Source organism: Phocoena sinus, chromosome 9, assembly GCF_008692025.1.
Source record: "Phocoena sinus isolate mPhoSin1 chromosome 9, mPhoSin1.pri, whole genome shotgun sequence".
Classification (NCBI taxonomy): domain Eukaryota; kingdom Metazoa; phylum Chordata; class Mammalia; order Artiodactyla; family Phocoenidae; genus Phocoena; species Phocoena sinus.
The window spans coordinates 11,114,733-11,186,821 of record NC_045771.1 but is presented as its reverse complement, the minus strand read 5'-3'; the positions used below and the strand labels follow the sequence as shown (position 1 = coordinate 11,186,821).

Genomic DNA, 72,089 nt, shown 5'->3' with positions numbered 1-72,089 from the left:
ATGTCATATAGTTAGAATTATAAAGTGTGTAGCTTTTTTGCACATTGACTCCCTTCATTCAGTCGTATGGATTTAAGTTTCTTCTACTGTCTTTTTTTATACGCTTGATTAGTCACTTTTTTTTTAGTGCAAAATAAGATTCTGTCGTTCTTGATGCACCACAGTTTATCCATTTACCAACTGACGGACCACTTGAGTGCTTTTCAAATTAGGCAATTATGAATTTAAACTGCTTTAAACATCTCTGTACAGGTTTTTATGTAAACTTACGTTTTCAGATCCTTTGGATAAATACCTAGTAGTGCAATGGTATATCATAGATTAGAGTATGTTTATTTTTTTAAGAAGTTGTTCAAACTGCCTTTCAAGGTGGCTGTACCATTTTGCAATGAATGAAACTGAATTCCCCCCAGCATATATATGAAAGTTCCTGTTGATCACATCCAGATCAGTGTGTGGTGGTGTAAATATTCTGAATTTAGCCATTCTACTAGGCATGTAGTGATATTTCATTGTTGTTTTTAATTTGCATTTCCCTGATGACAAAGATATGTGGCATCTTTCATATGCTTATTTTGCCATCTGTCTATCTTCTTTGAATAGATGTCTGTTAGGGTTTTGGCTTTAAGTGTTCTTTGTATATTTTGGAATCAAGTCATTTTCCTGTATGAGGATAAGATTGTCTCCAGTATGTGTATTGACTTCTTATATTTCTTAGCAGTGCCTTTCACAGACAACAGTTTTTAAATTCAATTAAATACAATTTATCAACTTTCATTTTTAGAGTTGTTGATTTTCAGTTCAGGGTTGTCATTTTGTATTTTGGAGGGAGGAAGAGTGGATACTTGTTCTAAATCTCTTATGTTTCACCCTGAGGCAAGACTTAACAGTGAATATTGAAAGCAGTAATCATATGAGTAAGGCTTTACAAATAACTCTCCTACTCTAAGCACAGGAGCTCAGTAGACTGAATGATGCTTTTACATTACCTCATTAACTTACACGAAATTAGTAGTTGAATCTACAGCTGGGAACAGAGAAAGGGTGAATAAATGGCCAATTCAAGGAAATTTCTGAGGGCCTGAATTTGCCTATATTTACTGGGAAATAAGTCCAAATGAGAAATAACAGATAAGGACTATATCCCAATTATCCGTAGGAGGAAAAAAAGAACCAAACAAAATTAAGTGTTATTGCCAGTAGGTGCACTGCAAGAAACACTAAACAAAATATTTTTCCCACCGAAAGAAACGCTCCCTGATGGTAATGGCATAATTATTTTCTCTGAGATTTGAGAATACCTTCTCTTTGGTTTTCAGAAGTGTGACTATAATATCCCCAAGCGATGTTTTGGTTACACTTACCTGCCTCTGATTTGCTGAGTGTCTGCATTATGGGATCATAACTTTTATCATGCTGGGAAATACTCCAAAATAATTCCCTCAAAATTTGCATTTGTGCCATTATAGTATTTTTAATTTTAATTTTATTGAGATATAATTGACATACAGCTCTGTGATAAGAGCATAATGATTTGACTTACATACAAAGTGAATTTTTTTTATCACAATTAAGTTTGGTAAACATCCATCATCTCATAGAGATAAAAATCGAAAGAAACAGAAAAAAAATTTTTCCTTGTGATGGGAAACTCTTAGAATTACTCTCTAAACAACTTTCCATATAGAATATAGAGCAGTGTTAATATATTTATTATATTGTACATACATCCTTAGTACTTATTTATCCTAGAACCGGGAGTTTGTAACTTCTGACTGCCTTCACCCAGTTCCCCAGTCCCCACCAGCCCATATACCGTAACGACAAACCTGATCTCTTTCTATGAGTTTGGTTGGTTGGTTGTTTTTGAAGTATAATTGACCTATGACACTATGTTAGTTCCTGCTACACAACATAGAGACTTGATATTTCTATACATTTCAAAATGTTCACCAGCCTAAGTCTAGTTATAATTTATCACTATACAAATATATTGACTATATTCCCCACGCTGTACATTTCATATCATGACCATTTATTTTGCAACTGGAAGTTTGTACCTCTTAATCCCCCTCCATCACTATTTCTTTCCTCTTCCTCCTCCTTCCCCTCTCTGGCAACCACCTGTTTTTTCTCTGTATTCTATATCTCTGTTTCTGTTTATGTTTATTCATTTGTTTGTTTTTAAAATTCCACATATAAATGAGAACATGCAATATTTGTCCTTCTCTCTCTGACTTATTTCACTTAGCATAATAGCTCTAGTTCCATCCATGTGTCAAAAATGGCAAGGTTTCATTCTTTCTTATGGCTGAGTAATATCCATTGTGTATATATACTATATCGTCTCTATCCATTCATCTATTGATAAGGCACTCAGGTTTCTTCCATATCTTGGCTATTTTAAATAATGATTCTATGAACGTTGGTGTGCATGTGTCTTTTCAAATCAGTGTTTTTGTTTTCTTTGGATAAACAATCCAGAGGTGGAATTGCTGGATCATTTGGTAGTTCTATTTTTTTTTTTTAACATCTTTATTGGAGTATAATGCTTTACAATGGTGTGTTAGTTTCTGCTTTATAACAAAGTGAGTCAGCTATACATATACATATATCCCCATATTCCTCCCTCTTGCGTCTCCCTCCCACCCTCCCTATCCCACCCCTCTAGGTGGTCACAAAGCACTGAGCTGATCTCCCTGTGCAATGTGGCTGCTTCCCACTAGTTATCTATTTTACATTTAGTAGTATATATAAGTCCATGCCACTCTCTCACTTCATCCCAGCTTACCCTCCCCCCTACCCATGTCCTCAAGTCCATTCTCTATGTCTGCGTCTTTATTCCTGCCCCTAGGTTCTTCAGAACTTTTTTTTTTTTTAGATTCCATATATATATGTTAGCATACGGTATTATTTTTCTCTGACTTCACTCTGTATGACAGTCTCTAGGTCTATCCACCTCACTACGAATAACTCAATTTCATTTCTTTTTATGGCTGAGTAATATTCCATTGTATATATGTGCCACATCTTCTTTATCCATTCATCTGTCGATGGACACTTAGGTTGCTTCCGTGTCCTGGCTATTGTAGAAAGAGCTGCAATGAACATTGTGGTACATGATTCTTTTTGAATTATGGGTTTCCCAGTAGTGGGATTGCTGGGTCGTATGGTAGTTCTATTTTTAGTTTTTTAAGGAACTCCATACTGTTCTCCATAGTGGCTGTATCAATCTACAAGTGTGTTCCTTTTCTCCACACCCTCTCCAGCATTTATTATTTGTAGAGTTTTGATGATGGCATTCTGACTGCTGTGAGGTGATACCTCATTGTAGTTTTGATTTGCATTTCTCTAATGATTAGTGATGTTGAGCATCCTTTCATGGGTTTGTTGGCAATCTGTATATCTTCTTTGGAGAAATGTCTATTTAGATCTTCTGCCCATTTTTGGATTGGGTTGTTTGTTTTTTGGGTATTGAGCTGCATGAGCCACTTATAAATTTTGGAGATTAATCCTTTGTCAGCTGCTTCATTTGCAAATACTTTCTCCCATTCTGAGAGTTGTCTTTTTGTCCTTGTTTATGGTTGGTAGTTCTATTTTCAATTTTGTGAGAAGTCTTCCCCACTGTTTTCCAGAGTGGATATACAGATTTACATTCCCACCAGCAGTGCACAAGGGGTACCTTTTTCTCCACATCCTCACCAACACTTGTTATTTCTTGTCATTTTGATAATAGCCGTGCTAACAGATTTGAGATGATCACTCATTGTGGTTTTGATTTGCATTTCTCTGATGGTTAGTGATGTTGACCACCTTTTCATGTGCCTGTTAGCCATCTGTATGTCTTCTTTGAAAAAAATGTCTATTCAAGCCTTCTCCCCATTTCTTGATTGGGTTTCTTTTTGTTTGTTTTTTTTGCGGTACGCGGGCCTCTCACTGTTGTGGCCTCTCCCATTGTGGAGCACAGGCTCTGGACGCGCAGGCTCAGCAGCCATGGCTCACGGGCCCAGCCGCTCTGTGGCATGTGGAATCTTCCTGGACCGGGGCACGAACCCATGTACCCTGCATGGGCAGGCGGACTCTCAACCACTGCACCACCAGGGAAGCCCGGGGTTGTTTTATTCATATTGACTTGTATGAATTGTTTATATATTTTGGATATTAAACCCATATCAGTCATGACATATGCAAATATTTTCTCCCATTCTGTAGGTGTTTTTTCATTTTGTCCATGGTTTCCTTTGTTGTGCAAAAGCTTTTAAGTTTAATTAGGTCTATTTGTTTAATTTTGCTTTTATTTCCTTTGTATTAGGAGACAGATCCAAAAAATTATTGCTGTGATTTATGCCAGAGTGTATTCTGCCCATGTTCTCTTCTAGGAGTTTTATGTTTTCAGGTCTTGCATTTAATTATGTAAGCCATTTTAAATGATTATTTTTCTACATGATGTGAGAGAGTAGTCCAGTTTGATTCTTTTGCATGTAGCTGTTCAGTTTTCCCAACACCGTTTACTGAAAAAATGGTCTTTTTCCCAATGTATATTCTTGCTTCCTCTGTTGTAGATTAATTTCCCATAAAGTGTGAGTTTATTTCTGGGGTCTCTATTCTGTTCCATTGATGTATGTGTCTCTTTCTATGCCAGTACTATGCTCTTTTGTTTATTGTAGCTTTGTAGTATAGTTTGAAGTCAGGGAGTGTGATAGCTCCAGCTTTGTTGTTCTTTCTTAAGATTGTTTCATTTATTTGGGGTGTTTTGTATTCCCATACAAATTTTAGGAATATTTTTCCTAGTCTGTGAAAACTTCCATTGATATTTTGATAGGGATTGCATTAAATCTGTAGGTTGTCTTGTCTAGTGTGGACATTTTATTAATATTCTTCCAATTCATAAAAATGGTATATCTTTCCCTCTGTTTGTGTCATCTTCACTTTCTTTCATCAGTGTCTTACATTTTTCAAGGTTTGATGTGGTCCTCTTTGGGTTGATCCTGTGTGGTACCCTCTGTGCTTCCTGGATCTGAATGTCTATTTCCTTTCCCAGGTTAGGGATGTTTTTCAGCTGTTACATCTTCAAATATGTTCTCTGCCCTTTCTCCCTTCTCCTTCTGGGAACTCTATAAGGTAAATGTTAGTACACTTGGTGTTGTCCCAGAGGTCTCTTAATCTGTCCCCATTTCTATTTATTCTTTTTCTTTTTTCTGTTCAGCTTTAGTAATTTCCACTGCTCTATCTTCCAGCTTGCTGATCCATTCCTCTGTGTCATCTACTCTACTATTGTTTCCTTCTAGTATATTTTTATTTAGGTATTGTTTCTTCATCTCTCTGTTTTTTCTTTATATATTTAACTTTTTGTTGAGAACTTTTAACTTCTAACTCTGTTCATCTAATCTTTTATCAAGTTCTTTGAATATCTTCATGATCATCACCTTAAACTTTTTATTGAGTAGATTGCTTACCTCCACTTCACTTAGTTCTTCTGGCATTTTATCCTGTACCTTTGTTTGGGATATATTTCTCTGTCACCTCATTTTGCCTAATTTGCTGTTTTTATTTCTGTGTATTTGGTAGATGGTTATGTTTCCAACATTGGAGATGTGGCTTTTCTAGAAGATGTCCTATATGTCCCAGCAGCCCACTCCCCTCTGATCATCAGAGCTATGTGCTCTAGGTATGCCCCCTATGTAGGTTGCATGGGTCCTTCTGTTGTGGCCGGCTGACTACTGTAAGTCATTTGGTAGGCATGGCTCACCCCCAGTAGGTTGGGTGCTAGACCCTGCTTTGTGCAGAGGCTACCAACTGCTGATGGGCAGGACCTGGTTAGGAGGTGGCTAGCTGCCAAGCACCAAGGGATCCTTAAGCTAGTGCTGGCCCACTGATGGGTAGTAACAGGTTCCAGTGTGGGTGGTTGTGGAGCCACAGTCCTGTATATAGTGTCAGCATACTTATCAGTAGGGCCAGCTCCAGCATGATTGGCTGTGGGGTTAAACGTGTCTCAGAGCTGTCATTGGTCTGGTGGATGGGGCTGGGGTCCTGGGGTTGATGCCTGCACACTGGTGGGTGGGGCTGTTTCTAGGGCTAATGCCAGGTTATTGGTGTGTGGGACCAGGTACTGGGCCCTCTGGTGGACAGGGCTGAGTCCCAGGGTGGCAGTGGGCTCAGAGAGTCATAAGGCAGTCAGCCTGCTCATGAGTGGCCCAGTGTCCCTGCCTGGCCTGCTGCTTGGCCCTGAGGCATCTAAGGATGGTGGGTACAGGCAGGTAGGCAGGGCCAGTGCCAAAACTAATAAGCTAGAGAGAGGATTCCAACATGGTGCTCGCCAGCACCAGTGTCCTCATGAAAGAATAAGCTCCCCCAAATGGCTGCTGCTAGTGTCTGTGCCCCCAGGGTCAGCTCCATTTGCCTCCTGCCTTTCCAGGAATTGCTCCAAGATTAGCAGGTGAGTCTGACCCAGGATCCTTTCAAATTACTGCTTTTGCCCCGAGTCACAGAGCTTGTGAGGTTTTGCATGTTCCCATTAAGAGTTAAGTCTCTATTTCCTACAAACCTCCGGCTCTCCCAAAATTTAGCCCTGCTGGCTTTCAAAGCCAAATATTCCAGGGCTTGTCTTCCTGGTACAGGAACCCAGGCTGGAGAGCAGCTTGATGTAGGGCTCAGACCCCTTGTTTCTTAGGCAGAAATTCTGCAATTGTAATTATCCTCCCACTTGTGGGTCACCCACCCAGTGGTATAAATCTTGACTCTACCTTGTCCCAGCCCCTCCTACTCATCTCATTGTGGTTCTTTCTTTATAGTTTTTGTTGTAGAAGATCTTTGCTGCTAGTCTTCTGATCTTTCTCATCAACAGTTGCTCTGTAAATACTTACAACTTTGGTGTGGCATGGGAGGCGGTGAGCTCTGGGTCTTCCTCCACCATCTTGACCACTCCTTTCCCATTTTATTTGGCTTTTCTCTTGAGTATGGTTAGCTTTTTTTACCCACATCCCCATATATTTTTCAGACTCTGCTCCATTTTTTCATTACTTTTCTTTTAATGCTTTGATTTGAATGTTTTTTGTTATCTCCATTTGAATTCATTGATCCTGCTCATGACTGTGTCTAGTCTGTTATTAAATCCACCCATTGTTTTCTTAATTTCACATATTATTATTTGCTCCTTAAGAATGAATATCTGATTATTTCTGTAGATTCTAATTCTTCACTGAAATATTATTTTTTAGATGTTGTGTATCTTTGTTCCCATTTTCTCTGATGTAAATGACAGTTATTTTGAAGTCTTATAGCTTCAATGTCTGGTATATCTGAGACCTCTTTTGTTGGCTCTTTTATCTCTTGGTAATTGATAAATTTTTCCTGCTTTTTTATATTTGGAATGGTAAATTACAAAGGCTAGAGACTATGTTATCATCATATAAGGATTAATGAGACTTTGTTTTTTATCCCTATTTGTTGAAGATTACCTTACTCCTTTTAGGGCTTGGTTTTAGATTTGTTAAGACAGATGTATTTCAGTTACATTTTTGCAAGTTAGGACTTGAGAAATGCCTAAGAAAATGTCGGGCACATACTTTGGGGAATCCTTTTCTACATAATCTTCTCTCTATAATTTCATCCCCTAAAATCCCAGCTTTCTTATTAACCCATAACTCCAATCTCTGTTGGAGATTTCAGCTCCCTGCTTGGCATCCATTTTCTTGAGCACTGTTTGAAAAATACCTCCTGAAAGAAAGTCTATGCGAATGTGAGGCTTATTTGTACTTCCTTTTAAACAAGTATTGCAGCCTTGTCCTGCCCATCTACTTGTAAAACACACTCATTCAAAGCCTAAACTCACTTCTGATTGCATTAACAACTTGAGCTTTCTCAACAAATCATTAGGTGTTGTGGGAAAATTCTGTCCCCTGAAAATGTGAATGTTGAAGTTCCAACCATCAGTACCTCACAATGTGACTGTACTTAAGATTGCATATTTAAAAGGTCATTAAGTTAAAATGAGGTCTTTAGGAGGGGCATCAATGTGATATGACTGGTATCCTTTTAGAAGAGGTGATTAGGATGCAGACATACACAGAAGGAAAACCATGTAAAGTCACAGTGAAAAGATTACCATCTGCAAGCCAAAGGGAGGCTTCAGAAGAAACCAACCCCACTGAATCCTTGATCTTGGACATCTAGCCACTAGGACAATAAAAAAATATATTTCTCTTATTGAAAGCATGGAGTCTGAGGTATTTTGATATGGATCCCCAAGAAAATTAACACTTTAGTTCAGAGTTATGAGAAATAATCAATAAATGTCAGTTAAAAGGGTGCCAAGTAATGCCATATGGATATCAGTTATCAAATATTATTTAAAAAGCTATTAGAAAAGTCTCCACCATGAAAATTCTTTTCAAGTTTGGGAACAAATTTCTTTTTCTTAATTGTAAGTCTTAATAATGAGATCTTCTAAAAAATAAGGTCATCCTTTGAATAAAAACGCAAAATTATTTAGTTTAACTCTCATTTTAAGAAGTCACAATTAGTCACATCAGAATTCCTTATTAAGTTTCCCAAGCCTACAGTTCTTTGAGATCCATTAGAAGGAGCACATAATCAAATTTTACCTTAAAAATTAATTAAAACCATGGGGAAATAAATACCATTTTGTGGACAAAGAGTGTGTGTGTGTGTGTGTGTGTGTGTGTGTGTGTGTGTGTGTGTGTGTATTCTTCAAACCACAAACCAAGCTAATGATGAGATTGATTTAAAAGAGCAAAAGACATCTGTATGCTAAATCTTTCCCAAATTTGTGTCATAAACATTGACAATGGAACAGTGCAATACATTTTGGCCTGAAATAGAAGTCATTAGGACCACAGAACCTAGCTCTCAGGCAGGAGTATGTAATGTGAAAGTCTAGAAAAGGTTCTTCAAATTAATCTAAGTTTATATAGTGTAAAAAATAGTTTATGTTATCACTGCATAGACAGAAAATATACGTTTCCTTCAAAAAAAAGCACTGGCCAGTGGGAATAAATGAGTAAAGCCCTCCAAAATTCTCTGTAAAAGCAAAAGCACATTGACAAAAATTGTCAAAATCATCTTTTTCAAAACCCAGGAAATGAAAGGCTTGCAAAAATCTGATGAGTGTTCATCCAAGAAGAACTGCTGACCTAGTTAAGAACAGTGAGATCTGCAGGGTTTTAACTTTCTCTGTTCTCATCATCCACAGTCCAGCTCTGTGGTTCCCTAGAAAACAAACAGCCCTGCAATCACAGTGAAAACCAACATCCTTACAGCCTCTGGAAGCTGTAGCCAGGGTTGGAGGACCAAATAAACCTATGACATGTCGAAAGGAAATGGCAGTTGCAGTATAAATTTTGATGTTAAGATTAGAACCTAGACCATAGATCCTACACTCTTAAACTCTAACACAAATTGTGGAATCATGACTAAATTTTGTAATCAACATCTGAGAATGCAACTAATATTTTTAGGTGTAATTAACAGTATAAAAATATATGTAAACAGACAAAAATCACCAAAAACAGCTAGGATAAGAAAAAAATAAAGAGAAGTTTAAGTATATAAAAGTGCATTTAAAAGAATATATATATACTTTCTAATCATATCTATTATAAACCAGGCAGTCTCTTAACAATAAGAAAGAGTAATGCACGAGAGAAAAACTTGTAGTTGGCTCCTTGTAGGTGGCTTTAGGGCATTGGAATTACTCTAGGAGATAGGAAGTCAAAGGACCTGCTGATTCTCTCTGATGTGCAGTAGATAAACATTTATTCTGGACCACTGCATTTTGGGAAGACGCCTGGCTTGCAATATTAATTTTTGTGTTATCGACATATGAAATATGTTGAAATCCCTGGGATTCATGAGGTCCTGTAGAAAGTGAACAGAAACAAAGAATAAACCCTGACCAATACCAGTGTTTCTAGATCCGAAAAGGGACATGAAGATCCAGCAATGGAGTCTGAGAAGGACCGACCATAAAGGTAGAAAGACCACTGGCGGGGGGGGCACAGTATCATGACAGTGAAGTGAAGAAATGTTGCAAAGAGAGAGAGCAATTGTGTCAAATGCCGCCGGCAGGTCAAGTCAGATGACAACAGACCTGACCATTGGATCTAGCAAATAGATGATTGGTGTCTTTAAAATAAAGAGTTTCGGATTCTGACTGAATGTGTTCAAGTCAAAATAGGAGCAGAAACTCTAGAGACAGAAACTGCTGGAGAGAAACCCTTGAGTAGGCAAGAAGGGTGGGATTCATAGCATGAGTTGTAGGTTGGCATTGGCTGGGGGAAAAACCTCATAACTCAATAGTAAGAGCAGAGAAGTTGAGATAAATGCACAAATTCAGTAACTCATTCAATGTGTTAATTAGGATTGTACAAATTGTCATCTGATTGCTTCCATGTTCTCAGTTACTCTCACTCACTAGCTGAGACAGTGGGTGGAAGGAGTTATGGGAGGTTTAAAGAAAGAGAAAATAAGAAAAAAATCACTTGGGAGAAGACTAGGGAAATATAGTATGATTTCTGGGAGCATCAAGGCCTAAAGTGACATGTAAACTCATGAATGTGAGTTATCTGAATCGTCACGTCTGTGTGTTGTCCTGTGGATCTCTGTATGCAGGCAAAGCCATCCACCGACTAATTTCAATGCTTACAATACTATGCTTACAACACAGAGATCACAGTGGCCTCTCTAAATATGGGATATATATTTAGGGAAAATATATTTTTGAAATGGACAAATACTGAAGGAGCAGCTTAAAGCAGGAAAGCATTTAGGCAATAGGATTCAGTCTACATGAGTTTCCAAGTGATGATTAATATTTGCAATGGAAAATTTGGATAATTATTGCACTTTTCAACAGACAGATTGTTCGCTCCCTGAAAAAGATACAGTCCTTTGAGGGGCTGTCTTAATTAGCTCCATGGGCATTGTACTTATTACATCATGAAGCTTTTCAAAAGTAGGATATAGATACAGGAACAATTTCAAGATCAAGGACATAGTACTTTCATATCCTTGGGAATTGTACTATGGGACAAAATAAAGAATGACTTATGTCTAAAGTTTTTATACTAGGATCCTCTTGAATACAGACATCTTTGCCATTCTTCCTGTGTTCTTCCTTCTGTCCATAAGTAGGTGCGTATGTGTGTGCATGCACACACACACACACACAAATACACACACACTCAGGGATAACATAGCTGGAGATCCAAGAGGGGAGGGGAAGGTTTTGCGGTTTTGCACTACTTTGTAGGAAAGATGGAGAATGATGAGAAGACACTTAGTAATTTATTCCCTGGTCTCCACAGGTATGTCTCTGGGGAATGGGTTGGTTTTAGGTGATAAGACTATAAAGCCCTCACATCTACAACCTCCTGAGCACCCCCTGAGTCCTGTCCTCCCCGTCAGGCAGAAAAGGTATCTGGGATTCATAATCCACTGTGCTAGCTTCAGGAAGCAGGTGACTCAGCTCCAACCATTCCCCATCTCTCTGAGTTTTCCTGTACATTCAAGCCCAATTTGAGAAAAATACCAGAAATAGTACAACACCTTTGTACAAATTATTATTATTTTTTACAATGGTTAATGATTTACAGAAATGCAGGACAGAAGGATGGCAGAAGTCATCAGGTTTAGGAAGAAGAAAAAGGCACCTTTGTGAGACCCCTTTCTTGCACTGTGCCTGGGGTCTCAGAGTAACATCTGATACCCATGCTATCTAAACATAGGTTTCTTATTCCTCTTTGTCAGGGCCCCTCCCCAGTCACACTTACAGGAAGGGGCTGGTTAAACTCAGTGTCCCTGAGTCGTGGTATCAATCTAAAAGGGGTATAAAAGCCATCTAAAGCTGTTGCCTCTCCTTACAAATGATGAAGCTGGAAATGTGTGATTTGTCCTTCACTACCTTTCATTTCTTCCTCTGCTGAGGCCACCTGTTCCTACTACATCCTGGAAATGTCCTCCTGCCAGGGAAGTGAGCACACTGGAGCTCCTTTCTTTGCTGCCCAGTGGGGAGGTGTTAGTATGTGGCAGGGAGAAATCCTATAGCTATTTGATAAAGATCCATTATTACTTCTTCTTATAGCAGGGAAGCAGGTACGTGTACCAATTTACTTACCCTGATTTGCTGTCCAGGGTTACTCTCCAGGGATGGTTTCCTCATCTGAGGATAACACTTTGTCATCTCCTGGAATGAGATAACATGACCACCACTGTCACTTATCAAATTTTGGGGAAAGTTTCTAGCTGGTAAAAATATGGTAAAATGTACCTATTATCAATACAAGAGCAATTTCTCTATTTGACATGTGTTTGTACCTGGCAAATTTTCAGTGAATACTTTTATTCTCTTCACATTTATTTAAGTCAATTTCTTAAAATAATGGAATAAATGAAAATATATCATTCTTAAATTTTACCAAATGCAAAAATAAAATCAAGAGAACCCTGTCAGTGTTTGTAATGTCACAGTGAGACATAGGATTTCTAGTACCTTCCTCTAAACTGCAATAATTGACTTACTTTCATCCATATTTCTGCATTATAATACTTAAGATTCAAGTTACTATTTATGAAGCTAACAGAGTTTTCATATTCATAGTAATCTGACTTCTGCTGTATAAAATTGATGGTTTGCTAATAGCAAATTACTGGAAAGGCATTCTGGGTAGCCCTGGCCTGAGCTTGTAAGCTGTCAGAGTCCACTGAGCTAGTATGAGGTGTTGGACCAAAGGGTTTCACTTCTGCAGCAAGTCAGGGAAAGCAGTGATTAGTCTCTGTAGGCACCAGGTAAAATGGGAAAAGTTCTAAGACATAATGATTATCATACAGCCCTATGATAATCGTCATGTAATGTTTATTAATGCTGCTTATCCTTTTCTTACTAAATAAACATTTCTAAGTATATATTAAAATTAAGTAGAAATTTAAATATATTAATTGAATCTCCTGTAAGGTATATTCTTATATAATCTACAATGTGATGAATGAACTCTTTTAACATATAGTATTAACATGCTTGAATTATAGAATAAAGGTTAGAAAGATAGGATCTTTTGAGAGCTAGAATAGATGCTAATATCAGATAACTGGGGGCTCTGTGGAGACACAATGAAGAAAGATAGGCATTTGAGAGCACAAGTCTGGAAGCCAAAGAATTGGGTAATGTCTGGGTACTATTGGTGAAAGGGAAAAAGCTACAGGAGACTTGATTTAACCGTCAACTTTTGAATTGTATAGAAGGCCAATTCTACATTAAACTTAGTTGCTAAGTCCCTAAGCATACAACTCAGGACAGGAGGGCAGACCAAAACTGGCAATTAAACCAGCAGCCACCACGGAGACTTCTAATGCTTGTGTTGACTCTAATAACATTTGATGTTTATGCTAACATTAACTGTAACATTAATATCTAAAACTAGTATGTTAGAGACATGCACCGAGATAGGATGAGGGCCTTACAATCATTTTACTAAGCTGGCTGACTTAATCTGCTTGAGAGCCTCAGAAACCATCATTAAATAGTAAAACCTCTGGTCTATTCTCCTTGGCACACAGCACGGAGATATGTCACTCTAAGAAGTTAGTAAATCAGTATCTGCAATATGCTGTATTTGCTCATTTGTTTTTTGAAAGTTAGAGCTCATATTTGAAATCAGTATCTGATTATCTGTTGTTCTACCCCAATGGCAATGATTAAAAATTAGACTTTTCTGCAGTTTTCAGGCTTTGAACGGTGATTGTTTTCCTTGGTGAGTGCCCCTGAAAGTGGACTTTCTACACAATATATAATCTATGTTCCTTCCATCCTAAATGTGCCTTTTGATTGTTGAAAATCTGCTAAACACGTTTCATGTGATAAACACACCAGAAACTTTAATTCATTTAGGTAAATTTGCCACAGCATAGCATTCTCAACATATACTGGTGCACTTAAATGTATTTGTGGTGAGTAACAGTTAATATTAGTTAGTTTCCCTTAGATTGTATTGTATCGAAATAGAGAAGTTTTATAAAATTCCTTCAGGTACGAGATAGATAATATGAAGGAGGTCTGCACGTTGAGTATGAGTGAAGCCAACTTTTGAAATTTAAAAATTAAACTTTCTGGGGCTTCCCTGGTGGCGCAGTGGTTGAGAGTCCGCCTGCCGATGCAGGGGACACGGGTTCGTGCCCCGGTCCGGGAAGATCCCACGTGCCGCGGAGCGGCTGGGAGCCTGTGCTCCGCAACGCAAGAGGCCACGGCAGTGAGAGGCCCGCGTATGGCAAAAAAAAAAATAAAATTAAACTTTCTTTTTACTTAACTGTGGATAAATATGTATGCTACTGTACTTTTAAAAATCATTAGAAAATATTTATTAAAATTTTTGGCAATTATCCTCTTCAATTTAGAACCAGAAAACCACACCTATTCCTCTGCCTGATTATGTCCAATCAGATTTTGGATTTCAGAGGTGATGTGCAGACAGGCATTCTGTAGCTGATGCTGTGAGTGTTCCATCCTAACACCTTGCCTTCCCACTTCAGTGCACACTGGCCTGACTTCCATATGTCACCACCTGCATTTCTTTGTCTGGGCAGGTTCCCTGGCCACAAGAGACACTTTAGGAGCCCATCACACAGGGAAAAAGAGCCCTAATACTTGGTTCACCCACCTCATGGCCGTCACCCAATAATGGATACTAGTTGGTATATAGACACTCCAGGTCCCTTCGATTCCAGGTGGGTTAACACTGAGGTACATATTCTACACTGGCTCCAAGATTTTTCCATTAGGATCTAACTTCAGTTACTACAGTTTTGTACTACTTGATCATCCAGACTTCAGTGGCTGTCTTTTCTTGGTTGTCCCCCTTTTCCACTCCTCTACTTGTATCTCCAGTGATTACTTCCTAAAAACTGCTTGTAGTTGAATAATTGTCCCAGGGTTGGCTTTTGGAGGAACCCTAATCAAGATATACCTTAAACTTGAACCAATATTTATATTTATTTAATTCATGATGGGAAAAGGTATTCAGAAACATAGGCAATTTATGCATGGGCAGAATCTTGACATGATAATTTGTACATTTAAAAATATTAAAGATATTTGTAGAAGGCTGGTTATTCTACCACCAAAAATACTTTGTTGTAAATTTTCAAATTTCTCATTTATACCATTTCATTCAAATTACAAGCACAAACTAAACAGTTAATATATATTCATAGATTTTGAAATCAGATAACTTTTTATGGATTTCAGTGTTGATCACATCGTTTTGGGAATGTGCCTATGACTCTCATTTTTTAATTTCTAGAGAAAATTTTTATATAGAGAAATAGACCAGATTATTCTTGTCAAGTAGTTTTCCAAAGCCATTAATTTTTCTAGGAATAAATCAATTAAATCAGGCACTTCTAAAACTAATTATAGGAGCCCCTGCAATAAATATTTGTGTGGTCATATGGACTGTAAGGTCGAGCAAAGAGATCAGTCCTTGTTTCAATCTTCTTTAATAAGCTATGATAGGATTTTCCCTTGGAAGTTAGAAAAAAGGTTACAATTATCTTATGAATATTCACATACAAACTATATATACACACACATACAATCTTCATATAAATTTATATATGTGTGTAACATATATATATAGGCACTTATTTGGGGCATATCTGAAAGTAGAATCCATGAGTCATTGTTATGCCTATGTTAAAAATAGTCAGTTTTTCCAGAGTTTCCCAAATGGGTACACTAAATTACATTGTCAACAGTGATGTATCTCTGCTCCATAGCCTTGCCAAGTCCTTGTAGTTTCAAACGTTTGAATTTTTACTATCATTGTTTTGTATTTTAATCTCCATCTCTTTGGTGACCTAGAGAGTTTAGTACCTCTCAAACTTTTAGTGTGCTCACGGGTCATTTGGATGACCTTTCACATGAAATGTTTGTTCAAGTATTTTTCCCACTTTAATTTGAATTATCTCTCTTTTCATTAACAATTTGCAGGAATTCTTTAAATATTCTGAATATGAGTGCTGTATTGGTTATATGTGTTTTAAATATTTCCTTCCATTCTGTGGATTACATTCTTACTCAGTGATGCTTCTAGATAAACAGGAGTTTGATTCTTAATTTTATGAATCTTTTCTTTAATACTGTTTTAATTCTGTTCAAAAATTTTTGCTCCCTCTGAGGTTTTCATTATTAGCCATTAATTAATGTTCTACAAAACTTGTTTTTATCTTTTATAAATAGGTCTAAAACTTACCTGTTTTTTGTGGTATGCTGGCAGAAGTCATGTTTTAGTTTTTATCCACACAGATAGCCAGTTGATCTAGCATTATTCATAGAAACACCAGTGCCTTTGTCTTGGTTCAAGTATGTGTGTGTGTGTGTGTGTGTGTGTGTGTGTGCGTGCGCATGTTAATGTGTACACATTTCTGAATTTCTGAGTTAACCGTGCTATTTCATGGGTCTGTTTATTTATCCTTGTCCCAATACAACATTGACTGTATAAAGGCACTGTAACCTTGTAGGTCTCAATATGCCATAGAGTAAGTCCTTTTACTTCATTCTTCAAAATTGCCTTCACTCTTCTTGATCTTTTGTAATTTCACATGAAATTTGTAATAAGATTCTCAATTTCTACACATGAAAAAACCTTGGATTCTGATTTTGATTTTATTGAACCAATAGAACAATTTGGAGAGATTTGCCATCTTTACAAGATGCTCATTCCATAAACAAGTTAAGTAAGTCCCCCCATTTTGTACATCATCCTTGAACCCTGATTTTTGCATATTTGCTTATTTGTAATAATAGGTCATCTATAAAGATTTTATTTTCCACATACACATGTGTGTTGTCAATAATTCTATTTTATTTTCTGTTTTAAATTTTAGCACTTCTATTTCTTCTTTTTGTCTTATTGCCAGCTAGTTCTTGAGTCAACATTAAGGGAAGTGCTTTTAATGGAGCATGTTGAAATCATTTCGTAACTCAAAGGGAAAGCTTTGTATATTTCACTATTAATAATAATGTTTTTGATTGTTTAGATTTTAATAAAAGTTTCTTTCTATATAAAATTTGCTAAATTGTTTTGTAGGGAACAGACAGTGAATTTTCATCTTTCAGCAGGTTGTTCATTTTATTATGACTTTGTGGTATCTTATATATGTCCACCTGTGCTTCAGTCTGATATCAATATTGCTACTACCAATCACTGTGGACATGAAACTTGCTTTTTCATTATTTTATCGTCAATCTTTCTGGTTTTGGGTGTGTATGTGTATGTGTGCGTGCATTTATGTTTAGGTGTGACTGTTGCAAAGTGTTCATAAATGGATTTTCTGTTTTTAATATGATCCTCTATCTTTTGATAAATATTCATTTACATTTAATACAGTAATGGATATAAATAGACATTTTGTGTTTTCTGAATATCAGTCCATTTTTTTGCTCCCTTTTTTCTGTTTTTTGCCATCTACCTTCTTTTTTTTGATTGATAATGCTTTAATGTTTCATTTGCACTGTAATTTTGGAAACCATAGATTCTATGTCATTTTTTGATTGATGCTATTCTTCAAATGCTAATATCAAAATGAATAATATATTGTAATAAATTTGAAATCATTTGGTATTTAAGCCTCTTCAAGAATTTTGCACTCTTCCAAATACCTCTTGCTTCATTTATTTTTATCAAAATTTGCTTTTATCCTTTTTAAATGTCATAATGATTATTTTATAGCCCTTAGGTTATTAAATATAAGATATTTTATTACATTGTTCAATAGTTTTTTGTTTGTTTGTTTTTTGTGGTATGCGGGCCTCTCACTGTTGTGACCTCTCCCTCTGCGGAGCACAGGCTCCGGACGTGCAGGCTCAGCAGCCATGGCTCACCGGCCCAGCCACTCCGCGGCATGTGGGATCTTCCCGGACCGGGGCACGAACCTGCGTCCCCTGCATCGGCAGGCGGACTCTCAATCATTGCGCCACCAGGGAAGCCCTGTTCAATAGTTTTTGTAGGTATTTGATTAATTCTGAATTCACTTCTGTCCTTATTGGGGAATAATCTTTATTAGTATGCTAAAGAGCCATAGGCTCTAAACTTTTATAATTTACATATGAAAATCTCTTACTTTGTTCTAATTTATTCAAGAGAAATCTTACAATTATAAAATCCTTGACTGAGGGCTTCTCTGCCTCTTGTTACATTAAAGATAATACCTCATTGTCTTCAGAGCTTGTGCTGCTGATCAGAAGTCTGTCAGTGAAATGGTTGTTCCTATATAGATACTTTTCTTTTACCTTTGGTGACTTTTTAAATTTATTTTTGATCTTGAAAAATTAATATAAAATAATGCAACAAAACATTTAAAGGGGCAAATGAAATTATAGCTTTTATTAAATATTACAAAATTTATGAAACAAAAATTAAGAGTAATTTGTTATGGCAGCCCTAGGAAACTGTTTTTTGTAAAGAGGAAAACAACAGCCAAACATTTAATTGTTAATTTATATTTATTGAGAATTTATTTTTTATCATAATCTCAAATTTTTTTTTTTTTTTTTCATAATCTCAAATTTTTGATCTAAAGATTCATTTTATCTTCAGTTATCAGAAGTTCTTATGGATGCATTTTTTTTTTTTCTTTCTTGACTGTGTCAGGTCTTAGTTGCGACAGGTGGGATGTTTGTTGCAGTGAGCAGGCTCTTCATTGCAGTGCACAGGCTTCTCTCTAGTTGTGGTGCGCAGGCTCCAAAGCTCACGGACTCAGTAGTTGTGGCATGCAGGCTTAGTTGCCCCGTGGCCTGTGGGATCTTAGTTCCCTGACCAGGGATTGAACCCTTGTCTCCTGTATTGGAAAGCAGATTCTTAACCACTCGACCACCAGGGAAGTCACATGGATGCATTATCTTTATTGTACTCTTGCATAATACATTTTATCAGTTGGAGACTAAGTTCAGTCTTTCTTCATTTCTGGAACATTTCTGGTGAAACCTTTTCTAATACTAACTCTATAGTATCCTTGATTATCTTTCTATGGAAATTTTATCATGTTTATATTTAACATCTCAATCTATCATTCTTGCTTGTAAACGAAAATTTTAAGAATTTCTCCCTCTATTGAGCACCTAGAACTAACATAGTGTTGCAAGTCAATTATACTTCAATTAAAAAACAAACAAAATACCAAAGACATAGAAAAAGAGATCCGATTTGTAGGACTAGAGGCAGAGGCGAGGGAGGAGGAATTGGATGAAGCTAGTCCAAAGGTATAAACTTTCAGTTATAAGATAAATAAATCTAAGGATGTAATGTACAACATGATGAATATAATTTACACTGCTGTATGTTATATCTGAAAGTTAAGAGAGAAATCCCAAGGTTCTCACAAGGAAAAATAATTTTTTTCTTTTACTCTGTATCTATATGAAATTATGGATGCTCAGTAAACTTACTATAGTAATCATTTCACGATGTATGCAAGTCAAATTATTATGCTGTATACCTTAAACATATAAAATGTTATATGCCAATTATAACTCAGTACAACTGGATAAAAAATGGATAGAATAAATTATAACAAAACATCTAAAAAAAGAATTTATCCCTTGTCTATATATCTTGAGATCTAGGTATATTCTTAAATATAATCTTTCACTGCATCATCTCCTTTTTTTTAACATCTTTATTGGAGTATAATTGCTTTACAATGGTGTGTTAGTTTGTGCTTCATAACAAACTGAATAAGTTATACATATACATATATCCCCATATCTCTTCCCGCTTGAGTCTCCCTCCCTCCCACCCTCCCTATCCCACCCCTCTAGGTGGTCAGAAAGCACCAAGTTGATCTCCCTGTGCTATGTGGCTGCTTCCCACTAGCTAGCTATTTTACATTTGGTAGTGTATATAAGTCCATGCCACTCTCTCACTTTGTGCCAGCTTACCCTTCCCCCTCCCCATATCCTTAAGTCCATTCTCTACTAGGTCTTCATCTTTATTCCCGTCTTGCCCCTAGGTTCTTCATGACCATTTTTTTTTGTTTGTTTTTTAGGTCCCATATATATGTGTTAGCATACGGTATTTGTTTTTCTCTTTCTAACTTACTTCACTCTGTATGACAGACTCTAGGTCCATCCACCTCACTACAAATAACTCAATTTCGTTTCTTTTTATGACTGAGGAATACTGCATTGTATATATGTGCCACATCTTCTTTATGCCTTCATCTGTTGATGGACACTTAGGTTAATTCCATGTCCTGGCTATTGTAAATAGAGCTGCAATGAACATTGTGGTACATGACTCTTTTTGAATTATGGTTTTCTCAGGACATATGCCCAGTAGTGGTATTGCTGGGTCATATGGTAGTTCTATTTTTAGTTTTTTGAGGAACCTCCATACTGTTCCCCATAGTGACTGTATCAATTTACATTCCCACCAACAGTGCAAGAGGGTTCCCTTTTCTTCACACCCTCTCCAGCACTTATTGTTTGTAGACTTTTTTGATGATGGCCATTCTGACCAGTGTGAGATGATATCTCATTGTACTTTTAATTTGCATTTCTCTAATGATTAATGATGTTGAGCATCCTTTCACGTGTTTGTTGGCAATCAGTATATCTTTTTTGGAGAAATGTCTATTTAGGTCTTCTGCCCATTTTTGGATTTAGTTGTTTGTTTTTTTTGATATTGAGCTGTATGAGTTGCTTGTATGTTCTGGAGATTTATCCTGTGTCAGTTGCTTCATTTGCAAATACTTTGTCCCATTCTGAGGGTTGTCTTTTCGTCTTGTTTATATTTTCCTTTGCTGTGCAAAAGGTTTTAAGTTTCATTAGGTCCCATTTTAAAAATTTTTGTTTTTATTTCCATTTTTCTAGGAGGTGGGTCAAAAAGGATCTTGCTGTGATTTATGTCATAGAGTGTTCTGCCTACGTTTTCCTCTAAGAGTTTGATAGTTTCTGGCCTTACATTTAGGTCTTTAATCCACTTTGAACTTTTTTTTGTGTATGGTGTTAGGGAGTGTTCTAATCTCATACTTTTACATGTACCTGTCCAGTTTTCCCAGCATCACTTATTGAAGAGGCTGTCCTTTCTCCACTGTACATTCCTGCCTCCTTTATCAAAGATACGGTGACCATATGTGCATGGGTTTATCTCTGGGTTTTCTATCCTGTTCCATTGATCTATCTTTCTCTTTTTGTGCCAGTACCATACTGTCTTGATTACTGTAGCTTTGTAGTATAGTCTGAAGTCAGGGAGCCTGATTCCTCCAACTCCGTTTTTCTTTCTCAAGATTGCTTTGGCTAGTCAGGGTCTTTTGTGTTTCCATACAAATTGTGAAATTTTTTGTTCCAGTTCTGTGAAAAGTGCCATTGGCAGTTTTATAGGGGTTGCATTGAATCTGTAGATTGCTTTGGGTAGTATAGTCATTTTCACAGTGTTGATTTTTCCAATCTAAGAACATGGTATCTTTAATTTCTTTCATCAGTGTTATACAATTTTCTGCATTCAGGTCTCTTCTCTCCCTCGCTAGGTTTATTCCAAGATGTTTTATTCTTCTTGTTGCAATGGTAAATGGGAGTGTTTTCCTAATTTCACTTTCAGATTTTTCATCATTACTGTATAGGAACGCAAGAGATTTCTGTGCATTAATTTTGTATCCTGCTACTTTACCAAATTCATTGATTAGCTCAACTAGTTTTCTGGTAGCATCTTTAGGACTCTCTATGTATAGTATCATGTCATCTGCAAACAGTGACAGCTTTACTTCTTTTCCAATTTGGATTCCTTTTATTTCTTTTTCTTCTCTGATTGTTGTGGCTAAAACTTCCAAAACTATGTAGAATAATAGTGGTGAGAGTGGACTACCTTGTCTTCTTCCTGATCTTAGTGGAAATGGTTTCAGTTTTTCACCGTTGAGGATGATGTTGGCTGTGGGTTTTTCATATATGGCCTTTATAATGCTGAGGAAAGTTCCCTCTATGCCTACTTTCTGCAGGGTTTTTATCATAAATGGGTGTTAAATGATGTACATATCTGTAATTTACAATTGACTGAGAAATATTTTTTCAGAATATCTAATAGGGCATATTTTATTAGTTCTTGTGTGTATAAAAATTGCATACATTATATATGTGTATATATGTATTTAATAACTGTATATTATTGTAATTATATTACTAAATGTATTACAGTAATGACTACCCCCACCCCAGCTCCTGGAGCTTCTGCCTGCTGAGATGTGACAGGGGTATCCTATTCCTCAGCAGCTTTTTCGACATCACTTCCCCAGTGGGGTTGAGTGATGGTCATTCATATTAGCCCAACTCTATTGTTTGAGAATAATTTGGCTGGAGTCTTAATATGCAGACATTTCTTCTGGATAAAGCTCTGACATGGCCAAAAGAACAAAACAACCGTATATTACCTAATAGATAAATATATTGATAGAGTAACCTCTTATGTTGGAAAACAGAATTCTGGTAACAGTTATAGTAAACTCTTTGCTGAAACAGTGTAAGAGTTTTGCAATATAGTTATATCTTACTGAGACTTTCCTAGGCTACCATCTAATATGGATAATTATTAGGCTTAGGATTTCTGTTTTGATAGAAATATTTGTCCTACCACAAACTAGGATAAAATGAGTGTCAATTCCACTGACTAGAGTTGGAGGAATAGCTTAAAGTTCCCAAGCTCAGTTGCCGGACTACCCCAGTGGAGAATAGCGTGTACTGATCATTCACACCTTTGTTTCCTGAGCTGCTATTATTTTAATGTAAAGAAGAAATTTTCTATTGGAAATGAGAAATTTTACTTAGGCTGTTTTAAAATAGAGGGGTAGACAGAAAGATAGGTAGGTGAGTAGAAAGGAGGAATGAAAGGAAACATGGAAGGGAGCATGGAAAGAAAAAAGGGAGGGAGGGAGGTAGGAAGGGAAGAAAGGAAGGAAGGAATGGGAAGGAAGAAGGAAGGAAGGAAGGAATAGATTTGACCTAGAACTTCCATGTCCTGGAATTTAGTATAAAAAACACTAAAATATACCCAAAAATGTATGAAATTTAGGAACTGTAGCATTATATTGCACACAACAAGGTAACACATTAAATAAAATGTTCATGTGACAAAATAGTGTGTGAATGCTTAGACTATGTTGCAGAGAAATATTTAACATGGAAAATATATATGATGTTCTAAATGAAAAATAGATAATACTGTTCATATAATTTTAATTATGAAAAATGTACAGTGAATAATGGAAAGTGGTATATATAAATTATTAACAATGATAACCTTTAGCTATCTGTTTCATATATGTATTATTTCTTTAGCATTTTATCAAATTTCATGTTTTTCTAAGAGATTTAGAAAACTTGATGTCAAAATCTCATGTCACATAGGTAGATATGAGTTTATTCACACAGTGAACCAGATTATTGAAACTTTAAGCTCTAAGTATAAAATGTCCAAGAGTCTGTAATTTTCTGAATACAAAGAAAAACAAAAAAGGTAAAGATAAATGTATAGACTTTTGCTTCTATAAAGTTCCTGACTTTGGTGGTGATGTCCTATGACAGGTATGTGGCAATCTGCCATCGCCTCCAGTACAATGTCATCATCTTGTTAATAATAATGTTGATAATATTGAGATCATTTTAACAGTCTTGTAAATTTAGTGAAATATATTTGCTTCTCCAAAAGAAGTCAGTAAAGATGTATCAGGATTAAACAAATAAAATTAAGAATACATTATCCCCTTAACAATTTATATACTGTCCCAAATTATATATTTCCCTATTAAATGAGGATATCAAATTTTGGCAACAATCGTGATAAAAATTAATTATTTAACATCCAATAAAAGCAGATATTGCTTTGAAAATATGATTCTTTTAAAAAAAGACAATTTTTAATGAAATAACTGATTCCAATCTGAAGTAGGAAATCATGAGTAGAGGATAGTTTGTTAAGCCAGAAGGAAGAAAGTACTTAAAAATTATGGATTAATAACTTTATAATGGAAATAACTTGGAGACACCACCTTAACCAAGTAATCCACATGAACATCACCAATACTGGGCCAAATTAACATTATCTGTGTATTAACTGAAGGCATTAAGAAGGATACTTTTATTTTTCTGCCAAAAGTTTTTAATCTGGACTAAAACACGGACAATCAATGGAAAACTGCAATTGAGAGATATTATACAAAACGAGAAGAGCTCAGGGGCTTCTCTGGTGGCGCAGTGATTGAGAGTCCGCCTGTCGATGCTAGGGGATGTGGGTTCGTGCCCCGGTCTGGGAGGATCCCACGTGCCGCGGAGCAACTGGGCCCGTGAGCCATGGCCGCTGAGCCTGCGCGTCCGGAGCCTGTGCTCCGCAGAGGGAGACGCCACAGCAGTGAGAGGCCTGTGTACCGCAAAAACAACACAAGCGCTCATACTCTTCACAAGTATCAGAGTCAAGGCAAGAAAAGCTAACTATTTAAGATTAGAGAGTACGATAAGTGATGCTGGATTTGAACTTTAGACTACATGGGCAGAAAATGGTGTATTTAGAATAGTGAATTATGTTAATGTTATGTCTCCAGATTCTGGTAATTATACTGAGAACAGATCAGTGAATTTACTTGTTATTGAGAAATAAGAGTTTAGGAATAAATTGTCAGTATGTGAATATGGTTTCAATATAATCTTATGTGGTCTATAGAAAATTGATACTATGTGCATACAGAGAAGATAAATGATAAGGCAAACATGAAAAAAACAATTTGGTAAACTATATACTAGTATTATTTATAATTCCTGATACTTATATGAAAACTTGAATTACTTCACAATAACAAGTAAGAAAACAAAAGGTAAAGAAACTTTGGAGAAAAAAACTAAGTGAAGTAGGGACAAGTACACAAGCTTCCTCTGAATTCACTTCAGGTAGGTAACTCTGGTTTTCATTGCTATCCAGCTCTGACCTTTCCATCACACTTCAGTCCTGTCATTAGGAATGGAGGGCAACAAATACAGAATTCATGCTGGTAGGATTCCAGCTCAGTGAAGAGATGGAATTGCTCCTCTTTGGTATCTTCTCCCTGTTACATGCCTTCAACCTGCTGGCAAATGGCATGATCTTGGGACTCATTTCCCTAGACCCCAGACTGCACTCCCCCATGTACTACTTCCTTTCTCATCTGGCCATCATTGACATATCCTATGCTTCCAGCAATTTGCCCAGTTTGCTGGAAAACCTACTGAAACACAAAAATACTGTCTCCTGTTTCTCATGCACTATGCAGACGCTTCTCATTTTGGGTTTGGTTCTATAGAGTGCCTGATTTTGGTGGTGATGTCCTATGACAAGTCCGTGGCAGTCTGCCACCCCCTCCAGTACACTGTCATCATGAACTGGAGATTGTGCATGGTCCTAGCCATCACTTCCTGGGCATGTGGATTTTCCCTGGCTTAGTACAAGTAATTCTCTTACTTCTTCTGTGGGCCCCAGGAGTTGAACCACTTCTATGAAATACGCTTTGTCCTCAAATTGGCCTGTGGTGAAACCTGTATCAACGAAATATTCCTCTTTGCTGATGGTGTGTTTATCTTAACTGTGCCCCTTTCCCTGATGCTGGTCTCCTACGTGCGCATCCTGTGGGCCATCCTGAAGATCCAGTCAAAGGAGGGCCACAAGAAAGCCTTTTCCACCTGCTCCTCCCACCTCTGTGTGGTTGGGTTCTACTTTGGCATCGCCATGATGGTTTATATGGTCCCCGACAAGTCAATGAGAGGAGCAGCTGAAGATCCTTTTCCTGTTTTACACTGTCTTCAACCCATTGCTGAACCCCCTTGTCTACAGTTTAAGGAATGCTCAAGTGAAGGCTGCCTTCCGCAGAGTATTGCAGAAAAGGCGGACAATGTGAAGCAGGGTACAACTTGGTTCGGTGGATTTTTCTCCTTAAGAGATATGATTGCTGTTGCAAAAAACTAAATTGCTGGATTATATGGTAATTCTATTTTTAGTTTTTTAAGGAATCTCCTTACTATTCTACATAGTGGCTGTATCAGTTTACATTCCCACCAACAGTGCAAGAGGGTTCCCTCTTCTCCACACCCTCTCCAGCATTTGTTGTTTGTAGATATTCTGATGATGCTCATTCTGACTGGTGTGAGGTGATACCTCATTGTAGTTTTGATTTGCATTTCTCTAATGATCAGTGATGTTGAGCAGCTTTTCATGTGCTTCTTGGCCATCTGTATGTCTTCTTTGGAGAAATGTCTATTTAGGTCTTCTGCCCATTTTTGGATTGGGTTGTTTGTTTTTTTAATATTGAGCTGCATGAACTGTTTATATATTTTGGAGATTAATCCTTTGTCCATTTATTCATTTGCAAATATTTTCTACCATTCTGAGGATTGTCTTTTCATCTTGTTTATAGTTTCCTTTGCTGTACAAAAGCTTTTAAGTTTCATTAGGTCCCATTTGTTTATTTTTGTTTTTATTTCCATTACTCTAGGAGGTGGGTCAAAAAAGATCTTGTTGTGATTAATGTAAAAGAGTGTTATTCCTATGTTTTCCTCTAAGAGTTTTATAGTGTCCTGTCTTACATTTAGGTCTTTAATCCATTTTGAGTTTATTTTCCTGTATGGTGTTAGGGAGTGTTCTCATTTCTTTCTTTTACATGCAGCTGTCCAGTTTTCCCAGCACCACTTATTGAAGAGACTATCTTTTCTCCATTGTATATCCTTGCCTCCTTTGTCAGAGATTAGTTGACCGTATATGCGTGATTTTACCTCTGGGCTTTCTATCCTGTTCCATTGATCTATATTTCTGTTTTTGTGCCAGAACCATATTGTCTTGATAACTGCAGCTTTGTAGTATGGTCTGAAGTCAGGGAATCTGGTTCCTCCAGCTCCGTTTTTTTTTTTTCCCCTCCAGATTGCTTTGGCTATGTGGGGTCTTTTGTGTCTCCATACAAATTTTAAGATTTTGTTGTCCTAGTTATGTAAAAAATCCCGTTGGTTATTTGATAGGGATTGCATTGAATCTGCAGATTGCTTTGGGTAGTATAGTTATTTTCACAGTATGGATTCTTCCAATCCAAGAACATGGTATATTTCTCCACCTGTTTGTGTCATCTTTGATTTCTTTCATCAGTGTCTTATAGTTTTCTGAGTACAGGCCTTTTACTTCCTTAGGTAAGTTTATTCCTAGGTGTTTTATTCTTTTTGTTGCAGTGGTGAATGGGATTGTTTCCTTTATTTCTCTTTCTGATATTTCATTGTTAGTATATAGGAATGCAAGAGATTTCTGTGCATTAATTTCGTATCCTGCAACTTTACCAAATTCATTGATTAGTAGTTTTCTGGCGGCATCTTTAGGATTCTATATGTATGGTGTCGTGTCCTCTGCAAACAGTGACAGTTTTACCTCTTCTTTTCCAGTTTGTATTCCTTTAATTTCTTTTTCTTCTCTGATTGCCGTGGCTAGGACTTCCAAAACTGTGTTGAATAACAGTGGTGAGAATGGATATCCTTGTCTTTTTCCTCATCTTAGATGAAATGCTTTCAGTTTTTCACCATTGAGAAAGATGTTGGCTGTGGATTTGTCATATATGGCCTTTATTATGTTGAGGTAGATTCCCTCTATGCTCATTTTCTGGAGAGTTTTTATCAGAAATGGATGCTGAATTTTGTCAAAGATTTTTCTGCATCTATTGGGATGATTATATAGTTTTTATTCTTCAATTTCTTAACAATCACTGATTGATTTGCAGATATTGAAAAATCCTTGTATCCCTGAGATAAATCCCACTTGATCATGGTGTATGATCCTTTTAATGTATTGTGGGATTTGGTTTGCAAGTATTTTGTTGAGGACTTTTGCCTCTATGTTCATCAGTGACATTGCCTTGTAATTTTCTTTTTTTGTGGTATCTTTGTCTGGTTTTGGTATCAGCATGATGGTGGCCTTATAGAATGAGTTTAGAAGTGTTCCTTCCTCTGCAAATTTTTGGAATAGTTTCAGAAGCATACTTGTTAACTCTTCTCTAAATGTTTGATAGAATTTACCTGTGAAGACAACTGGTCCTGGACTTTTGTTTGTTGTGAGTTTTTTGATCACACATTCCATTACAGTACTTGTAATTAGTCTGTTCATATTTTTTATTTCTTCCTGTTCAGTCTTAGGAGATTGTACCTTTCTAAGAATTTGCCCATTTCTTCTAGGTTGTCCATTTTATTGGCATACAGTTGCTTGTAGTAGTCTCTTATGGTCCACAAATTTTTCTGATGTTTTAAACTTGGGCATTGGCCTTTCCCTGCCCTCAGACTGAAACTTATGCTATCAGCTACCCTAGCTCCTCAGCCTCTGGATTCATACTGAAACTACAACACTATTCTCCTGGATCTCCAGCTTAATGACTGCAGATCTGGGGACTTCTTAGCCTTGAACAGGGAGAAATGAGACAGTGGGACAGGGCAGAGAGGGCCGACTTGGGGTTTCAGCTGTGGCTTCCTTCCACCCCTGGCTACCAAGCTGCAGAGAAGGCAGTAGCTGGTGTCCCTGCCAGCTGCCCCAATCTCTCTCGAGAGTTTCCCATTCTGATCAGATATGTTCAAGATGAAATAGGAGCAGAGACATTTGAAACAGAAATTGCTGTAGAGAAGTTCTCGAGTAGGAAAGAGGGATGGAATTTATAGTATAATTTGTAGGCTGGCCTTCTCTGGGGAAAAACTAGTAACTCCACAGGAAGGGCAGAGAAGTTGAGATAAATGCACAAATTCAGCAACTCAGTCAGTGTGTTAGTTAGGATTGCACAAACTGTCATCTGATTGCTTTTTATGGTCTCAGTTACTCTCATTCAGTAGCTAAGACTGTGGGTGGAAGGATTTATGGGAAGCTTAAAGAAAGAGAAAATAATTAAAAAAAAAAAAACCTGAGAGAAGAGACTAGGAAATACACTATGATTTCTGGGAGCATCAAGGGCCAATCAATGTAAATACTCATGAATTTAAGGGATCTGAGTCATCATGTTTGTTTGTTGTCCTGTGTTTCTGTGGGTTCAGGAAAAGGCATCCATCATCTAAATCCAATGCTTACAACACTGTGCTTACAACAGAGAGGGGATAATGGCCTCTCCAGATAAAGTATATACATTTAGGGGGCAAATATTTTTGAAATTCGGCAAATACTTATGGTGTAGCTTAAAGCAGGAAAGCATTCAGGCAATAGGATTCAATCTACATGAGTTTCCAAGTAATGATTAATATTTGCAATGGAAAATTTTGATAATTATTGCACATTCACACTTTTCAGCAGAGATTGTTCACTCCCTGAGAAAGATACAGTCCTTTGAGGGGCTACCTTAATAAGCTCCATGGGGGTCACATTTATTACATCATGAATCTTTCCCAAAGTAAGATATGGAGACAGGAACAATTTCAAGATCAAGTACATAACACATTCGTATCCTTGGGGATTGTACTATGGGAGATAATCAGTAACGTATGACTTATCTGTTAAATTTTTATACCAAGATCCTCGAGCACAGACATCTTTGCCATCCTTCATGAGTTCTAACTTCTCTGCATGAGCAGGTACACACATCTATGCACACACACACACACACACCCCTGTACACTATCAAAGATAACAAAGAAGGAGAGCCAAGAGGGGAAGGGAAGGTTTTGCACTGCTTTGTAGGAAAGACCTAGAATGGTGGGAATATGATTTGTAATTCGTTCCCTGGACTCCACAGGAATGTCTCTGGGGAATGGGTTGGTTTTAGTTGATCAGACTATAAAGCCCATATATATATATATATATATATATATATATATATAAATATATATATATATATATAAATATATATAAAGTTCCTTATCCTCCCTGTGTCCTCTCCTCTCCATCAGGGTAGAAGAGGTATCTGGGACTCATCACACACTGCACTTGCTTCAGGAAGCAGGTGACTCAGCTCCAACCATTCCCCATCTTTGTGAGTTTTCCTGTACATTCAAGCTCATTTTGAGAAAAATACTAGAAGTAGTACCCACTCCCTCTTTGAAGAAATCATTATTTTTATACCAGTTAATGGTTTACAGAGGAGCAAGATAGAAGACTGGCAGAAGTCATCAGGTTTAGAAAGAAGAAAAAGGCACCTTCGTGAGACCCCTTTCTTGCACTGTGCCTGGGGTCTCAGAGTCACATCTGAATCCCATGCTGTCTAAACATAGTTTTCTTATTCCTCTGAATCAGAGCCCCTCCCCAGTCACACTTATGGGAAGCAACTGGTGAAAATTGATGTCCCTGAGTCATGATATAAAACTGAACAGGGTATAAAAACCCTCTAATTCTGTTGCCTCCTTTTAAAAATGATGAAGCTGGAGGTGGGGTGTGTAATTTGTTCTTCACTATCTTTAATTTCTTCCTCTGCTGAGGACCATCTTCTTACACTACATACTGGAAATATCCTCCTGCCAGAGAAGTGAGGAAAATTAGCATCCTTTTCTTTGCTGCCCATGAGGGCGGTGTTAATAAGTGGAAGGGAGAAACTTTGAGGTTAAATTTATATAAGCTTACAACAAGAAACAGAAAGAGAATTTATTCTCTTCCGAGGTTATGAGTCATACCCAGGGAAATATGTGTAGGAATTCTGGAGGCTTATGAGATTGGTGAGAGTTGGTAAGGATTGAGGAGAACAGGTGAAGCTTTCCTAAGAGGTCATTTTAAGAGCTTTTGAAAATGGGCGTACGTTCAGAAGTTAGAGCAGAGGATTTGTTATCTGCGCATGTAATTCATTCTTGGCCCTGGTAGTTGATAGAGTGGACAATATATTTATTTCTCTAATTTCATAATGCACACCTATAACGTGGTGACAACATATTAATCAATTCACAAGATTAAATAAAATACCATGTATGGTGTATATACCTGAGGTTCTGAAACACAGTAAACACTAATCAACACGTGTCATTATGATAATCTCACTGCTTTGCATCCCAATCTCATTCTTCAGTAGATGAAAATATGCATCTACTTGAAGGGACATATTCCCCTTAGATGTGGCAACACAGGCTCTATAGGCCCCTGTTTATTGGATATTAGGGAGATACAGATCATAATAAACCACCAAGGGTGTAAGAAGTTTGAATTAGCAAAGCTATTGTAGGGCCAAGTGTTATGTCCTCTAAATTGTGATATTTGCCTCAGGTTATGGCCTTTGAGATGTTTGAAAATATATTTACATTCTATGATAACGTATCTGCTCCTGACTTTCCCCAGAATATTTCCTGCACAAACAATCAAACACAAGTGATCTTTGTTTTCCTCCAGGGAGAATGTTCATCAAAACTTTTTTCCCTCAGGAAAGATGTTTATAGGTGTAATGACTAATGGGGCCTCCTTGCAAAATCTAAGTTCTCAAGAGAGTTATGAGAATTGTTTGTATTGAACCAATTATAAAATACAACCTTTGGCAGATGCAAACTATTACATTTAGAATGAATAAACAATAAGGTCCTACTGTATAGCACAGGGAACTATATCCAATCTCCTAGGATAAACCGTAATGGAAAATACTGTTTTAAAAAAAGAAGGTATATATGTGTGTAACTGAGTCACTTTCCTGTACAGCAGAGACTGGCGCAACACTGTAAATCAACTATGCTTCAATTTTTTGAAAAAAGAAAAAGAAAAACACCCAAACTTTGCTCCCAAAAGTGGAGAGAATAACAGCTTTATTATTCTCCATCATCATCAGAAAGTGAAGTAAACATTTTCAACTCTGGAATTTCTCACTATGGAGACTACTATTAAGAGGAATAGTCTACTTTCTGTGGGATTGTCTGTAGGTTAAGGTTGAATCTTAAGGTAACAGCCAGAACTAACACCATCATATGTAGATGAGATTTATTTGCACTGGTAGGTGGTTTGGGATAAGGACTATTGCAGTAGGATGAAGAGGCAGCAGAATTCACCTGGGCTATGGTGAGAGAAAAAATTATATCATGGATGTCTGTTTCTCTGAGCCAGAGTTTGTATTTAGTGCAACTGAACTCGTAAATAAAGACATTCTCATGGGGAGATCTTCCTAGCTGAGCTGTGAGCACAGGAATTCTGCATCTATTTCCCATCGTTCTCCACATCATCTCCAACAATGTGACTAAGAATGGAGTCCAGAACTGCCACTAATGGAAAGGAGACAAAGAAAACGAGAGTCTCCTTGTCGAGGCTGTGGCCTCTGCATGTGGCTCTCTGAACTCAGCCACAGAGATGAAAGGACTTCACACACCTAGATGAAAGTATTGATGTGAAGAGTTGTTAAATAACTTATCCCAAAATCACTTAATGGAAAGATAAGGATAATTGTATGTAATTATGGATACTTCCACAAGTAAAATTTTCATAACATTTGCTACTAATCTTGGTATCACTGAGTAACTAGCAATCAGCCTAAAAACAAAAGTCCTAGTGATAGTGTCTATGAGCAATATTTTATTGCCTTTCATGAAACAATGAAATAGTTAAGTGTGACTTGTAGTTACTTCCGAGGTATATTCTCCCATTTATTCATGAGTGTTGGTATAGATCATACTCTGATAGCATCCATCTTTTAGGAAAATGTTTTTCTGGTTCCATAATAGGATAGGATGAAAGCCAGTGCTTCTGGATTTTCTAAATCGACCATTGAGGTGGAGATATATAGTAAAACTCTTTAGTGCAAGAAACATTTTTCAGAGTTTCCTGTGTTGTATGCTCAGTGGAAACCACTGCCCAGGTGAGGAAGTGATCTTACTGTTTTTTATTTCCATGAGTTGATGCACTTAAATTGCATCAATTAACAAATTGCACTGTCATTCAGCCATCAGTGCTTTTATGTTTTCTTCTCTCTCCCCTTGCTGTAACCGTATCAGTGTTCTGTGATATCTTAACTTTTATTTTTAGCTTTAATTTCAATTTGAATTTAAAAAGTAATATTAATATAATGGTAATCAAAATAAGGAATAGGGCTTCCCTGGTGGCGCAGTGGTTGAGAGTCCGCCTGCCGATGCAGGGGACACGGGTTCGTGCCCCGGTCTGGGAAGATCCCACATGCCGCGGAGCGGCTGGGCCCGTGAGCCATGGCCGCTGAGCCTGCGCGTCTGGAGCCTGTGCTCCGCAACGGGAGAGGCCACAACAGTGAGAGGCCCACGTACCGCAAAAAAAAAATAAGAGGAATAAATGATTAATAATTCAAAATAGAAAATAACCACAACTGAAAGAAAAATGGGAAGATGGTGATGTATGACGCAAATGTTCCTCATCAGTAGAAATAGGTTATCTTTATTTAAATTATCAAATTTTCAGTTTAGAGATTAAATATATTTTAATTATTGCTGATTGCTTTCAATAGTGTCTCAAAACATTATATATTCCTGATGTTTCTTACTCAATTCTAAGCTCTAGAAAATTAGTTTTGTAGCTAAATTTAATATCACATACCTAATACACTGTTACATAGAATCCTCCATCACTTGATCGTATGTATGGAAAATAAAATGTCAAGGACTTCAGGTGAGCTTTTGCTCATAAAAAGACACCACCCCATCTTAACTGATGCTTCTCTCAGTTTCTTAGTTTAAAAACTTTAAAGCTCTGCCATACATTGAAACTGAGATTTCAAACTTACTTAAACAGTTCTTCCTCTTTTAATTAATAGAACTCCCTCTTTAGATTTCTCCAAATTGTAAATACAAAGCAGTTATTACCTATAAGATGCATTTAAGTGTTATATAATTTTTCTGTAGGTTTCCAGTACTCCTATTACAGACTGATTCCAATTTACCCTTAGAAAACAATATATTTTAAACTGATTAGTTGAATTATTATAGTTTTTCAAATAAAATTATTGTCAAATTATTAACACCTAATGGTAAAAAATTTCTTAAAAGCAAAAATCACAACTTTGCAAAATAGGATTTACATATCAGCCTTCAGTGTATGTGTTCTTCGTTGAATTGACCCTCATTCATTTAAGAAAAACTGAGTGTCTTTTACATCATTGTGAACTATGGTGACCACTCAAAAAGACAAAATGATGTATATGATAATACATATTCCCAGGATACATTTTATATGGTAAGTACAACATGTGAATTCAACTGAGTGGCTTTGTTTTTATCATACTTCTCACTATTTCATCTTTGACTATGTCCTAAAAAATAACCGGATATTTATAGTGATAATGTAATTATTTTTACAGATATCTTTGACCAATATTGCACATTTAATAGCAGTTCATAGCAACTCCTCATTCATAAAGAGTTAGTGCACAGAACAGCCTTGAATCCACCAATGCAGAAAGGACCATGTCATCTATACCCAGACTTTTATCTGAGCCTACCTAGAAAGGATGAGCCGGCTGCCCGCCTTGTTCCTTATGGTAATTCTTTTTGTGTAAGCAAAGAGAGCTGTTTAACCAAGCAAGAAGTCAAGGCTCAGAACATCACAGGACTGTCCTGCACTTCAGGGCATCCCTTTGATCTTCTGTAAATAAGACAGTTGTCATTCGTTGGATAGTGAACACCTACGCATGTGTCCAAGATGGATCTCACCATATTCTCCAATCGATATATGCCTTTATTACATCCAAAAAAAAATATACAGTCATTGCCAATACAGTTTGTTTACTCAGATCATACTACTTGCATGGGTCTTAAAAAACAAAGAATCATATATCTGCAGAAGAATAATTTTAGTACAAGTGAATTTAACTCACAACGTACTGTTTACAGGCATACTTCATTTTATCGTGATTTGCTTATTGTACTTCGCACAGACTGTGTTTTTACAAATTGAGAGTTTGTGGCAACACTCCGTTGTCAGATGATGGTTAGAATTTTTTAGCAATAAAGTATTTTTAAATTAAGGTATATACATTTTTTAGACATAATGTTATTTTGCACTGCATAGACTATAGTATAGTGTAAACATAACTTTCATATGCATTGAGAAACCAAAAAAAGAATGTCTGACTCTATTGTGATATTTGCTTTATTGCATTGGTCTGGAACTGAACCCACGATATATCTGAGGTATGAACTGAACCCATAGTATAGCCAAGGTATGCCTGTATTATCTATGTGGAAAATTTACTGTGACTATGAAAAGTAAAATGACGTCTACCGTGTATGTTTAAATGCTATGTTGCTACGTTAAATAACAGGACATGATAAATTTATTCTCTTCTGTGTAGCTGATAAGGTCCAGCTGAAAGGTCTTTATTGGAGTATAACTGCCTCACAATACTCTGTTAGTGTCTGCCGTACACCAAAGTGAATCAGCCACATGCACACACATGCCCCCATATCCCCTCCCTCTTGAGCCCCCCTCCCACCCTCCCTCTCTCACCCCTCTAGGTCGTCGCAAAGCACCAAGCCAATCTCCCTGTGCTATGTGGCTGCTTCCCACTGGCTAAGAATAGTCTTACTTTTGATGTCAGTTACATAAGGAAAACTTCTTAGATTAGACCCTAAAATTGAGAGGAAAATCACTACATTGGATAGAGTTTTTAAATAGTTTTATGTATGAGCAATGGTAAATGTTTCATAACAAACTTTCTAAAGGGGGAGGAGGGAGCCTTACTTACAATTTCAAGCAATCAGTGTGTCATCACTATGCACAGAGTGGGAAAGGCAAAAGGACAATCAGTGCTAGTCAGCCAGCAAAAAACAGTTCCATCAAATGTTGCAGCTACAGAGGTCATCCAATATCCCAGTAATTCCCCATATTTACTAGCCCTCTTTAAAATTAGAATGACTACATATGACTGTTTTTGGCCTAAAAAGTGAGCAAAAGTAACACCAGTCTTTTCCAAGCTAAAGGGGTTAGGAGCAGATATGCATCTTCTTCTGTTTCCCGACTGTGATCCATTATGTTCCACAGGGCACAGCTGCCAGATCACAGCGGGCTGCCTTGCCCACATCTGCAGTTGTCTGAGTGTAAAATACATATTGCTATACAAGACATTGACGACTCAAGGAATATCTGTTGTGTATCATGTAGGAGGATTAAAATGCATTGTATATGAAGGAGTTGCCGTTTGGAAAACTTCAAAAACCTAGAAAGTAAGATATGAAAACGGGATGTGTCTGATGTATGTCAACCCTTTGGGATTTAAGGACAGTTAAATCAAGGCTCAAGGCAGAGGGTAGGATGAGACAAGGTCTCAAGGTTGGTGGTTATGGGAGGATCAAGGTCTGCATATTGTTAGATTGTCCCCTGTGGGATCCTGCAGAAGCAGACACCACGATGGAGTTTGGCATGCAGGATATTTATTAGGGAGTAACATTGGAGAATGAAGGGGAGGCAGGAAACCTGCAATGTCAGTGCAACAGAGGCTCATTCAACCCCACAGCCAACTGTGAAACACAGTTTTCCCAAGTTGGCCCAGACGGTGGGGCCATTAAATCCCCACCACCATCAGCCATGGGTTGTGGGCAGCACATGCACAGTCTGTGATGGGATGAGGCCTCTATGCAGTCTAGGTAGCCCTGAGGGAGCTGATTGCTGGAGGCCACCTACTGGCACCCGGGCAGAGCAGTCCTCTCTTGAAGTCACGGCTCTCCTTCACCACCACCCAGGTTGAATTCAAGTTCAAGGAGTCTCTATTTTTCTTTTTTTTGTTGTTGTTTTCTTATTTACCACTTATCAAGTAATTGTAAGAAAACCCCCAAAGTAGCAGGTTATTCCCCGTTTGAGCCAGAGGTTTAAAGAGAATGCCTCTTAGGAGTCAGCATGATAGAAATGCCCTTCAGGTAGGGCACCTACCAGGGAAGGATGAATTAAGCTTTACAAACTGCTGTCAGTCACATTTCCCACTGAGGGTTTCTTGCCCAGGTGAAGCTTTAGATGATCTAACTGCTTGGCTTGCTTTTACTTCTTTCTTAACAAGCAAATAAAGCATCCTTTGCCTCACCAGTTCCATTCCTAGGAATATATGCTAAGCTTTTAAGTTAAAGGATAGATAGGTAGATAGATAGACATACATACATACACATTTTGTATATATACACACATATATCGCACACATACACACATGCATGTACATTTTTTGCCCCATAACACATCATGGCGAATAAAATGGACATAGTCCAAAACTTAATTGTCAAAAAATGAGATTGTATGTATGTATGAATGAAAAAAAGCTGCTTCACTGTTAAATGAATGTCATAGAATATTTTTCACATGAGAAAGTGTTCATAAATGTTATTGCCAAAGGAAAAACAAAGGATAGGTATAATATTTGTTTCTTATCACTTTTTAAAATTTCTAATATATAGCCGGTAGATAAATATGTATTACAAAGACTAGATATTCAGATATTGAAATAATTAAAATGCTTACCTTTACATCATAGATTTCTTAGTCATTTATATGACATTTTATTTTTCTGTTTCTAGAAAGTAGAAAATTGAATATCGTATCATCAGATATGACATGGATCTTATTTACAGTATGACTCAGTCTTTTGAAACTGTGACCTGTGACCTAAAATCGTGAGGAGTCAGCAAATTTTTCGTACAGAAAGAAAAATAAGTAAAGGTACTAAGTGAATAACTAAAATAAAATTCTAGAATTGGAAGATTTTTTTTTTTTTTTTTTTGCGGTACGCGGGCCTCTCACCGTTGTGGCCTCTCCCGTTGTGGAGCACAGGCTCCGGACGCGCAGGCTCAGCGGCCATGGCTCACAGGGCCCAGCCGCTCCGCGGCATGTGGGATCTTCCCGGACCGGGGCACGAACCCGTGTCCCTTGCATCAGCAGGCGGACTCTCAACCACTGCACCACCAGGAAAGCCCTAGAATTGTAAGATTTTTTTAAGCTAAAAGTAAATCATCAGTTCATGTAAATATTGTTAAAGTACTGAAATAATTAGTTTCTTTATAAAGAAACAGAAAAGCTGAAGTAGAGGATCAAGAATAAAATTACTGACTCTATTACCCCACAACATTATTTTTACACTATGGTAAATACTTTGTCCTTCCTTTATAAATGTGGTTCTGAAATATTTGCTACATTAAGACTGAAAATAATTGAAACAGAACAGAAATTAGTATGTGTTTCCTCTGAATTCTTTTGAATTAAATAACTTCAAGTTTTATTAATTCTTTAGACTAATCTTTCTGTCATCCTTCTGTCCTTGGCAGACTATCTTTAGATGTGATGTGGGTCACATCTTGGTAGGATTTCCACTCAGTGCAGAGATGGCAGTGATCCTCTTCTGAATGTTCTATTTTCTGCCTTCAGCCTGCTGGGGAATGGCATGATCTCTGGACTTATCTGTCTGCATCCCAGACTGCACACCCTAGTGTAATTCTTCCTCTCTTACCTGTCGTCATTGACATGTCCTATGCTTCCAACAGTGTCCCTGAGATGTTGGTAAACTTAGCAGATCTGAATAGAACCCTCTCCTCTGTTCCATGCATAATGCAGACATTTTTGTATTTGACTTTTGCTCACGTCGAGTGCCTGACGTTCGTGGTGATGTTCTATGATAGGTTTGCGGCGCTTTGTCGTCCCCTCCAGTACACTGTCATCGTGAACTGGAGAGCGTGCACAGTCCTGGCCATCACTTTCTGGACATGTGGATTGATCCTGGCTCTGGTACATGCAGTTCTCCTTCTAAGATTGTCCTTCTGTGAGTCCTAGGAAGTGGACCATGTCTTCTATGAAATCCTACCTGTCCTCACACTGGCCTGTGCTGACCCATGGATCAGTGAAGCTGTCATCTTTGCTGCCTGTGTATTTGTCTTAGGTCCCTTTGCTTGGTGCTGGTCTCCTATTCTAGCAGCCTCTGGACCATCCTGAGGATCCAGTCAGGAGAGGGCTGAAGAAAAGCCTTCTTTCTTCACCTGCTCCTCCCACCATGGTGTGGTTGGGCTTTTCTTTGGCACTGACATGGCACCGATATGGTCCCCGTACTCTAGTCAAAGAGGAAATAAGAGAAAAAGCTGTTATTGTTTCACAGTGTCTTCAGTCCAGTGCTGGACCCCCTCATCTACAGCCTCAGGAATGCTAAGGTGAAAGGTGCTCCATGGAGGGAACGGCAGAAGAGGTCCATGTGAGGGGTGGATAGAACTTTTGGCTAAGTAGAGCCTTCTTCCTTTGGAATGTGGTCGGAGGATGACTTCAAGGTCAGAAAAATTACCTAACAGCAAAATTTGATAAGAGAATCTGAATTGTCCAAGACACTACCTGAAAATAGGAAGAATTTTGATGTGCAGGTTTCATCTCTGGTGTTAAGCATTTTTGTCCAGAGATGAGACATCTGGATTATCAATATGCTTAAAGCCAGAAAAATCTAAAGAGCACAGTTTTTTCAAGAAATGGATTAATAGCTTATTTTTTAAATTCTTGTTGTTTAATTATTGAAGCAATGTCATTACACTAAGTAACCAATTCAATCATAAGCATTCACATCGCCTGGTAACAAGTGTTAGTTTTCAGGGAAATGAACACCCAGAAGGAAAATTCCTGGCTGCAGAATGTTGCTCAATACATACAATCATTGCAGAACTAAATGTCTCTACGATACCAGTTATGAGTCAAATGAAGACAGGGCTGGGATTCACTGTTGGATAGCGAATAATTTCCAAGTCGTCTGACAAGAGTTGAAAAATACTTAGTATTGACCGAAAAAAGATAACACTGTCTCATAACCCATTATAGAAATGTTTCCATCCCTCCTTTACTTCTGCTTTGATTTTTACCTCTCACCTACATTTTCTTTTAGTCTCCCATTTATGTTTTACAACGTGCATAATTAAATGCAGATTTATTCTCTAATTATCTCACTTTCCTACTATTTTTATATCTCTTTACAAGGTTTCCCCTGAAGCTTCTGCCTTTTTATTTTTCAGACTAGCAGAGTATTTTCAGGCAATAATATTTCGCTTTATTATGTCTCTCAACCATTAAAAAAATAAAAAGTTAAATAGTAAACAAATATATAGTGGAATATAGTAACATATTAGAGACTTGACTTCTTAATGGGCAAAGATAAACCACACTAATGATTACTCATGGAGTGGGACTTCCAGAAAATGTCATGCAAAATGACCATTACTTCTAAAACAAACTTTCCACTCTTGGATGAGATTTTCCCTCATGAAACCAAATTATTAAAACCCCTTTTTTTCAGTAATCTTGTAACTACTATATTTTAATTAAAATTTTGAGTGCAGGGAAAAGATTTTCTAGATTCACGTTAAAAATAAATTAGTATGTGTCTTGACTATACCAAAATAGCTGGTATTAGATTTATCCTCCCACCATATACAGCTATACAATCTCAAAAACATATAGAAAACAACTTTTGTCAATTGTTGAAGAAATGGAGGGGATGCATATGAGGTGAATACATTGACCCAAACTCTCCCAGGAAGGCATTTTCCTGGACTTTGTCAGGAATATGGAACCCAAGGAGGGATCAGTGGTCTTGGTGACCAGAGGAAGCAGTGATTAGAGTTCAAGGCTGCTAGATCAGTTAGGAATTGGGGGTCAACGTCCAATATGAGGAGAGAAATAGAGAGAGAATCCTAGAAATATTCATGTTAAAATGTCATTTGTTTCCTGAGTTAACTCCCTAGCAATGTGAAAATGGGCTAAGGAGAGACCTAGCAGAAAGCAGCAGCAGCAACTGGAAGACTGAAAGAAGAAAAAACCCTCACAAATTCCTGGGAAGATGTTAGAGTTCAGATCCAGCCAGAATGGGAAGAGATTGGTCAAAAGCAAACAGAACAAAACAAAACTTAGAAACTCAGATGGGGCTCTAGAAATTCCATGTCTTGGGAGAATTCCCATGTCCTGGGACTAGGGGCTATGTCACTTACCATAACACAGCTTAAAACTGAGCCTTAAGAGGAGCAAGGTGGTCTTCAAGTAGTCTAACTGCTCTCCAGAAAAAAAAAATCTCAAAACTCTTGAGAGTTTCTATAGCATATTATTCATAACTTCAGCATTTAAGAAAATCCCTAAACATGCAAAAAATGATTGATAAGATAATAAGTTACTAGAAAAAAACAGATCATTCAGATATTGGAGTTAATAGAAAAGGATATTAAAATATCTATAATTGATATAAAGGAAATAAAGGAGAGAATAGATGATAACATGTAGTATTTCGATTGAAAATAAGAATCTGATTTTAAAAGTCTAGTTACCATTCTAAATCTTTCCATAAAAGAAATCTGACAAATAACTCATTAGATGTATTTTACAGAAGACAGGCTACAACCGATGTCAAGATTAGTGAAGTTAAAAACAGTTCAACAGGGCTTCCCTGGTGGCGCAGTGGTTGAGAGTCCGCCTGCCGATACAGGGGACGTGGGTTCGTGCCCCGGTCCGGGAAGATTCCGCATGCAGTGGAGCGGCTAGGCCCGTGAGCCATGGCCACTGAGCCTGCGCGTCTGGAGCCTGTGCTCCACGGTGGGAGAGGCCACAACAGTGAGAGGCCTGCGTACCGCAAAAAACAAACAAACAAAAAAACCAGTTCAATATATATTGCCAAAACTAAAGAGAGAAAAAAATAAAGACCTCAAGAGGGCAAAATGAAGTTGTAAGAAAGAGTCAAAAGGTCTAACATACATGTAATTGGAGTCTCATAAGGAAAAAAGGAAAAAACGGGACAGGTGAATTACTTGAAAAAAAATAATGACAAGAAATTCTAAAATCTGATAGGCAATATCAACACACTGATTTAAGAAGCTCGGGAGAACTCGAACAGGATAAATATAAGTAAAACCTCACTGAGAAATATATTAGTCAAACTGCTGAAAATGAAAGGTAAAGAAAAAACATTACAACCGGCCAGGAAAAAAAAAAAAAAGTCCATTACTTTCAAGGGAACAACAATAAGATTATAGCTGACTTCTTAACAAACATCATGGAAGACAAAATAAAATGGAATACCATCTTAACTTACTGAAATTAAAAACTGTCAACATAGAATTCTATACACAACAAAGCTGATCTTTAAAAATGAATTCTCTAAACAGAAAAAAAGGAAACTTGGAATATTAGGAAGAAAGAACATGGTAGGAAAAATTATGAGTAAATTCCATAGGCTTTCCTTATCCTCTTGAGTTTCTCAATTATGTTTGATGGTTCAAGCCAAAATTATAGCTTTTTTGGGTACTTTTCTAAATTTATGTAGAGGAAATATTGAAGAAAATTATAAATTGGAGAGAGTAAAGAGATGCAAAAGGAGATAATATTTCTATACTTCATTAAAGCTGGTAAAAAAATGACATCAATTGACATTATATATATATATATATATATACATATATATAATATAATATCTAGACCAAGCACTAAACTATAAAAAGCAACTATACAAAGAAATACACTAAAAATAAATCAAAATGGAATTCTAAAACAATATTCAAGTAACCCACAGAAAAAATAAAAAATAGAGTTGAGACTGAAAACAAAACAAAATAAGTAAGACTTAAGCCCTAAAGTATCAATAATTAGATTTAATATAAATGGTCTAGATGCATCAATTTAAAGACAGAATGACAGTGTATTAAAAAGCATGACCCTTACTTCTGTCTGTTTCTTGAATGCTGTCTATGAGAAACTCCAAGTTTAACAACATAGGTGGGTGGACTTAAAGAATGGAAAAAGATATATCATGTAAACATTAATGGAAGGAAAGCAGGAGTAGCTATATTAATGTGAGATAAAGCAAAGAAAAATTTCAGAAACAAAGAGGAACTTTACATAATAAAAAGTTTAATCCACCAAGTAGACATAGCAATCCTAAATGTGTATCACCAAACAAAAGAGTTTCAAAATATATGATGCAAAAATGTAGACAAATCCACACATGGTTAGAGACTTCAGCACTGCCATTTCAAAAACTGATAGAACAGCTAGAGAGAAAATCAGCAAGAATATGGAAGAACTCAACAGCTCCATCAACGAAAAGAATCTAATAGTCATTTATAGAACATTCCATAAAATTTATAGAACAACAGCAGAATGCACATTCTTTTCAAGTGCTGACAGAACAGATAGATCTATTCTAGCCTGTAAAAACACCTCACCAAGTTTAAAAGAAATAATCATATGGAGTAAATTCTTCAACCACAATGGAATCAAACTAGAAATCAATATAAGAAAGACAGAAAAATCTCCAACACTTGGAAATTTTAAAATACACTTTTAAAAAACTTATAAGTCAAAGAAGAAGTCTCAAGAGAAATAAAGAAAATATACTGAACTGAATGAAAATAAAAACACAACATTTCAAAGTTCAGAGAGGGAAACATACCAATAAATGTGTACATTAGGAAAGAGGAAAAGTTTCAGATGAGTAATAGATGTCCTTACCTCAAGAACCTAGAAAAAGAAGAGCAAAATAAATTCAAAGCAAGCAGAGGGTGGGAATTAATGAAGATTAGAACAGAAAACACTGAAATTTAAAGCAAAAAAAAAAAAAAATTGGTAAATCAGTGAAGCAAAGAGCTGTTTCTTTTAACGAATCAACAAAATTTAGAAACCTCTAGCAGGATTTATAAGGAAAAGACACAACCTAAAAATATCAGAATGAAACAGGGCATCACTGCAGACATCAAAGGATAATAAAGGAAATTATAAACAACTCAACACATAAATTTGACCACTTAGACAAAATGGGACACTTCCTCAAAAAAAAAATCATGACTCACCCAATATGAATAGACAATTTTCATAGCACCATAACCATATAATATGAATTAAGAAAAGTTAATAATTTTAAAATACCAAAAATCAAATTTAGGAAAGTGAAGACTTATGTTTACACAAACACACCCCGCCCCCCCCAAAAGACCCTGTATGTGTATGTTTATAGCAGGTTTTTTTGGTAATAGCTCAAAACTGAAACAATCAACAGGTGAATAGTTAAACTGGGATACATAGAATACTGCTCAGTAATACAAAGGAGCAGACCACTGATACATGTATCAACCTGGTTGGATCTCCAGAGAATTATGCTAAGCCGGGGGGGGGAAAGCCAAGCACAAAAGATTATATACTAATCACACTGTATGATTACATTTATGTAATAATTTTGAAATATCAAAATTATAGAAATATAGAACAGATTTGTGGTTAAGGACAGAGTGGGTGTGGGAGGGAAGTCGATGTGGCTAGAAAAAGGCAACAGGAGAGATTCTTGTGCTGATGAAAATATTATGCACCTTGACAATATACTGATTGATATTGTATCATAGTTTTGAGAGATGTTACCAGTGGGGAACCCACATTCTGGAAAAAGATATCCTCAGTACCTATATTCAACAAAATGCTCATGTCCAGACTCTTTAAAGAATGCTTACAAATTAACAAGAGGGGGAAAAAAAAACCCTCAAAAATTGGGCAAAAGATTTGAACAGGCACTTCATACAAAAGGATATCTAAAAGGTCAATGAGCATATGATAATGTGTTCAATACAATTACTCATCAATAAAATCACAGAGAAATACCACAGTGGTTAAAATTACAAAATTAATATCAAGTGCTGGTAGGAATGTAAAATTATAAATCCACACTGGAAAACTGTTTGGCAATACCTACTAAAAATAAATCTGTGCCTATCCTATGGTTTGGTAATGCTATTCCTTGGTATATACCCAGTGAAAACATGTATAAGAATATTCATAGAAACTTAGGTTACAATAGCCAAAAACTAGAAATAACCCAAATGTCCGTGAACAGTAGAATAAATGAATGAATTTTGGAACGTTCATATTGAATATTAAGCAGCATAAAAAAGAATGAACTTCTGATACCCAAACAACGTGGGTGAATCTCAAAAACATTATATTGGGTCAAAGAAGCCAGAGACAAAAGCATCCATAGTGTGTAATTTATTTATATGAGATTCAAAAACAGGCAAAACTGATCTATGTGATGGAAGTCAGAATAGTGGTTACCTTGGAGTAGGAAAGTGATTTCTAGCGATGAGGTGGTCACAGGAATTTTCTCTTGTGATGGAGATTCTCTGTACTTTTGTCTGGGTGGTGCTTACACACGTGTATTGATATATGAAAATTCATTGAACTATATATATATTTTTTTTTTTGCGGTACGCGGGCCTCTCACTGTTGTGGCCTCTCGCGTTGCGGAGCACAGGCTCCGGACGCGCAGGCTCAGCGGCCATGGCTCACGGGCCCAGCCGCTCCACGGCATGTGGGATCTTCCCGGACCGGGGGTGTCCCCTGCATCGGCAGGCGGACTCTCAACCACCGCGCCACCAGGGAAGCCCTGAACTATACATTTAATTAATATTTATAGCTCTAGCACTTGGAACTTTTGACTGGCAGACACATGGATCTGAAGGTATCTCTGGTAGATAAAGACGTCTCTGGTAAGCCCCAATGGGTGAATCATGGGACAGGCCACCGGGACTCTGCATCAAGGCTTTCCATCTCCAGCAGAAGACAATACACCTTTCTCAACACCATTCCTCGCATATTGCTGAGACTTGGGAGAGACTAGTCATAGAGTATCAAGTTACTATAAATCCAGAGTTGCCTGTCTTGAACTGAGATGCTATCAGACTCACCAAATCATAGGAGAGAGTGATCACAGCAACCATGCATCATATACTGAATGTGGTATAACTTAGGACAAGAGCAGGTGCAGAAGACAAAGTAACTTGGATGGGCAGTTGGCCCAGATCCCCATATCACCTATATCACTGATGCTTCTCTCTAATGTATGTATGTATTTTTGTGTATGTGTGTGTGCACACGTGTGTATTATCTCCAAGAGATTTCCTACAGCCAGTTGACAATTTAGGAAGAAAGGCCTGATACAAGGATGATTTGGCTAGATATATTGGTGCAATATATGTAACTCAGGTGGGGGACCTTAAAGGTAATTAATGAGGGTAAACTTGTCATTGCCCATAGCTAGCCATTCAACTATCCCTCTACCTTGTGGAGAGAAAAGTTTCCTGAGATAAGATATTCATGGACTCCTGAAAAATGGCAAATGTGTTGTTTGACTGATAATGGATCTGGAAGGAGGACAGTTGGAATATTGGGTGAATGGAGGTATGGGAAAAAGATGTGGGATGGTACACAAAGTGTATGAATCTGTACATCCCATATTCGTGCCAATCAGAGACATCACAGCAGAAGAGGCATTAAACAACCAGGTATAGCCAGTAAGTGTCAGGCAGCCTCTGCTTTCAGCCGCTCCAGTGATTACACAGTGAGCACACAAATGTATTAGGCATGGTAACAGGGGTGGGGGCTTTGCACTAGCACAGTCTGCACCTCAGCAAGGCTGCTTTACTGTGCTGAGTATCTGTTCTCAATATGGTACCTTCCTCTTAAGGAGACCAATAAGTCAGTTGGTGGCATGCTGATTCCTTCTACCCTACAAAGGGCAGTGATTCACTGTGAGTGCAGGTGGCACACATCACAAGTGTGACTTTCCCTTTCTTGTGTGCGGTATCTTGATTAGTACCTCTATTGGAGGGCCATTAGATTATCTGATTTCTGATACGGCTTCCCACATAGTATCACCTCAGTCCAATAGGCCCATTTCACAGCAAAGGAAGTGACAAAGGGCAAATGACTAAGGGATTCACTGGTTCCAACCCGTATTGCATTGCTCAGAACTTGTAGACCTGATAGAAATTGTAACCTGACACACAGATTTAAGGCAGTGGATTGTTGATAACACCCTGAAGAATTGGAATACTGTATTCCTCCAGTATAGACTGGGATAGTAGTATTTGTCTACTCAGGTAGAATACATATAACCAGCCCCACCATAAGGGTAGAGAGGACAGGAGGTGGCCCTCTGCTTTTACAGAGCTCTATCTTTCCCATAAGGGCAGGTCCAGAAATTATCAAGAAGGGAAGTTTTTCAAAAGTAAGCTTCACTCGGCCCTTGTGCCTTATTCATTCATCCTCTGGGCAGATCACCAAGCTGCAGGGCATGTCCAACGTGAAACCCTAACAGGGGCGCCCACACATTTCCGGATCTGTGCTCAAGGAGGTAGCTTCTGAGTCACTATCTAAAATGATTTCATGGTTATTGCCTCTGAATACAAGTTTATTCTCCTATAAGGTTCACGGCAGCTGGGAAACAAGACTATGTACACTAAAAGAAATATGGCTTTGGGAATTAATGTCAAGTTTCTATTTCACTGTCAGACAATAACCAGGGATGAATCTCTGCATCTCCTGAGTGCCTCGTGAATGTTTGGGAGCTGGAACAACATAAAAATTCATGAAACTATAATAAATTCCTATATTTGGGTACCTGTAATATTCATGGGGTCACCAGAGTATAACTTAATATGTGTGTATCCTTTTAATTATGAAGGTATTTCCTGTTCTTAACCTCTAAAGATCTCACTATTTCTCTGGCTTCCTCAGAGACAGAGACTGCCAATCCTCTTCAGTCTCAGAAGGGGAACAGTGGTTGTCTTCTTTACGTCTCTGTAGGGAGCACGCTGGTGTAAGTGAGACCTACTGTCTCATGCCCTACACAAAGCCCTCATGACAATTGAGAAGGTGCCCTGTGGAGATGATAAATGAATAAAGCCTTCTCTTCTCTTAGGCAACATGAAAAGCCAATATCCTTCCTTGGCAGTTCTCAGAGGAGGAACAAGCTTTCCAGCACCATCAGGAAATTTAGCCACACCAGGTATGTTTGCTTTTTCTGCATGAAGATTTTGTGAGGTCCTTACACAAAAATCATCCCTAGATACACAAGTTTCTTAATTACTTTTGTGAGTTCTGGTCAAATATATTTTAACATCATTTTCATTGCCTGTTAGCTTTCACTGTCACTCTTCAATATCATGCAAAAGTACATTTTTATTAATGCTCAAATTTTTCTCATTGATAGTATAAATAGTAGGCTGAGTAAAAGATACTATTGAGCAATATATCAATATGTTAATATAATCAATATATGAATGGTTATTTTTTTACTGGTAGCTATTTTTAAGGTAACGAGATAAGTGTGTACGACTTTCTGGTAAATGTTTAATATTAATCAAAAAAGCCCAGTACCTTTTAATTTTAAAAACCAGGCTTAAAGTACCACGTATAGAGGGAAGTCAAATATCTAAATATATAAGGACAAATATTCAGTTATTGGATAAGTGTACAAATAGTTATGTATTTATGTACAGTATTATGAGACCAGAGTCTAAGCAGTTAGTATGTGTTCAGAGTTCCTATCATTGATAGCTCCACCCTCAGAACAATGGTAGGTATGTAATAGGAAATCAATAAATACCAAATTATTTTATTTTCAAACTTCTGGACCTGACACTTATCATTGGAATAGCAATAGGGGAGTAAGAAGGCAAATGGGATGATTTTTAAATGGGTTGATTATTTTATAGCCATTTAAATGGAGAATTACTGCTCACTCTTGCTCTCTTCAAGACAAGATGATTTTACATTAAAAAATGGGAATAGAGCTTCCCTGGCGGCGCAGTGGTTGAGAGTCCGCCTGCCGATGCAGGGGACACGGGTTCGTGCCCCGGTCCGGGAAGATCCCACATGCCGCGGAGCGGCTGGGCACGTGAGCCATGGCCGCTGAGTGCCTGCGCGTCCGGAGCTTGTGCTCTGCAATGGGAGAGGCCACAACAGTGAGAGGCCCGCATAACGCAAAAAAAAAAAAAGGGAATAAAATTTAAGCAAGAAGGGCAATATCACGTTTCTATGTACATTCTAATTGTGGAATCATAGAATAAGAAAGATGATTTTGTTCAATGTCTCAAGGAATTTAAAGACCGCTTTGCAGCATCCCTCACAGAAGTCCTCTAGCTGTTGCCAATCACGTGCAGAGACAGTATCTAAAACTGGGTATTTCTGGAGTGTTTATCAATATTGAGTCAAAATCTAACAAAGTTACTGAATCTGTTTTTGTGTTTAGATAAACAACACAGTACAAATCTATTCAGTCATTCATATAAATTTTCATCTAAGTATTTTGAAAAGCTAAATATGAAAAACTAGACTTTAGGCTGAAAATAAGTCATTATATTTGAACAAGAAGAGATTTTGTGCAATATTAGTTGTGGAGGTGACAACAGATGCAGGAGTAGAAAGTGTGTTTCGACAGGTAGGTGAGAGGCTAATGGTGTATCTGGGAAGTGGTACATCTACCTTTAGTATACCCTGCCCTTGATGAGCCCTTCCAAGTCGAGATTAGACGTACTGCAGCTTAAGGACTTCAGCATGTGTATCAGTTAGGGGTCATAGTTTTTGAAAAAAGAAAAACAGAAGTAACTCTAATATGAGCAAAGAAAAGCAGAATTTATTTGAAGGATATGAGGTATCTCACTGAAAGAAACAAAAACTATGTATTCTATTAACATGTGGCAACATAGTCATTGGGTTGGCCAAAAACTCTGTTCGGGTTTTTCGTACCGTCTTAACATCTTACGGAAAACCCGAACGAACTTTTTGGCCAAACCAATATTTTCAAAAATTAGCCTCTGCTAAAAACTTAACAACAAGAAAGGAAATATATGTATATATGTGTTTATGTGTATGTATGTATGTATATATTTTAAGGTTACCAAATAAATTCTTTTTTAAAAATTTTTATTTGTTTTGTTTATCTTTAGCTGCGTTGGGTCTTCGCTACTACCTGCAGGCTTTCTCTAGTTGCGGCGAGGCAAGCAGGGGCTAGTCTTCACTGTGGTGCGCAGGCTTCTTATTGCGGTGGCTTCTCTTGTTGCGGAGCACGGGCTCTAGGCGCGCAGGCTCAGTAGTTGTGGCTTACGGGCTTAGCTGCTCCGCGGCATGTGGGATCTTCATGCACGAGGGCTCGAACCCGTGTCCCCTGCATTGGCAGGCAGATTCTTAACCACTGCACCACCAGGGAAGCCCCAAATAAATTCTTTAAACGTTCATTTAAAAACACAAAACTTCACTGAAAGTGTTTCTGAACACTTTTTTATACCACAGAAAGGTATAGTTGACATAAATCTATGTTCAAAGACTTCTCTTTAACCATGGACATTAACTGAATTTCCTGTGTCATAGGGATATGGGAGACAATATGACATGTATCACAGAGTTCACCCTACTGGGATTTCCCCTTGATGCAACGATTCAGATGCTTCTCTTTGGGCTCTTCTCTCTGTTCTATGTCTTCACTCTGCTGGGGAACGGGGTCATCCTGGGGCTCATCTCACTGGACTCCAGACTGCTCTGTACTTCTTCCTCTCACACCTGGCCATCGTTGACACAGCCTATGCCTGCAACACCATGCCCTGGATGCTGGGAGACCTCCTGAGTCCTGACAAGCCTATCTCCTTTGCTGGCTGCATGACACAAAGCTTTCTCTTTTTGACATTTGCTGTCACAGAATGTCTTCTCCTGGTGGTGATGTCCTATGATCACCATGTAGCCATCTGCCAGCCCCTCTGATACTCTGCCATCATGATCTGGAGAGTCTGCATCATGCTGGTGGTGATTTCCTGGACCATTGGAGTCCTTCTGCCTTTGATTCATCTAGTGGTACTTTTACCCTTAACCCTTCTGTATATCCCAGAAAATCAATCACTTTTTCTAGTAATATACATTACTAGAATCTCAAAAGACAAAGGGTTAAGTGAGGTGTTTATGCATTTAGAAAATTTCCTCCTCATGAACAGCCTCATGGCTGTTCTCAAACTTGCTTGTACAGATACACACATCCATGAAACTGTGGTACTGGCTGGAATGATTCCTGTGCTAGTGGGACACTTCTCAATTGTAATCTCATATATGTGTGTCCTCTGTGCCATCTTCAGGATCCAGCCTGGGGAACGTCAAAGAAAAGCCTTGTCCACCTGCTCATCTCACCTCTGTGTGGTTGGACTCTTTCACGGCATAGCCATTATCATGTATGTTGGACCCAGATATGGGAACCCCAGGGAACAGAAGAAATATCTTTTTCTGTTTCACAGACTTTTCAATCCCATGCTCAACCCCCTTATCTATACTCTTAGGAATTCAGAAGTAAAGAATGCCTTGCGGAGAGTGCTGGGAATAGAGAGGGCTTTATGAAAGGATGGTGGTATCGGAGTTGACAGTGACCTAGGAGGATATTATCTTAAGAGGTCCCAAACCCAACTCAGCATAAGATTATCTAAGACTCTTATTAAAAATAGAACTGTCGGGGCTTCACTGGTGGCGCAGTGGTTGAGAGTCTGCCTGCAAATGCAGGGGACGCGGGTTCGGGACCTGGTCTGGGAGGATCCCACATGCCGCGGAGCAACTAGGCCCGTGAGCCACAACTACTGAGCCTGCGCTTCTGGAGCCTGTGCTCCGCAACAAGAGAGGCCGTGACAGTGAGAGGCCCGTGCACCGTGATGAAGAGTGGCCCCCGCTCGCCGCAACTAGAGAAAGCCTTCGCACAGAAACGAAGACCCAAGGCAGCCAAAAATAAATAAATAAATAGAACTGTCTCCTGACCCACCATTAGATCACTGATTGAGTAGACGTAGGAAATATTTTATAGAAATCTATGCCTTTAAATATTATCATTGTCCAAATATTATCTATAGCAAATTGTGATGCTATTGGATGTTATAGACCAGTATTTGGAAGCCACAGATCTAGAATAATACTATTTATAATTTCTGCATCAAGCTATGTTCCAGCCCCATATCTCCCAAAATGTTTTCCTCAAATCTCTAGCCCCTTCAGAGGGCTTTAAAAATAAATTCTGTGGTCAAATAAGTTTGAGAATTATTACATATTAAATGTCTCATTTTAGGGGACTCAATTCATATTATCATACAGTAAAAACTGTAAAAATTCCTATGGTAAATAAAGAATTTTATTGCAATTTTTAGCCAGTGTTTTCCAAACTTATTTGGTCACATGAAATTATTTTCATAACACTTAATTAGAAGTTTAGTAGAACAGGTGATCTTGATACTGATTGACTCACTGTGAATATTTCCTGTACCATCCTCTAGAGCAAAATGATTTTTCGTTCCTGCAAAGTGAGCCTCTAAAGAGGATGTAGGTCTAAACACAGTACCCTAGATCAGCCTGTGAGGGTCTGTGCTCTCTTTGGATACAGAAAGTGAGGGTCACTATCCCTACTCTTCAATGTTGGATCATCTGGAGAAAATAAATCCAACTCTCTGCTTTGTCTTGGATAAATATTCCAAGATACATCTCAGGGGATGACCTCATTCAATTTAAAAAATTTATTCTGTATACATTTTCCTACTTACCCACTGCATGAAATCAATCTATTTTTCTGTCTCAAGGCTTTAAAGAGAAAACCAGGTTTCTCAAGGGAATCTGGAAGATTTTGCAAAGTCGATCACCTACATAGTATATAAGCTTTAGAAAAGTTTAATCGTTGTGTTTAGAAAATAGAGACACGGGAGAAGTTCTGTAAGAGAATGTTCACAGGAACAAGTGCACGACGAATATGATGGATAAAAAGGAAATGAATAAAAGATAGAATGCCCAAGGGGTTAGTTGTTCCTTTGGAGATTAAGAACAAAACAAAATAGGGAAAGTACATGATTTATTATTCATCAGTTATTCGTGCAATGAAAAAATCTCAAATTATAGCCACACAAACAAGAATTTCCTGACACTCTATATAGAATGCCATATACATTACTAGAATCTCAAAAGACAAAGGGTTAAGTGAGGTGTTCATGCAGTTATGAAAATTTCCTCCTAATGAAAAATATTCAATGTATTTTGTGGCTAAATACATAGATAGAACTTTAAGAATTTTTTTTTCTACTGCTGGAAGAAAATAACACTGTTTTTAAGGGGTATAAAGTAAATCATATCTTTTGCAAATTATGGTTTTTTAAAATGTTATCTTGGGATATAGTCAGGTCTCAACTACTTGAAAAGCAATAAAGCTTGGCGATAAGTAAAGGCTTCTAAGCACAGTTATAAAAATGTTTTGGTTGTAAATTAAACCCTGGAGTAAATTGAAGAAGTAAGTTCTATCAGAAGCTTTAATGGAGTTAAGCCCTGATGAACAATTAAGACTTTGGGGGATTAAGAGAAACTACTTAATTGCACCTGAGTGTTTTATATTATTGAACAAATATCATCATTTCTTTAAAAAAATTTTTTTTTTTTTTTTGGCGGTACGTGGGCCTCTCACTGTTGTGGCCTCTCCCATTGCAGAGCACAGGCTCCAGACGCGCAGGCTCAGTGGCCATGGCTCACGGGCCTAGCCGCTCCGCGGCATGTGGGATCCTCCTGGACCGGGGCACGAACCCGTGTCCCCTGCATCGGCAGGCGGACTCTCAACCACTGCACCACCAGGGAAGCCCTAAAAATTTTAAAAATTAATTAGTTAATTAATTTTTAGCTGCATTGGGTCTTCGTTGCTACGCAAGTGTTTTCTCTAGTTGTGGTGAGCGGGGGCTACTCTTCCTTTTCGGTGCATGGGCTTCTCATTGCAGTGGCTTCTCTTGCTGTGGAGCACAGGCTCTAGGCACGCAGGCTTCAGTAGTTGTGACGCACGGGCTTCAGTAGTTGTGGCACGCAGGCTTAGTTGCTCCATGGCATCTTCCCAGACCAGGGAAGATGGTCTCTGGGATCTTCCCAGACCAGGCTTGAACCCGTGTCCTCTGGGAAGCCCTCATCATTTCAATAAAGGTATGAGTGTTCTTGCTTAATGGTTAATGGGGTTAATATTTAGTCCTTAATAAAGTTTATACTTAATTAAGTCATAAAATAGTGTTCTAATCTCTCTTAGTTAATCATTTCTATGGAAATCCTGATGATCAGACTATGAAATCACAATTTGAGCATCAGTGTTTATCTGGTGTGGGGCTTCTTCATTGGGAGTTATGGTCACTGAAGAACTGACTGACCCTCGCAAAACTCACGAGATAATCATGGTTAACCTGGATGCCAATTTGAACCTTATAATGGAGGATATTTCTTCTCAAGAAAAGGAGTACCTATACTCATTATCCAAGATTCCCCAATTTTCCTTTCAAAAATCTGAGAAATGAATAAAAAATAAGGACATGGCTCAATGAGCCTAGAATCAGAGCAAATGCAATTGAATAATATTGAAGGGTATTTTCTAAAACTAGAATAAATTTCCCCCCCAATAGATCACAGTTCTCATAATCAGAAACCAGGTGTCTACTAAATGAAGTTTCTATGTCTTGGGCTGTGCTCAGTAAGCAAATTCTGCCTCTTTAATTTCCCAGTTTTCAGGATTCCAAATCAAACATTGAACTTCTGAGCTTTTATCACATAATTACTCCAGAAATACAGTTCATAATATTTTACAATTGTAATTTTCCATACATTCCAAGCCTGTCATGACTTTCTGAAGACAGGTTCATCCTTGACTTGCATATTTATTTCATCAATTAAAAGCCACCAATTTGCAAACCAATTATTAAGATAATTTAATCTGGGAGGTGTTTATATTATCAATGTGTTGATTTTTATTTATTCTACTTTCAAATGGAAATTATGTTCAAATCCTAGTGGACCTTGCTATAACCATAATGGTTACAGATGCAGGTTAAAAGAGAATCAGCGATTACAGAAAATGCCCAGTGCTGACAAAAAATGTCCAACGCTGACAGATAATATAAATATTTGAGAACATACTTATCGCAATTAAAAGCTGACTGTATTATGTATGTTATTTTCCTTCGTATACATTTATGTTTTGTATATGTTTATGTTTCACTCTGACCACTTTTAGAAGTTGTCCACAAGTTAAGAGCTATGTCACCTTGATATGTGACAAAAAAAACCATGTAATTTTGAAATGATGCATTTCCCTACAGTTAAGTTTGTTTGGTATCATAAATGTTTATATTTAATTTATTATTGTCTTTGTTCAAATTTTTTTACTTTTTATGACCTATGGTCAAATGAACATAGAAAACTATGTTTTAGTTTTGAAACTAAACATATGAAAACAATGATCCTAAACTATTGTTTTCACAGTATTTCAGTTTTTCTTTTATGTGTTAGTTTCCTGATTTCCACATTTTCTGCAGTCACAGGGAACATGAAGGAAAGAGAGAGAGAGAGGGAAAAGAAAGAAAAAGAAAGAAAGAAGGAAGGGAGGGAGGAAGGAAGGAAGGAATGAGAGAGAGAGCAAAAGGAAGGAAGAAAGGAAGGAAAGGAGGAAGAAAGGAAGGAAAGGAGAAAGAAAGGAAGAGAGAAAAGAAAAAGAGGAAGAAAGAAAAAGGGTCCCAATATTTATGGATTGCCTAATATGCACCTGGCATTTCATACGATTAGGAGCCAACTTTGTGTGTTTCTTCTCACAGTGGATGTGTACAGTAGGAGCACAGGTGGACGTGTTCTCAAAACTTGCTAACAGTGCCCAGTTTCCCCCAAGTTTATGTCACAACCCCAGTAAGTCATGAATCACACTATAATGAACTAACTAGTTCTTAAGTTGCATGATTGATTGATGTGAGATTTCCAAAATAGCATTTTAACCCTTTTATGTTCAGTAAAAGAACGCAGCAAAATACAAATAAATATGACAACATCTGAGGTAGCAAATCTTCTCCCGATCCCAGTAGAGGCAGGAAGCCTCTAGGGGAAGCTGTCTTGGAGAGCGTCCTTTCCTCCCCTCCCCTGCGGGACTGGCCTCAGAATGGAGATTAGAGATTCTTCTAATGGTCAACCTACTTTGGTGGTTTGCATCCTAGAAAACCCTCTTTTAGGCAGGATCTAATAAGCCCCCTGGGACACCTTTTGCCCCTTTGGACCCCCAGTCCACTCCCCGCGTCCATAACCAGCTCTCTGCAGCATCTTCACACCTGAAGTTGTTACTTGGAATCAGCTGCTTTTTCAAGGTGCTTTCTGCCCAACTCTGCTGCAACACAAGGGACCCAGTCACTGGGGAGAAGCTGAACTACAGATGTTAATGCCAGGAATTTATTCCTTGTCACACTGGGTCTGCTTCCTTACAGGTTCACCTGAACCATCTGGAGATTTGGGAACTAGGGCAGTGCTGGGGATTCATGAAATCCAAATAATGCCAAATATTCAGGGACTGTAATGAGTGATGTTGTCTCAGGGGTGTGCTCTGGGGCTGTCTGTATTTCCTAATCGTGTGTCCTGCTGGGGATGAGAACAGAAATAGAAAAAGAGAATTGCTTCGCCTCTCCTCCCAGTGGAGGTGGGCATGCACTGCATCTCACAGCACACCCCTTCCAGTAAACTCTCAAGAGCTGCCAGCTAGGTTGAGTCCATCGGAGAATAAAACCTCCTTTTCTGAAGATCTGGTCCCATTTTCAATCAGGAACAGAAGTGAGGGCTCTGCAGCTCCCACAGAAGCCCCCTAAAGCAGGACTCCATCCAACCTTCAGGTGCTTTCCTCTTCTGAGGTCTTGAGTCCAAATGTGGATGCTAACCAGATTGCCTTATTTATTTATTTATTTTTTTACTATCAATTCCTCTTATATATGTTGTAGCATCTGGTCTTTTGATTTTGTATTTTTAATTTAATTTTTATTTTATATTAGTGTATAGTTGATTTACAATGTGTTAATTTCAGGTGTACAGCAAAGTAGTTCAGTTATACATATATCCATTCTTTTTCAGATTCTTTTCCCATATAGGTTATTACAAATATTGAGTAGAGTTCCCTGTGCTGTACAGTAGGTCCTTGTTCATTATCTATTTTATATACAGTAGTGTGTATACGTTAACCCCAAACTCCTAACTCTCACTTCTATAGTGCTATTCTTCTTAAGCATAGGTAAGGAAACTCAGTCCTCTATAAATGTGAACTCATGGTTATTCTGCTATGGGGACAGTTTGAGGAAAAGTTAATGCTAACTTTTTTTTTTTTTTTGGTGGTACGCGGGCCTCTTACCGCTGCGGCCTCTCCCGTCGCGGAGCACAGGCTCCGGACGCGCAGGCCCAGCGGCCATGGCTCACGGGCCCAGCCACTCCGCGGCACGTGGGATCCTCCCGGACCGGGGCACGAACCCGCGTCCCCCGCATCGGCAGGCGGACTCCCAACCACTGCGCCACCAGGGAAGCCCTAATGCTAACTTTTTGAACATATTCCTCACAAATAGTGTACCTATGTGTAGAATTTGGTTAACTTTGTTCTATACAGTGGTTAAGTAGCTGCATGAAAGCAATGACCTTGTGAACATTGACTCTAGATAGAAAAATAAGAAAAGCCTGTGTGATGGATTTAAGTTAAATATATGGAATCATTTTTGCAAACCAAGGAAGATTATACTGGGATGTATTATGGAGTGATCTTTCATTTCAGGGGAAAATGACATTAGTTCAGACCTTGTGTTTATGTCTCGTCAACAAAACCACAATATATAATCTATGAAGCCCATACACATCTTATCCATTATCCGTAACTTGGAGAACAGTGTCAGACCCACAGAAAATACTTTAAATGTTAGACTTTCCCAAACCTGGAATGTACATGAATGTATGTGTGTGTGTGTGTGTATGTGTGGTTGAGGGAAGTGAAGAAAAGGTAAGGAGTTGCTACTTAAAGGATAATCTCTGTAGTTTTTAATAGAATTGTCACAGTTTTGTGCTCTTTTTAATCCCTAATATCTCTTCAACTAATCATGCACTTTCCCAATAAAAACATTGAAAGGTTGGAAGCCAAAACCTGCTTTCCTGATCCTTCAACTGTATATTATCCACAAAATCGCATTGTTGACTTACATTGTAATACTTACAATTCCTGTGTGGCAGGAATGTGCTCAGTTTTTTGTCTCAGTTAAATCATTTAACTGTTTAACACGTATTGTCTCAGTCTTCACAACAACCTCATGAAATAGGGTACTATCACTTTTCTCCTTTCAAAAATGGTAATACTAGGGCTAAGGGGTGAAGAACTATAGCCAGTCATCCAAGTAGTAAATGTGTGTCTGGTCCTTAAGCTTATGCTCTTTAATTACTACTCTGTAGTGCCATATACTATCATACATGAACAATCCAGCAGGAGGAAAATCAATAAGGATATAGCTAAACACCACCATCCATCAACTGGATATAACGGACACCTAGAGACCACTTCATCCAACAGCAAAATACACATTCTTCTCAAGCTCACATGTAACATTCACCAAGATACAGCACATTTGGGGCCATAAAACACACCTGAACAAATGTAAAAGAATAGAAATCATACGATGTCTGGTCTTAGATCATAATGGAATTAAAGGAGAAATCAATAACAGAGAGAGAGCTGGAAAATCCCCCAAATATTTGGAGATTAAACAACATCCTTCTAACTAACACATGGGTCAAGGAAAACAACTCAAGAGAAACGTTAAAATATTTTGATCTAGGAAAGAATCAGAGAAGGGTTCTATTGAGTACATTAATTGTAGCAAATATTTCATATAACTGGAAAGTAAAACATGCAGTACTTGAATTGAGGATTTAAAAATAGCTTTCATTTTTAGGAATGCTATGTGACTCATGCCCACAGCATTAGAAAAGAGTTTGTCAGTTCATCAGGTCTTAAATTTTACTTTTTGAAACGTAGGCCGCATCTAGTGCTGACATGTTTGTTCGTGTATAAAGAAATGATTTCAATCTTAGATATTTACTTTGAAACCACAGAGATCATGGATAACATATTAGTCATAAAACAATTTGCCAATTTTTAAAATGCTAACTTGTACATACATATAAGATGTATCATTTATAGCATCAAACAATGCTTGAATGTTGCATTCGGAACCACAATATATTTAATTTCTTTCTTAGTCTCTCCTTTCACTTCTGCTAGTCCTTTAGCAAATTCAATCCATTTGAGTTCAGGTAAGATGCTTTTAATAACATGTAGAATGAAATAAAATACGAGGGAAAAAAGAAAGAAAATAGAAGTGTCTTTCAAGTGTTCAGGACTTAAACATTTTGAGATTCTACAGTTATTATCAAACTTCAGTCAGTGTTCTTTTTGGCTTTGGGATGAATGTCCTTAATTGGGTATGATTATAGTCAAGATTTAAGCAAGTCAGAAATTACAGACCCAGTCCAAGAATGGTCCAAGCTTTCAACATTTAGGCATTCACTCATTTATGTGTATTCATTCATTCATTTGTTCACTCAGTAAACATTTGCTAAGTGCCAAAATTACAAAACTAGATACACCTGTTCCTTGTTCACAAGGAGTGGGTTACAATCCAGTTGTCAATATGTCAACTGTTTTTGTAAAGACTCTTAATGTACTTGTTAGGACCTTCTTTCTCTTTTTTCTCCCTTTAGGTTTCCAAGAGATTCATACTTCATAAGTAGTGTTTCTTTTTCCTTTATCTAATCATTTTGGAAGTTACAGAAGGAAATAAAGGAGGACTGAATAAAGAGATTAAGCATTTTATAAGATGCAGATTCAAACTCATTTTCACAACTATTTTAATATGTTTGCCAAATAAATTTAAAAGGTTGTCCTAGCACAGTAGTTTTTTATATACTCCTGAAAAAAAAAATAAGCCTTAGTCGCATGTTAGGAGTTCCTAGTATGGTAGATTCTATTGTGTCTTGGTAATATAATAATTTATTGATAATACTTATTTAAAAAACAGTCATTTGTTGCCTCTAGAGAGGGATGTAGTGGGGATGTCCTTCAGGATTTCAATTAGCTTCTCAGAAAAGCTTTCCTTGGGTTGTATTTCTATGTGATTATCTCTGTCTAGGGCCTGGCCCTCACTTTGTAGATCCAGCTTCGGAAATTTTATTCATTTCTCATCTGTATCGTACTACTCAAACTCAAAAAACGAACCATGAATAGCCCTGAATGGAATTATTTATTATAAAAAAATTGGCAAAAACTTTGCTTACCAGCACATTCCCTCTTTGTCCAAATATCTGCATAAGAAGGTAAGTTAATACCTCCCAGTTGATTGGTGAGCATGGAATCGGGGCAGGGGGAGTTAACTGGAGATTTCCAGTGAGGGTTATTGAGCCCTGATCACTCAAGCCATCTGAGCTGTAGACATAGACCTGCCAGGAGGACAGCACTCTCATACCATCAGGCCGACTCCCCTGGACGGTGCTGAAGATGTGCTGATAACCACTGGCCCCATGGGTAACCCTCTTCTTTATTCCTCCGTCTTACTGTAGACAGGTATCTCACGCCACTGTCACATTTGGATTCCTGAGTCACGATCAGATCCTCTTCCGCCTCTTCCGTGAGATAGCATCAGAGCTCCTTGAGTGGAGTTTTTGGATGCACTCAGAACTCTCCAGTTATATGTCTACACAGGTTTTCTTGTTTTCCTCCTCCAGTTCTTCCCATCCATTATGAGTGGATTTTACAAGTTCTGCTTCCCCAAAATCAGTATTGTTTCTCTTATTTCCAAGGTCCTCAGGGAGCATCTCATTAATGTCTCCATTGGTATAACGACAACTGGACCAGGATCTTATCAACAAAAGCACCTTTCCATACATTAACCCTGGAGAAGTCTTTTCTTTAGCGGCAAGCGGGCGCAAATTCAGTAGCTCAGCCCCAGGTTATTTTTGCCCAGCAAAGGTGCAACTAAATGTTTGCACCAGCAAAGATGCTAGATTTCTACATGGTATTTTGAGGCAGCTGTTATCCAGGACTTAAGGACAAGCCAGCTATTGTTTGGTACATCACCAATTCACAGGCGCATCAAATACTGGGCCACCAATTTAATGCTACGTAAATCTGTAAAATGACAAACTCACTAAATTTTCTCTTTGCCAAAAAGAAATCAGCTATCTGTAAAGCAGATATCAATTCTTGTGTTGCTCAAGTAGGGCAGAGTTGACTTTTTAATGAACTGTCACTTCTTGTCTTTCTGAATTTCACAAATGAAACGTGATGCAAACGTTAAGCCGTCACACAGATGGCGAGGCCTGCAACACACTGTTGTTCCGGGTATGGCCTTTCCCAGTTAGATTATGACCTAGACTTTCTCTTTTGATAGGAGTAGAGTAGTAGGGTTACAAGTAGCACGTGGGGAACTATGTCTTGAAGTGTTTTCACCTGCATCCACACTCGCCTTCAAAACCATGTGTGAATGCCTGACTTCAGACTCACACCCCTGCACACGAGTCTAGATTCACAATACATGAACACTGGGCAGCCCCCCAAATCCAATTCCTACAAATTGTAAGGATTGTTCTTCAATGAAGTTATTTGGTAAATCAGTACGTGTGAACCCATCAGTACATTAATTGCCGAATGCCCAGTGGTTGGTTTGATTTCATCACTCGTGAGAGCTCACATGGAGCATATCTACTGATGCCTTCTTAGCAACTTAAACGATCACATTGTCATAAAAGTTTCATTTTCTCTTTTTCTTCCTCCTGTTATCAGGTAAGCTGCTTTAGAGAGCAAAGGTTGATTTCAGCTGCTGAAAGTGACGCAGTTGATATTCCTCTTGAGAAACTGGAATTACATCTCTTTTCTAGGACTACTCTGATTCCCGTATTTGGAGTTCTTCCATTACTGATTACTTCTGCATCCCAGAAATTCTCTTTGTGATGTTGACCATCCCTATTTCATGGTTATTCTCTTTGTGATGTTGATCATCCCTATTTCATGGTTATTTTATTTCCTCTTTTGATTTGACAGTCTTTCTCCCCATCACAAGTGTCAGTGGCTCTAGGTAACCTATCATTGGTGACACAGTCCCCTTCCTATAAAACTGGATGTTAGATTAAGTGATTAACTTAATGAAAAACTAGTCATCACCCTAAAATTTTGTCCTTTAAAAATGACTATTTTTATAAAATAATGTCTAGATATTTTTGATAACTCTGTCCTGAGCAATCCCATTTTATCCTTTTCATAGTGAGATGGGGGGAAATCAGACAGTGGTTACAGAATTCATTCTCCTGGGATTTTGTCTTGGCCCAAGGATTCAGATACTTCTCTTTGGGCTCTTCTGCCTGTCTTACACCTTCACCCTGCTGGGGAACGGGGTCATCCTGGGGCTCATCTCACTGGACTCCAGACTGCACTGTACTTCTTCCTCTCACACCTGGCCATCGTTGATACAGCCTATGCCTGCAACACGGCGCCCCAGGTGCTGGGAGACCTCCTGAGTGCAGCCAAGCCCATCTCCTTTGCTGGCTGCATGACACAGACCTTTCTCTTTTTGACTTTTGCTTATGCCGAGTGTCTTCTCCTGGCGGTATTGTCCTACGAGCAGTATGTAGCCCTCTGCCACCCCCCCCCCCCCCAATATTCTGTCATTGTAAGCTGGAGCATCTGCATCTCCCTGGTGGTGATTTCCTGGGCAGGTGGCCCTGGTCCACGTGGGCCTCGTCCTGAGACTGCTCTTCTGTGGGCTTCATGAAATCCATCACTTCTCCTGAGAAATCCTGTCTGTCCTCAAACTGGCATGTGCTGACACCCGGCTCAACCAAGTTGTCATCTTCGTTGCTTCTGTGTTTGTCTTAGTTGGGCCCCTCTGCTTGGTGCTGGTCTCCTCCACACGCATCCTGGTTGCCATCCTGAGGATGCAGTCGGGTGAGGGCCGCAGAGAGGCCTTCACCTGCTGCTCCCACCTCTGCCTGGTCCAGCTCTTCTGTGGCAGTGCCATCGTCATGCACACGGCCCCCAAATCCAGCCACCCGGCAGAAGATCCTTTTCCTGTTTTACAGTTTTTTCAACCTATGCTGAACCCACTGATCTATAGCCTGAGGAACACAGAGGTCAAGGGTGCTCTGCGGAGAGCACTGTTCAAGGAAAGTCATTTCCAGTTGGAGTGACATTTGAATCGCCACCCTCAGTAGTCTACTTGGAGCCTTGGGTACTGAATACCACCTAAGCTCATCACTTTCTTTATGTCTGAGACTAAATGATCCAAGACACTCTGTAAAGCATTCTCTTTTCCTCCCCATAAAGTATTTAAGTTTTGCTGTATTTGTTATATTTAATTCTATCAAACATATTTATTTTTTCATTTAACTGCTTGGTGCATTAAGACTATCTAGAGGTAAAAATTTATTCCATCCACTACTAAGGGGCCGAGAAGGTTAAAATAGGCACTCTACCTCTGACTTCGTCAGGTGTGTACAGTAATAGCAGAATGGCAGGCATTACTGATGGAGCCACATCAATAACAATTCTTTACAATACTGTAGCTACAGGTAGAGACCCAGAATCCATTAATAACTTTGTCCATTTTTACCCCACATTCGGATGTGTCCTCTCAATTGTAAATCCTCTTACAAATAGTAAATGTACCTAATGCCTACTTAGGCTTAGGGGAAATTGATTTTGTTGATTAAATCCTATCATCTGTCTTACAATTTCTGAGATCAGAGAGTCAGTCCACACACATTCAGATGGCATCCCAGGGAATTACCCAACAAAATCCACTGTCCAGTCTGCCCTGGGCTTTTGATGGCCACTTGTTTCCAAACTCTTTTCATCTTCTCAAGAAAAATATCTATGATTCTCTCTGAATAAACATACACTCTTCACTTAGGAGGAGCTAGCAAGTGCTACAGCCCGACTTTCAATCGCTGGGTATGAATGGAAAGCCCTAAGCAGAGGCAACTGGATGGAAAAAGGAGTGTTAATAATAGTTAATAGTACTATTAATTATTCTGTGCCACCCATTGCACATTGACAGCTAGTTTACAGAGATCACCACGTTTCGTCATCATAACAAAGCCATTTCTCATTATCATCCCATTTTATAGATGCAAACATTAAGCAGACGGCAAATGTGAGACTCATACCCCAACAATCTGGCTCCCAAGCCTTTCCTACTTAACAGGACAATGTAGTACATCACTATCAATGTTATTAAATTAAGAATAAGGCTAACCTATCGCAACATAAGATATGTTAGGAGAGTGTGGGTTCCTTCTCAGTCTAATATAGGCCACAGTGAGGCTGGGGGAGCCAGATATTACCTATTGAGGGCTTCTGGTCCTGGTCAGTGAGTCCGGTGGGCATGGTCGCTAAAGATGGTCAGAGTTTTGGAGCAGCACAGAGAGGGTGGGAACGGAGGCTGTTCTCATTGAAATTAGAGGTTTGGTTTAGACCTGAGCATGGTGTCAAGACCCAGAACTAGGACATCTCTGTTTTCACATATATCACTCACGTGTTCATACACATGTGCGTGTGTGCACACATGTTTACTGAGTACTCACTATGGTGGGGCGCTCTTCTAAGCATCTTGTAAGTATTTGCTTTTCAAATCTTTGTAACAGCCCTATGAGAAAACAGAAGCACAAAGAGATTAAGTACCTTAACCAAAGCCTCACAGGTAATAAGTACCTAGTCCGGGATCAAACAAAGGCAATCTAATTACCAAGACACAACCAATATATAAAAATCAAAAAGATTGTGATGTTTCAGGAGAAGGAACAGGAGAGAAGAAAAAACTTTCAATGTCCAGCCAAAGATAGGCCTTGAGCTCCATATAGAAATAGTACTTAAATTTGCTGAAGAAAGCAGTTTCACTTTATACTGGCGTGAAAATGAGAGGGAGGTAGCAAGAAAGGACTGTGACTCCCAAGGGTCAGGGATGGAGGAAGAGCCTCTCAACTAGCAGGAGAGTGAAAGTGAAAACAATGCAAGAAAGAGTCTTGCATTGGGATCTTGGAAGATCCCACATGCCGCAGAGGAACTAAGCCCATGCGCCACAACTACTGAGCCCATGCGCTACAACTACTGAAGCCCGCGTGCCTAGAGCCCGTGCTCCACAACAAGAGAAGCCTGCGCACCGCAATGAAGAGTAGCGCCTGCTCGCCACAACTAGAGAAAGCCCGTGTGCAGCAACGAACACCAAACACAGCCAAAAATAAATAAATAAATTTATAAAAAACAAAAAACTAAAAACCTGGCAAGAGGGTGGAGACAGTTATGCGCAGAAGCTCCCAGAAATGATAGGAACGGGAATCCATGTGTGGCAGCAGGTTCCCTTGCTGCCTGATATTGGCACCTGTAGCATCTTTGGCATGTGGACAAGGGATTGCCAACCACAGACCTGAAGGATTGTTGTTTACCATTTACTGTGAATGTAGAGTATCACTGTTAAATATGGGTTGTTGCGAGGGGGCAAAAACAAATGAAAGGAGAATTGGAATGCTGTCCCACTGGGTGAAAATGTAGCTATGTTTTCCCAACCAGGGGGGAAGTGTCTTATACTTCCTGCTTTCTTGACAAACTTTGAAGAGCTTTGACTCATTTTGATCTTTTTTTAACCTGTGCTTCTCTTTGTTTGTTTCTAATTTTTGAAATCACGTTGGGCCAAAAGGAGAGATGCATCCTCGAGCACAGCGCGATTCAGTCAACAGAGCGCTGGCTTAGATTTGGGACATCTGGGTTCCCGTCCCAACTCCCCCACTAAATCACTATATGACCTTAGAAAAGTTGTTTTACTCCTCTGGTCTACAGTTTCCTCATCTATAGAATGAGAAGTCGAACTAGACAATCGTTAAGGTTCTTTCTTAATTTTCTGTCTGCTGGTTTCCTCACATTTCACTGGAATTTGGATTTTCACTTTTTCCAAAGGAATATAGAATAAGTTCCAGGCAGAGAAAATGAAATGGATTCTTAAAATAATTGAATATCTTGGTCTTTAAACATGGTAGGAACACAAGAGTAACGGCTGAATTAATAAATGAATTGAATATTTTAGTGCTCCAGGAAATAGGAATTCCATAAGGCTGGCTGGAACATAAGGTGAAATGCCCACTCTAAGAAAAGTTAAGTTTTATTAGCCTTTTTGGAGCTTGTTAAGAGTAACTTCACTGGGATAGGTTCTAGGACCTGGAATAAAACTTAAACGTCCAATTCTGTATCTCTGTTGCCCACATTATAAATAATAATTTACTAATATTTATTGAGCACGTAAGTTTCAGGCATTGTGGTGAGATACATGCATTATTGTCTTGTCTAAGCTTCGTAACAATTCTATGAGTCTAGTACTTTGACTGAAGTCATTTTTAAAAAGAAGAAATGGAGGCATAGAGATGATAAGAACTTTCCTGTGGTTACAGGAAAGTGTATGACACAACCTAGGTTCTAATCCAGGTCAGCCTGACACCAAAGACCACACCCATAATCACTAAGCATACTTCCTCTCTGTAGCCAGGACTTTTGGAATCTTTTTCTGCCCATAGTTAAAGGAAGACTCAAAAAAATCAGCCTGAATATTCTGAAAATCCATCTTAAGAAAAAGATAAAAATAGAGCTAACAGAGTTTCAATTGATGTGTAATGGGAAAAATAGTAATACAAAAACCAGTTTTTTAACGGAGCAAAAATTCCTAGATACAGTGGAGACAAATGAACCCCACACAGCAGAACAAGTAAAAGCCACAAATGAACATGATGAGAGATGTATAGACTCTCTAGTAATTAGAGAAATTAACTTTAAAGCATGAGATACCATTTTTTGCCCCTCAAGTGGACAAAAATAAAAAGATTGATACTTTCTAGCATGGCTGAGCATGTGGGCAGATAGGAATTTCCTCACAGTCTTGGTGGAAATATAAATTGATTTCATGGTTATTTGGGAATATCTCTTCCGAAATTAAAATGTGCATACCTTTGATGCAGCAATTCCAATTCTGGGAACACATCCTATAGAAATATTCACATATATATGTAAAAAATATGTAGCATCTTTGGCATGTAAATTTATTTTAAATTGAAACGTTTGCAATAGCAAAATGTCACAAATAACCTAATATCCTTCAATAGTGGGGTTGTTAAATAAAACATTATAAATCTGTATTCTGGAATGTTATGCAGCTATGATAATAAACAAGTTTTATCTATGTAATGTTTGGAAGATTCTAGTAAGTGAGGAAAAAAAGTCATATTGATATAGTACTTTCTCATTGCTATAGAGAAAAGCCTATGTGTGTGTGTACATGTGTTTGTATGTGTGTGCAGACATATATTAAGGTACAGGAAAATATTCAAAATGAGAAACATTAAAGGCTTAAAAAGATGACTCTCAAAATGGAAAGTGTACTACAAAAAAGAATACTGCATTTTTAGAAAATTTTAAAGTAAACAAGGGTCAGTATTGCCATTTAAAAAAGGAAAAGAAAAAGTTCATTTAGGTTTTACCTTATTCTGATCTCCTCTTGACCCTCTGGCTCTTAAATACATATCAGCACACATTTGCTCACACACTACAGTTGAACCCAGGACAAAATAAGCAAAGATTAATATCATTTAGGATTTTGTTAGACTGTTTTAAATTGTACCAAGTTATTTTTTTCAACATAATACAATTTTTTTTTTCTTGTTCAGGGAAGGAGCTCCCAACCAGTAAGCAATTAGCCATCAACTGGTGATTCAGAGACACAGGGTCCTCACACCTTGTGGATCTGTCACCATGTCCATGTTCCCAAGGTAGTCATGTGTGTTGGAAGGAGGAAAAGCATGGAGGCTTTAGTGGGCCTGGCCTAAAAGTGATTGGCACTTCTGCTCACATCTCATTGGCTAAAACTTGGTCACATGGTCATACAAAACCACAAGGAAATCTGGGATATGTGGCCTATATATGTTATTTCCCAGGAATAATAGGAAACAGTTTTGTTAAACATCTAGCAGTCTCTGCCACAAGTAATCAGAGGCTCTGAGTTCCCTAGCTCTCTGGCTCTTCAGGACAACAGTGAAACTCGAGAGAACTGGTGGTACTAAGGGGTGGAATAGAGAGACTTGAGTCCCCTCCCAGACCCTCAGCAGCAGCACTCCCACTGATACATACGATGGATCTGTGTTCAATTTTATGTGAAATACAATCCAGATAAAGCTTCAAGACAAATCCTCTAGGCCCCACTCCAGCAGAGCTATTCTGAATGGCTAACACTCCTCAGATCACTTCCTGAGGGACCCAGCCAGTGTCAGCCCTGATCATCAAATCTCTAGATAGGAGGGGATCCCAGGGACCTGAGTTCAGGTATGTCATGATCAGTCTTTTTGCTTTGTTTTGCTTCCCCATCTATAAAATGATGATAAGATGCCACCCACCCTATCTGTCCCTGGTGGCGCAGTGGTTGAGAGTCCGCCTGCCGATGCAGGGGACATGGGTTCGTGCCCCGGTCTGGGAAGATCCCACATGCCGCGGAGCGCCTGGGCCCGTGAGCCATGGCCACTGAGCCTGCGTGTCCGGAGCCTGTGCTCTGCGGTGGGAGAGGCCACAGCAGTGAGAGGCCCGCGTACAGCGAAAAGAAAAAAAAAAAAAACCCAATATGGATGTCCTTCTATATCTTACATAGAAAGTTTCTGAGTTACATTGAGACAAGCAAGTATAATGGAAGGAAGTGTGGATAATCTATATCTGTATGTGCTCATATGTACATAAAATAATTCTGGAGGGATACATAAGAAACCAAAGAGAGAAGCTGGAAACTGGGATGATGATGACAAGCAACAGCATAACTAGGTGAAGCTTATAAAACTTTGGGCAGCTTCTTTAAGAAAAAGAATGTGAATTCATGACTAGAAAATTAGTTCTGGCCTTGGAAGGGGCCCTTGGTAGGGGCTCTTAAGCTTAAGCTTCACCAACATTGTGGTAAATCTACCTCTTGGGACAAGCAGGGGAAAGAGAATGTGAATGAAAACTTTTGAATGTTAGACGTTTGAGCCATTTTTAACTACTAAAAATCTAATTTAACAAAATCTAATAAAACAATCTATAGTCCCAGGGATTATTTTTTAGTGGACCCAATAAAATTTCTAGAACATGATTCTGTAAGTTCCTGGAAGGTATGAATTTTTCCCTGAGTTCCCCATTACAGTGTTTTAGCTCCTTAAATATAAAGGACCTCGTTTTCTCAACTCCTCTGAAAAGAGCCATGACAGCCAGTGTTTCTTCCTTTATTTTCCTTTATTTTCATTGGGGGTTTAGAGTTGCTTTGCTACTTCAAAGAAGACGGGACCCCTTGGGACATGGTTAAAACCCAAATCTGAGGACACAGAGCCTTAAAGAAATAATCCTAAAGTGAGAGAAAATTGGATCCTAAGTGTATGGCATTATTCTGAAAATAAGAAAGCTGCCACTGATTGAGAGCTGCTGACTCAGCCATCAAGATTTAGAATCTATGAGAAACCTTTTGTTACTTGTAAATTGTGTGTTCCAAGCATGATTTAGAGCGGAGAACACATTTCAAGATTGATTTTTGCAAAGACGACTACTCTTTCCAGAACAAAAAGGCTTGTGACCTAAAGCGTTTATTTCCACAAGATGGCGCTATAGCTTCTGCCAAGCAGAAAACTCACATTTCCTTCAGAAACCAGAAATCCTAAATACGTTTTGACTGGGGACCAAATTTGTGGAAGATTCTTTCAAAGAAGCACTTTGTGCAAAAACGTGCTGGGGGAGGTTGATGTGGGCCACGAGGGTGAAGGTTATTTCAGGTGATAATGGTTCCACCACCTTCACACATACCCGAGTTGATGTCTCAAGGCTTCACGCTCACCCTGCTGCCCACTCCTTCTCCAAAATGTTGCTTTTACCACTGTCAGGTACGTGTCAGGAATGGAACCTGGGTATTCAGGAGCGGCGCAGAGTATCAGCCTTCATGGGAATGTATCTCCCACACCCGCCCACACTTTCTACCCAGGGGCAGCTCACCTCTTCAGGGGAGCCTTTCCTTACCACTTTAATCACACTTTCCTTTAACTTTCCCTGGCATCGATGTTTACCTCTCTTTAGGCTTATCAGAGCCTGCTTTAGAATGTTATCATTTGCATCTACAGTTTCCAAATTCTTCAGGGACAGAGTCCATGTCATCATTGCCATTTTATGTCCCACAACAATGAGCGCCCTCCCTTGAATTTATGCAGTCATGATATCACGAACACAGACAATCTAAAGTAAGTGCTCAGTAACCTTGGTAGCCTGAGCTATCAAGAGGATGCTAAGCCCACTTGGCCACTACCTAGGAGCTAGGGGTCTGATCTCTTAGATCACAACCTCTCTGGAACTCTTTGAACATCAAAAAAGGATAGGATTGAACTGTCCTCCTAACTCTTTAAAATATTTTGCTTCTATGTCTTTAATGGCTCCAGTAGCCCTGTCTTGAGGGAGCCACGGAAGCAGGAATATTTGTATCATAAGGAACTAGAGTGATGTTTCTGCTGAAGTGAATGGCATCTCTCTCTCTCTCTCTCTGTTCACCTTTATTCTTGTCTCCGTTTTTCTGTCTCCTATTCTGTGCCTTGGCAATCAAAACTGTGACACGGCAATACATGACTGGTCACCCCCTCTCCCTTTGCTGCCACGACCTCTCGGGGCACGGGACACCAGGGTACTACGGGCCTGCTCTTAGGAGCAGGATAGAAAACCTGCTGTGCAGCTGTGGGAGTTGTGGCTGCATTTGGGAGAAGAATGGGACAATATGGATTAGGGTGGAAGAGGTACACTTGTACCTAAGGACAATCCCTGGGGACTTTGAGAGGGGGAACAAGATACTTCCAGAATTAGACATCAAGGGCTTGAGATTAGGAATAAGGCCAATGACTTTCTACTAGCACAAGGGAAAGACAGTGTTTAACTAATAAGATCATCTCTGTGTTCAAAATAACCAGCAGCGTGGTTATCAGTTTTTGCCTTTCATCACGGCCATCAGAAGGAGAGGCAATACACAAAGACCCAACTTTCTTTCAATAATATGAGATTTTAGTCTAAAAAAGACAAACTGTACGCACACAAAAGACATAATGCACTTTTCCAGCTTCTCCTAAATAAGAGAAAAAAATACATATATATATATAAATGATAGAAGAAATATTTGATTTTAAGCCCCCATCAGAGGAATTCGTGGGACCCTAACCCCCCCTTCCTGCTAATGTAAGAGCTGGTATAAACATTTATGTATATATCAGTAGGTATCTCTGTGTGTGTACTTCTCATACCAAAAAGAATATAATATAGCTCATAAATATATATTTGCACATGCATATTCACACATAAGATAAAATTAAAGGAGGATAGAAGAAGAAAATAGGGCAAAAGGAAAATAAAAATAGAAGGGATAAGGGTTCACACAAAAAAATGACTAGACCTTCCAAATTTATTCTGATCGGAAAAAGGGAAAATCATAAGTTTGATAGCACAGCAGCATTTATGTAAATTAAATTAAAAATATGCCCATGCAAACAATACAGAGGTTTGTTTTTTAATAGTACAAAAGGAGTAAATGAGCAAAACGAAGGAGGAAACTTGAACAAACCAAAGGAACCAGAGACCACAGTGTGCCATGAAGATTGTAATCAATCCAACTTTCTGCACCTGCCCTCCTCAAGTAAAAATTAAGCAGGTAAATTATAATAAAACCTAGGAAGTGCCATCATGGAGATTAGCTCCAAATGGTGAGGAAGTCTGGACTAGAGAAGCGGGACGGCTTCACCAAGGAAGTAACCTCACTGTTGGATGTTGAAGGCTGTGTAAAAGTTTGCAGAAAGTAGGAACAGGGAAAGTGTAAGCTAAGGGCAATGGAAAAGCAGAGGTTTCTAAATACAGTCAAAAGATAAGAAGGGAAAGATTACAGATAATTTATTATATTCTTAAGTGATCATTTTGAGATGCACATTTAGCCCTGTCACCTCCCTGCTTTAGATCCTTCAATGGCTTCCCTTGCCCTCAGGATAAACACTGAAATCTTTAATGTGGTCCCCGAGGCCCCCATAATTTCTGGTCTCCACTCACAGCATCTGTTTCATTTTGTGCCTTTGTCCCTCCCTCCACCCTGACCCCTAGATCTGAAACACTCTAGCTTTCGTTCAGTTCCTGAAATGAGCCCATGACCTTCCCGCCTCAGGGTTTTCAAATCCTTTACCTCCTCCTGAAACCCTATTTCCCATCCTCTTTTCCTAGTTCATTTGTATTTATCCTTCAGAGTTCAGCTGAAATATTACTTCCAAACTATTGATTTCTCCAACTCTCCAGATAAAGTTATTCTCTTAGGTTAAACATATATACCTTTTGTACCCATTAAGATTATAATAACGTAATTATTAAGTAATCACTTGTCTAGTGTTTATGTGTTGTCGTAATATAAGCTGACATTATAAGGACCACGTGGACCACGATATCCCCAGCCTCTCATTCAATGCCTTTCACATAATGGGAACACAAGAAATATATGTTGGATG

General features: G+C 38.3%; 2 protein-coding genes and 2 pseudogenes across 2 annotated transcripts; all 4 read left to right on the top strand.

The window, feature by feature from the left end:
- The first annotated feature begins 25,007 nt into the window (after positions 1–25,007).
- On the top strand, positions 25,008–25,917 carry LOC116759530 (annotated as a pseudogene).
- A 12,378-nt stretch (positions 25,918–38,295) lies between these two features.
- On the top strand, positions 38,296–39,097 carry LOC116759734 (annotated as a pseudogene).
- Positions 39,098–50,058: 10,961 nt separating this feature from the next.
- Positions 50,059–51,062, top strand: LOC116759396 (olfactory receptor 13-like). The gene is given in 4 exon segments (XM_032643110.1): positions 50,059–50,218; positions 50,221–50,546; positions 50,548–50,585; positions 50,669–51,062. Coding segments are annotated over 4 exon segments (918 nt in total).
- Positions 51,063–61,805: 10,743 nt separating this feature from the next.
- Positions 61,806–62,723, top strand: LOC116759732 (olfactory receptor 2A1/2A42-like). Its single transcript, XM_032643790.1, is given in 3 exon segments — positions 61,806–61,968; positions 61,971–62,250; positions 62,252–62,723. Coding segments are annotated over 3 exon segments (915 nt in total).
- Positions 62,724–72,089: the final 9,366 nt, after the last annotated feature.